Here is a 72,089-nt window from a genome sequence, read left to right as displayed (position 1 = left end):
TATAGAACAGCACAATCGTTTATGGTAAATGAAACAATATACAAGAGAAACTTTGGTAGCGAATCAAGTTGGATCTCCAGAATTATTGTCTCTAAGACTGGACCTCTTTTATACCAAGTGGGCCAGGAGCGATGGATCATTGTAAACATGTGGACTACTTGAAGAGTGGCGAGCCACTCCAATAGTCAGTGTTGCCATCAAGAAATTTTTTGAACCTATTGACACCAAGGTACCAGATCGACCTGTTATAGATATAACTAATGTCTCTGAGAAATCAGATAGTGATGAATACTAAGTGCCAGAAAAGATACCCATTATTGCAGTTTGTGTTAACGTTGATCCCGTACAAACATCTTAGAATTACACCACTTTGTAAGAAACAGAAACTGCCCCCCTCACACCAAAGACTTGACTTATGATTGTCCAACTCATGTATTTAATGTTTAGTTGGTATAGAGGATGGAGTGAATTCGTTACTGAAGATTGTATAAAGGAGTTAAAGGGGGAGGGATGTGGTGATTGTCCCTTTAAGGGAAACACAGCACACTAAGTGTCACATGGTCTGAGTGACTAAGTGTGGAATCACCGCATGCTGAGAAAAGTTCCAGGCAGAGACATTTTGGGAGCTAGCTACAGCCATGAGACTGCTGTACGAATACCTTGTGTCCTTAATGGGGGCTACTTTTTTCTTGGTTATCCTCTTCCCATAGATACTTAGATATACTAAGATATAGAATATCTTAGGATTTTCCCTACTTTTACCAGTCAAGCTTTCTCATATTCTCTCTTTGTTCTCCTAATAGATTTCTTAAGTTCCATCCTGCATATTTTGTACTCCACGAATGCCTCTGCAGATTTACTCCTCTTATACATGTTAAAAGCTTCTCTTTTCCTTCTCATTGTACCCTGGATGTCTCTGGTCATCCATGGTTCTCTGGGTTTGTTACACTTACCCATTACTCTAGAGGGAACATGTTGGGCCTGTACCCTCCGCATTTCATCTTTGAACGTCCCACTGTTCTTCTGTAGGTTTCCCCACAAGTAGCTCGTTCCAGTCTACCTTGGCCAGATCCTGCTTAATTTTGTTAAAATCTACTCCCCCCCCAATCTGAAACCTTTTTTTGAACTTGTCTACCTTTGTTCAAATTTGAATTGAACCATGTTGTAGTTCAAAATGCTCCCCTACCAACACATCAACCAACTGACCGACTTCATTCCCCAGAATTAGGTCCAGCACTGCTCCTTCCCTTGTTGGATCCTCTATTCCATCTAAGCCCTTAACATGATACCCATCCCAATTAATGTTGGGAAAATTGAAATCACTTAATATAATTCTCCTCTTAATATTTTTACACCCCTCCACAGATCATGCACATATTTGCCGCTGACTATCTGGGGGTCTATAATAAACACATAGTAATGTAGTTGTCCCTTTGTTATTCCTAAGCTCTAGCCACAAAGCTTCAATTCATGTCCCCTTCAAGATATCATCTTTCAGCATGGTGGCACAGTGGTTAACACTGCTGCCTCACAACACCAGGGACCCGGGTTGACTCACTGTCTGTGCAGAGTCTGCATGTTGTCCCCATGTCTTCTGGGTTTCCTCTGGGTGCTCTGGTTTCCTCTCACAGTCTGAAAGACGAGCTGGTGAGATGCATTGGCTATGCAAAATTCTCCCTCAGTGTACCTAAACAGAGTGTAACAACTAGGGGATTTTCACAGTGGCTTCATTGCAGTATTAATGTAAAATGACTTGCGATTTTAGTAAATAAACTATTTCTCCTTATTGCAGTAACTAATAATGAATGCCTCCTCCTCTTTTACCCCCTCATAAATTGTAACAAGAGGAATAAAGGTTTATGGATAGGAATTTTGTGCCTGATATGATTTTCATTAATGTATAATGTTTCCTAAGTATCTTATTATTAAAGCACAGATGCAATCTTTATTATAACTGGCGAGAAATTGTTTGAATGGTTTAAAAATAAAAAATGCTGGAAATACTCAAAAAAATCAGGAAGCATCTGTGGAGTATCTGCTGATGAAAAGTCATTAACTTACAAAATTTCTTTCTTCACAGATGCTGCCAGATCCATTGACAATTTCTAGCATTCTCTGCTTTTATCTCAGATTTCCAACATCTGCATGATGTTGCTTTATTGCTTGCATGATTTACAATGACAATTACACATATAGATTAAATATAAACAGAGATACAATTTTAACTGATAGTTAATAGTAGGAAACATGAAATAATTGTAGTGATATTGGATTGATCACTGCCCCTTTACATGTATCATATAAGTCTAGCTGTGGAAAGTTCTTCAGGCAAACTTAAACATATTGTGCACTGGTCTAGATTTCCCAAAGCAGTAAGTTTTACACAAAGCATCATTGCTTTTATTGACATAAAACATCAATTTATTCTTAACCTTGAAAGGATCCAAGAACAGAAATGTCACCAAATGACATTATCGCTGAATTTGAGAAACCATAGGATCCCTTGTCATATAGCTTATTTACAATATATTCAGGAACAAGCTGTTTTATGATTTATTAATACATTCTCAGGGCCATTGTATACTGGTAATTGAATAACTCCAACTGCACATTGTAGGAATGCAAAATAATGTTTGCAGATATGAATTCTGTCATTATGTCCATCTGCATAAACATGCAAATTAAATCAAGACTGTGTGAGTGTATATTTTATTACATGGTTCATTTGATCATTTACCTTTTTAAAGCTCATGATCCAGAGGACAGATATTGCAGGTTGCAAATCCCCATGAGGTAAATTTCACAAACTCTATGGAATGGCATTAGACCCTCTGAAAGGAATCATGAGGATGGTTCATCCAATAGATGATTTGCAAGAGATGGCAGTACATGGTTGGAAAAAGGATAGTGGGCAGGATTTTATGGCTTCACTCGTCCTGAAACTATAAAATCCCACCCGAGGTCAAAGAGTTTTGCCATGGTCCACGCCTCGCCTGCTCCAATTCCAATGGCAGGCGGGACGTAAAATTCCAGCCATTGAATCCGGGAGAGTGTGGTTTTGGAGAGTAGAAGTACTAGAGGTCTTCTATAAATTGGGGAGGATGACAGAGGATGCCTGGGTGTGTAAGTTGTGAATAAGCAGACATGGGAACAAAAAATAGGAGCAGGAGTAGGACATTCACTTCTTTGAGCCTGATCTGCTGCTATTCAATACAATCATGGCTAATTTCCCACCTCAACTCCATGCTCCCGCACTCTCCCTTTATCCTTGACCCCCTGAGAGTCTAGATATTATCTACTTCCTTCTTAAATATATTCTGTGACTTGGCCTCCACAGACTTCTGTGGTAGAGAATTCCATAAATTCTCCACCCTTGAGTGATGAATTTTCTCCTCAATTCAGTCCTAAATGGTCCACCGCAGATCCTGAGACTGTGATGCCAGTTCTGGACTTTCCAAGAAAAGGAAGCAGTATCCCTGCATCCAGTCTGTCCAGCCCTGTCAGAATGTTGTATGTTTTAATATGATTCCCTCTCATTCTTCTAAAATTGAATTTTAGTTAACCAATCTCTCAAATGATGTCCCAGTGATTGGTCTGGTGTACCATCACCACACTCCCTCTGTGGCAAGTATTTATATTCTTAGTCAAAGAGACCAACACTGCACACACTGCTCCAGGTATGGTTCACCAAGGTCCCTTACAGCTGCAGTAAGACACCCTTGCTCCTCTATTGTGAATTATACCTGTGAATACCTGGAATGGGGTTCCCCAGCACACCTTTGGCGTTCCCCTTCCCAGATACATTGCCCTGTAGCTTGGCGATTACATCAATTGCATCGTAGATATCCAAGGAGGTGGTCTGAACAGCTTCTATCACGATACTTCTTCTTGCTCAGTGACAGCTCATGGCCTCATGTACCACTAAAATTAACTCAGTGCTGGAGATCAAAGGTTAAGACGTAGATTTATTGGCAATAAAAGCCATTTGGTTCCATGGGACCATGAAATCAAATCCAGGACTTCATATTTTCTCATTCATTACCATCTCATGTTTAAATAAAACAACACAACTGTTTATTTTTTTCATAAGAAGCTTTCAGAGGGTGCAGACTCATTTGGTAAATGAGTTTTAGATTATTGCTGCACTTTAACTGGCCTTTCTGAATGATACTCATCAAGCAAAATTTGTTTCAGCTTGTATGCCTGAAATTGGATTGGCATTGCAAGAGAAGTAACTATATGTTTTAAAATGTTAACCTAATATTAGCAACAGTTTTGTTCACATTATATATTGCTTTTAATATGTGAAATGTACTTTTATTGGAAGAAAATGTATTGTTTTTATGTTATAAGCCCAGTGTCTGTTATTGCAGGGTTTTTTTTGTCATAATTTCACCTACTATTCCTGATTATGTAAGTTGAACATTTCCATTCTAATTGGTCTGGCAGCCCACTTTACCCTGGAAGAGGAGAAAATTTGGACTTTGGTGATAACATAAAATCCGCAATTTTAGCTTAGCCTCCCATTGAACACTTCCCCTGAATTATGTATCTGCAGAGTTCAAATTTGCTCACTCTATTCTTTCGTTATCTAGCATCTGTTTATGACATGTCAGGTGCTGTGCGCATTCGCTTCAAGATTTGATTTGTGTTTCATAATGTTAAAAAATACTGAACTGACTTTTGCATTTATCTCTGAAAAATGCACAAATGTAAAATCCAAAGTGGCAGAAATTCATCTGAAAATATTAGAAATTGCTATCAAATGCAATCCAACCATTCTTGGTACACAATTCTTTTCATTATTATCAATTATAAATTCTACTTTAAAAACTGTTCCAAAGGGTTGAGTTGACTGTTATTAACATTTTTCACACTAAAAAGAATTGAGACTAATTACAATCCTATAAATGATGTTGCAACTATAGATTCACCACATTGAATTAATTTTACCAGCAACAGAAATGCCTTACTTACATCAATATATTGAAGCTATACATTGCTGCTTACATTGCTGCTTTGTCAGTTCCTTTAGCATTTTTTATTCATTCGTGGGATACAGGTGTCGCTGGCTGACCAGCATTTATAGCACATCCCGAGTTGCCCTTGAGAAGGGACTGGTGAGCTGCCTTTTTGAACCGCTGCAGTTCATGTTCTGTGGGTTGACCCGCAATGCCATTAGGCAGGGAATTCCAAGATTTTGATCCAGCGATTGTGAAGGAACGGCAATATATTTCCAAGTCAGGATGGTGAGTGGCTTGGATTGGAACTTGCTGACATGCTGAAATATATTTTTGAAAAGTTATTTCAGATAAGATGTTTTTTGTATACCAAGACTCTTGAACATTCATTTTTCATAGCTCGCTTTAAACTGACAGTGGAGTTGAGCTTTAAAAAGCTCTCAAGGCAAATTAACTGATATAAACATGATGAATCAGGGAACCGTGACCTGGAAGTTAAATCCATTAAGTGGTTTTGTCTACCTCTATTCCCTAAAATAATATAATTGTCCACATATTATTGCTTAATTAACTTCCAAACACATCATTTAAATCTATGCTAACTGCCAGTTAACTGCTAAGGAGCCTTAAAATACATTATACAAATGCATCATATTCCCTCATCAGGCGTAAGAACTTGACTTCAGTGGAGCTGGAGAGACGTAAATAAACTTGCCCATTCACACTAATGCACAAATTCAAAATGACTCCTCACAAGCGTCCAACCCAGTCGCCTTCACACCATTGTCCTCCTTCACCATACAAACCTAAAGAATTCCTTCTTGGGGATCTATGAATGGAGTTTTCCAGATCTCCCTCCTAAGGTGGGTTTAATGGCCAGCGGCAAGAACTCAAAAGTCGGTTTCCCACTCATGTAAAATAACAGTGGGAACGAGTGCTCCCCCCATCGTAACTGTCTCCATTCCCACATCTCAATGTCAGTGAGGTTCTTGAATTATGTTTGCCCTGTCCCACCTTCTCTCTCACTCTGCTGTTATGCCTCAACTTTTCCTGTGCAAACAGAGAAGACAGAGCTCAGAGCAATTGGGTTCCATGCATTTTTTCTTGCTTCCCGTCTAACAAATACCCCACTGGATTATGTGCCATTTGACTGATGCACTGCAGGTTGGCCACAGGGCTTCAGCGGTAGCATCCTGCAGAGCAGTGAGCCTATGCAGATAGATGGAGAAGGCTCACAGAGGCATGTCACTACCGGGTGCTTGTTGGTTCCCTCAACTCCCAAGCCCTTTCTCCCCCATCCTCCCTCACAGTGTCTGAGCTCGGCTTATCCACCTGCAGACTTGATGGACTGCAGTGGGGCTGTGAGGCATCATCTCATACATTCAGTAGCACTTCATTGCATGGGCTGCATGGATGATGCTCTTGTCACTGTGGCCCATGTCCCTTCTACCACTCAGTGAGCTGAGTGTGAGCAGTTGAGGGTTCACTTAACTTGGTGGAATGGATGAGGTAACACATCCGTTTACAGCATTGCAGGGCAGTCCTACTGCGGGGGCCCGGGACACTGATTCCCTGGAGGATTCCTTCCATGTTGGGTTGGTGTGAGGGCCCAGCCTCCTCCTTCCATCCGCTGGGCAGAAGCTGGCCCTCCTGGCCTCCATTACACTGAGAAATCTTCCAAGGAAGCATCACTGAATCTGAGGACTGGATTCCCTGTGATTAGGGATCATCTCCTCCTTCAATGGTGGGTAAATTGATGCCTGGATGTCATTTAAATATGATTCCCAGTTATGTCAGCCAAGAGCATGCCTGCCATCCAGCCCGCCCCACCATAAAAAAATCAGGAAACCTGGCTGCAAAATTAATGTCAGTATTCAGCAATATGGCAAAACTTCCCACCTGCCTCTGCAGTGGGATACACTCCTGATTCCCACCTCCACCATGGGACTAGTCTGGGAATGGAAAATTCTGCCCTACACGCAGAGAAAAGCAGTATTTTTAGCAGTACTGAGCAATTTTGCAGCAAAATGCTAACTAGACCTTTCAAGTACGAAATGGTTTGATGTGCGAGCAAAGTAACAACAAATGCATTGTCAGCAGTGCAGTAAAAGGATATTTTCCTGCAGTTCCTAATGCCACTTACGTAATGATACTCATTATTTGCATGAAGATCAAAAGGATTGAAGGGAGTAAGCCATTGGTTGTTCCATGCGTATTGTTTAGGTGTTGTCCTCTGACAATGTATTTCTGCTGCTAGCTGCCGGGTTCCACTCCAAGAGTGTAATGTTGTGCTTAGAGGTGAGACTTTAAGAGGACGTTTGGAGGTCAGTTTGCAATGAGAGACAGAACTCCTTCTAGACAGAGCTATGCAGCCTTCATCTGAGATATCTGAGGTGGAGAGGCATCATCTCTAATCTTTGCAAGATCCCTTCCTAGTTGACCTTCACCTTCTGGTGCCTTTCTCATTTTGTGTTCCTCCTGTTTACACAAAATCGTATCTCTCACATTAGACTACAAAATCAGCACAGTAAAATTGGGTTTTATGCAGCTAGTTGTCATTCTTTTACTACAGACAAACATATAAATTAGGAGCAAGAGTAGGCCACTTTGTTCCTTGATAAAGTCATGGCTGATCAGCTTGTGGCTTCAGTTCCACTTTCCTGTCTACCGCCATCCCCTTTGACTCCCTTGTCAATCAAGAATCTATCTAACTCAGCCTTAAAAATATTCAATGACCCCGCTTCCATCTGGGGAAGAGAATTCCAAGACCAATGACCTTCTGAAAAATACATTTCTCCTCATCTCCACGTTAAATGGAAAACCCCTTATTTTTAAATCATGTCCTTAAGTTTAAGTTTATTTATTAATGTCACAAGTAGGCTTACATTAACACTGTAATGAAGTTTACTGTGAAAACCCCTTGGTCACCACACTCCAGCACCTTTTTGAGGGAGAATTTAGCATGGCCAATGCATCTAACCAGCACGTCTTTCAGACTGTGGGAGGAAACCGGAGCACCCAGAGGAAACCCGTGCAGACATGGGGAGGACATGCAGACTCTGCACAGACAGTGACCCAAGCAGAGAATCAAACCTGGGCCACTGGCACTGTAAGGCAGCAGTGCTAACCACATGCCGCCCCATCTAGTTTCATTACCACATTTTTGTACCACATGCCTATGTGATTCATTTGTACTTCCAATTAAGATTTAAGAAATAAGAATTTTTATTATTAATTTAGAATAAATCATTTTTGAATTTTGTTTTACTTAATAGAAATTTTTCAGATGTACCGGAGCAATAAATATCCAGACAGAAAAGCTTCGCAGGTTCCACATGCGGTAACTTTAGTTCGTTAGGATCAAAAGATTAAATTTGGCAGTATCTGATAATGCAACATAAATCCCTATAAGAAGATTATCTCAACTACTAAAAAGAGTTTTTATACCTTGGGGATTCTATGTGCTGAATATGATGGGACTTTTATTTCTATTTCCTGAATGAAATACAATCTACTCAGTTTCCATTGAGCACTGTTACATAATCCACACATTTTTCTTTCACCGTTCAGTTCATTTTTTGAAGAAAATGATTGAGGCTGTAGTTTAAGATAATAGCTGTTGCCTGTTCTTGATCAGACTAACTGATACCCTAAGGTACATTGAAATGGCTGATTTTAATGTTTTTCCTTCTTCTGCTGGCAAAATTAAGAGAGCCAAAAGCTCTAACTCCCATGCTCCTAATATGATTTTTTTTTATCTGAGTTCGAGGTCAAGACAATTCAAAGCCATGGAGAATCTGACAGCTGTAACCTGTCCAAACCTCTCAACACAAGGATATGTTACCTAGATTATAATAGTGGGCAAGACAAGATTAAAAAATAAGATGATTGGAAAGTAAAGCATTTGAGTTGCTATTCCTTACTCCATATCAAAAGGGAAAACAATTTTAAAATAATGTTATTATAGTTTGATTGTGTGTAACAATGGATGGAATTTATGTTGGTTTGAGGAGGCTGGTCTGAAGATGAGCATGCAAGCAATTCAGCATTGTAGAGTGGTCTGTCCATTTTCCATCATTACACCTCTGCACCATTTTGGAAGAGACTGGTTCAGGAAGGTGGTGACTACTCATCTGGAATGGGCAGGTAACCAATCAGGCTACTTAAAGGATGACACCAAATGGAATTTTCCAGTCAACGTGATGCTCCAACCCCTCCATCTCTATCACCCATTGAGGCTTAAACCCGATGTTTGGAAGTGGGCCCCTGGATAATAACAAGGGGCAAGCATTCCATCCTGTAAGCAAACAACTTCCTCATCTGTTATAGCCATAGCAGTAAAGCAGTGGTGACAGACCGTCCTGTAGATGGGTTTTTTCTTGTCCACTTATGGCCTTATTATCTTTGTGTAATTGAAAACTTATCAGAGGGTGCCTCCACCTTGAGGCAACCTTCCATTGTTCCCCTCTGCGTTGGCAGTTCCCACTCCAAGGATGGGTTTGCCAACTTTTCAATACTGCAGGGCCTCCTAGCCAACCCTTAACTGGATATCACCTCTGCTCATTATCATAAAAATTGCATCAGACATCGGGCATCAGACATAGTGTGATAGGGACCCTGAAATATTCCCAACATCAACCCAATATCTCCAGTCTGGAATGAGTCTCAATTTGATTGTTTCATTACGAGGATTCAATTACAAGGAATTTTATTAAATAGTACTTTTTCAGAGTAGTGATGAGTTTATTAGACAGGCCAACCCTGACATAAACATTGGCAATAGATTTCATACCTTATCAAACCACTCAGCTAAATTAAAAGTTAAATAACCATTTTCATTCTCAAATCCTGCAGTTTGCATGAAGTGCTAACTTTACAATGGCCGTGCAGTTAAATGCTCCTTTCAGAACAAACCAATGAGAAGACTTGGACAGCAGCTTATCTTTCGAGATTCATGAGCTTAAGTCTACACTGCAGTTCAAAATTTTTTTTTATATTATCTTGAACAAGTTTATAGATCTTCATTACAGGATGAGCTTTCTATGTTTACTCAGAGAGAAAATCAGTAAAATCCCGTTCCATGTCTCTGGTTAAGTTATAACATCAACATTCTGAGACTTTGTGTAGACTGTATTTCATGTATTGTATTTCTGAAGAGACACAGCTTCACCCTCGAAGAGATCCATTTAGCCATCTCTTCTATCTTTCCTTCAGCTTTTGTAAAGTACCTCCAGTAATCAGTTTTACCAACATAATGTGTTATGTTCATATTAAGGGGAAGGCGGTGTCATAGTGGTATTATTACTCGGCTAGTAATCCAGAGACCCAGGGTAATGCTCTGGGAACTGGGTTCGAATCCCACCATGGCAGGGGGTGAAATTAAAATTCAATCAAAATCTGGAATTCAACGTAAAAACCCATCTAGTTCACTAATACCCCTTAAGGGAGGAAACTTGATCTGCAGCAATGTGGTTGACTCTGAAATAGCCTAGCAAGCCATTCAGTTGGGCAGTTAGGGATGGGCAATAAATGCTGATGCAGCCAGTGATGTCCACATCCTCTGAATGAATAAAAAGAAGGTTGCTGGTTATGTTTCATTATTACTGGATAAGTATACATCTGGGTGTCTTGGCAACATGAACAACTTGTCTTTACATAACACATCTAATGTAGTAAACCTCCTCAAATTTTTCACAAAAAGAATGTGCTGGGCTCTGTTGTTGCTGAAGAAGGGGATGTTTATGGAGTCTTATCCTCTGCCCAGTTGTTTAATTTTACACCATCATTAATGACTGGGACATGCAGGGATTTAATCTGATACATTGGCTGTTGGATGGTTTTTCTTTTCTATAGCATGCTGCTTCCACTGTTTAGTCTGCGTGTAGTCCTGCACTAATACTGAAACCACATTTTTAGGTCAATACAGATGCTGCTCCTGGTATGCTTTGCTGCAATCATTGAGTCAGGCTAACCTTTGGCTTGATAGCAATGAGCGAGTAAGGAATATGCTAAACCATGTGTTTACAGATTATGGTTGAATACATTTCTGCTGTTGCTGATGTCCCACAGCTTCTCAAGAATGCCCAATTTTGAGCTGCTGGATCTGAATCTAGTCATTATAGCCTGATTACAGTGTCACACAACACAATGGACTGTGCAATAATTATACCCACCACTATTGTCATGGACCGACGCATCAGGGGCGACACGGACAGCACATAGCACGAGAAATGGAACCCAGTCCCTGCCACAGTGGTTAGCTGCAGCAGGGACTGGGTTCCATTCCTGGCTTGGGTCACTGTCTGTGTGAAGTCTGCACATTCTCCCTGTGCTCCGGTTTCCTTCCACAGTCTGAATGATGCACTGACTAGGTACATTGGCCATGCCAAACTCTCCCTAGTGTACCTGAACAGGCACCGGAGTGTGGCGACTAGGGGATTTTCACGGTAACTTCATTGCAGTGTTAATGTAAGCGTACTTGTAACACTAATAACACACACTTAGTGTTCTTTAGCTACTTGCCATCTTTCCTCACACATCTCCCCAACCCCCGCCTCCCCCCGACAGCCCAATTCCCCATTGTCCACCACCGCACCCCCCCCAAAACCTCCACTACCTTCCCCACTCCAAAAACCCCAAAGCCTACCGTTCCCAGGAATTTTGGGATTTAGGCTCTGGGGACTGCATGCAGTCTCAGTCCTGTCCACTGCAGCCTCTGGCACTGCAGTGACTAGAGAGCTGTCGGCCAATTAGATTGGCCAGCAACTCTCGGCAGAAGTCCCACCTACAGCCAATCAATGCTCATTGGAGCATCAAATGACTGTGGGCTGGTAGCATTGGCAGGAATGTGTTCCCCTCTGACTCTTTAAATGGTGGGACAGGAAACCCCAGCATCCTAAAATTCCTGGTCCAGATGTTGTAATCTTCAACAAAATAATATGGTGAGGTAAATCATTTGAAGTAAGTGATCAATGTTATGACAAGAGGCTGAGTAGTTGGGACTGTACTCATTGGAGTTTAGAAGAATGCGAGGTGACCTTATTGAGACATATAGGATTCTCAGGGGGGTTAGACCGCGTAGTTGCTGAGAAGATTGTTTCTCCTTGTAGGAGAGCATAGGGCCAGAGGGCATAAACTCAGGGGGTAAAGGGTTGCTCATTTAGGACTGATAAGGAGGAACTTCTTCTTTCAGAGAGTAACGATGCTGTGGAATTCTTTACTGCAGAAAGCTGTAGAGATTGAGCCATTTAGTATTCTCAAGGCTGAGATAGACAGATTTTTAATCAGTAAGAGTTATAGAGATAAGGTGGGAAAGTGGAGTTGATGATTATCATATCAGATTAGCCATGATTTCATGAAATGGCAGAGCAGGCTCAATGGGCAGAATTGCCTACTTCTGCTCGTATTCTTATGAACTTATGCTTAGGGTTTTAAAACAATCAGATAAAATTCTCACTCACTGTTCAGAGGGTAGAAAAGCCTAGCTCGGAACTGTTTGGCAAATCTTGGTATCAAATGAAAGAAGGAAATGGTTGGTATCTGAACACAAAATGATATCAACTTATCTGAAAGCGTAACCTTTGATGCTCCCAGCTTGTTACATTTGCTCTGTGCTTAATACGCTTCAACTACTAAGTGCTACTTCTTTGATCAAAAAAATATTCTAGAGGAGGCTAAGATTCAAAGGAAAAAAAATGTCTGATTACATAATAAAATGATAAAAGAGAATACAGTGTTGAAAATTACCAGCATCAAAGGGTCACTGTTCCTTTCATCTTATAAGACAGAAAACTTGTTTAAAAAGCTAGAATATTTGGTGAATGAAGTGCATAAGTGTAGGCAAGGGATTAACGCTATGAAAATACAAGTCCAATACTCATCGATAAAATACTGAAATAAATGTATTGTATGAGTACAAAACTAGTCTTTTAAATAGAGTGGAGCAAGAAGTAGTTGACAATAAAACAACTGAATAGACTGAGGGCCAGATCTTGAGTCCATGTTCGCTGTCCATGGGAGTGGGAGCACTGGCTCAAAATATGGCGAGCTTGGCAGAGCTTGATTCTTGCCAGGAGATTGCATTTCACAGTTTTGAGCTCACTTTGTCAGCAGTGTGATGTGGACACACTGTGGAAAGGCAGGAACCTAATTTGAATATTATCAGTGAGCACTCACTTCACACGTTGAGCTGACCCAGGAGAGGTGATGGCACAGTGGTATATAGTTGTATACAGTCAGGAGAGAGTTGCCTTGGGAGTCCCCAACATTGACTCCAGACCCGATGAAGTCTCATGGCTTCAAGTTAAACATGGGCAAGGGAACCTCATACTGGTTATCACATACATTCCTCCTTCAGCTGATGAATCAGTACTCCTCCATGTTGAACAACACTTGGAGGAAACACTGAGGGTGGCAGAGATGCAAAATATACTCTGGATGGAGCATTTCAGTGATCATCACCAAGAACAGCGGCCAAGTCCTAAAGGGTATAAGTGCCAGATTGGGTCTGCGGCAGGTGGTGAGGGAACCAACAAGAGGGAAAAACATACTTGACCTCATCCATATCAATCTGATAGCTGCAGATGCTTCTGTCCACAACATTATTGGCAGGAGTGACCACCACACAGTCCTGTGGATATGAAATCCTGCCTTCACATTAAGAATAATGTCCATTGTGTTGTGTGGCACTATCACCGTGCTAAATGGGACAAACTTTGAACAGGTCTTGCAACCCAAGATTGGGAATCCATGAGTTGCTGTGGGCCATCAACAGCAGTGGAACTGTACTCCAGCACAATCTGCAACCTCATAGTCCGGCATATCCCCCACTCAAGCAGTACCATCTAGCCTGGTTCAATGGAAAGTGCAGGAAGGCATGCCAGAAGCCACACCAGGCATACTTAAAAATGCAGTGTCAACCAGAAGTGCCAAATGAATAATCCATCTCATCTTCCTCTAGTGATCCCCAGCATTATATATGTCAGTCTCTAGTTAATTTAATTCACTCCATGTGATATCAAGAAATGGTTGGAGGGACTGGATATTGCAAAGACCCATGGGCCCTGATGATATTCCGGCAATAGTACTGAAGACTTGTGTTACAGAGTTGCCATTCCCTTAGCCAAGCTCTTCCAGTACAGCTACAGCACTGACATCTAAGTGTAAACACTCATTCAAAGAACCAATAGAGAATATGACATGTATTAGATGATTTAAAGGAGGGATTGGATAACTGCATAACTATCAAACCTCATATTTTAACTATGGGATTGAGCAAAAGGGGACGATTCTCCCAGCCCACAGTGCTGCTCGAGTAGCGGTTAACATCTACCCAACAATGTGGAAAATTTCCCAGGTATATCCGTATACAGAAAGCAGGACAAATCCAACCTGACCAATTACCGTCCTATCAGTCTACTTTCAATCATCAGTAAAGTGATGGAAGAGCTCATCAACAGTACAATCAAAGCAGCAGTTGCTCAGCAATAACCTGCTCAGTGACACCCAATTTGGGTTTTGCCAGGGTCACTCAGGGTCACTCAGCTCCTGACATGGACAAAAGAGTTAAATTCCAGAGGCGAGGTGAGAGTGACAGCACTTGACATCAATGCAGCAATTTACTGAGTATGGCATCAAGGAGCCCTCGTGAAACTGAAGTCAATGAGAATCAGAAGGAAAACTTTCCGTTGGTTGGAGTTATACCTGCCATGAAGGTAGATTGTTGTGGTGTTCAGAGGTCAATCATCTCAGTTCCAGGACATCACTGTAAGAGTTCCTCACTGTACTGTTCATGGCCTAACCAGTCTTAGCTGCTACATCAATGACTTTCTTCCCATCCATAAAGTCAGAAGTTCAAATGTTCTCACTTGACTGCATTGTGTTCAGCATCACCCAAAACTCCTTAGATACTGAAGCAGTCCATTCCCAAATACTTGTTACTGATGCAGTCTATTCCCAGCTTGTTACATTTGCTCTGTGCTTAATGCATTTCAACTATTAAGTGTTACTTCTTTGATCGCAAAAAGAATTGGGCAATATCCAGGCTTGGACTAACAAGTGATAATTAACAGTTGTACCACATGAGTCTCAGGCAATGACCATCTCCATTGCCCCTTGACGTTCAATGGCATTAGTATTACTGAATCCCCCACTATCAATATCTTGGGGGTTACCACTGACCGGAAACTGAACTGGACGAGCCATATAAATACTGTGTCTACAAGAGCAGGTCAGGGTTCAGGAAACCTGCAGGCAGCAAATAGCTCACCCCCTGACTCCACAAGTCCTATCCACCATTTGCAAGGCACAAGTCAAGAGTGTAACAGAACACTGTGCACTTGTCTGAGTCAAAACCCTGGAACTACATTCTTAATAGCTCTGTGAGCGTAGCTACAGCTTAGGGACAGCAGCAGTTCAAAAATGTAGCTCACCATCCCCTTCTCAAGAGTAACTGTGAATGGGCAATAAATGCTGGCCCACCCACTGATGCCCACATCCTGTAAATGAATTTTAAAAAAGCACAGACAAAGCTATATGGAAAGCAAATGCACAATTTAGGGAGACAATGGCCCAGTAGTATTATCACTAGACTATTAAACCAAAAACTCAGCTAATGTTCCGGGGACCCAGGTTCGAATCCTGCCATGGCAGATGGTGGAATTTGAATTCAATAAAATAAATGTCTGGAATTAAGAATCTACTGTTGATTATGAAACCATTGTCGATTGTTAGAAAAACCCATCTGGTTCACTAATGTCCTTTAGGGAAGGAAATCTGCCATCCTTACCTGGTCTGACCTACATATGACTCCAGAGCCACAGCAATGTGGTTGATCCTCAATTGCCCTCCAAAGGCAACTAGGGGTGGGCAATAAATGCTGGCCAGCCAGTGATGCCCACATCCCATGAAAAAAAAATGTGATTATTTATTTTCATTTTGAAATTTGAATGGTTTGATTTGTAGGTTTATAATGTTTGTTTTTGGCAGCTTTTATTTCAACATTGTAGTTAAGATCATTGACCTGAAAAGCAAACTCATTTTCTCATCCCACAGATGCTGTGGAGTATTTCCAGCATTTTCTGTGTATATTTATGAAAGTAATTGATGCTCACTTTAAAAAGTGTTGGTGAGGTTCCTTCCCGCTGCGGGATTAGAAGAGTGTGCTAGCTGGAGCGCTCAACTTGAAAATGATATTGCTGGCATGAAATCAGCATTACACACTGACTGATGTCATTACACGCTCTCGCTGGATACTTCTGGTGCCCCTTTCCTGCATTCCTGCTGATACCTTTACCAAAATCCTGCCTGGTGCAGCCAACATCACAAGTGTGGACACAACGCTAGTGCCATTTTGGATCAAAACTGGCACTCGCATACCGAGTTATTGAAGAATACTTTCCATGAACTGCATTATGATACTGCATTAACAAGACTGCCATCTGCTCTCCCTCTCAATATGTTGATGAAATCCTCTCCAATACAGGAAGAGAATCTGCAGCAAATTATTCGTCCCAGGAAATAGAAATGATTTGGCACATATGGGATTGTAACAGAGCATTGTATCAAGATTGCTTACAATTTATTTGCATCAGTTTGTTCCTAAATTCACTATTATATAAATATTGTTTTCCATTAGCTGATTATCTAAAATCCAAAAATCAATTTCATAAGATATTCACCACAAGTGTTATTGTGGCCTTCATGGAAGCACATTTTTATAGTTAGAAATGCATTTAAAGATAGTGAAAACTAATAATCTCCCAATTGTATCAAATACACTGCTCCAAATTATCTTGTTTACTTTGGTTTGAGGACCACTGCTTTTCCTGAGCTACATTAATGACCTAGACCTCAATATACAGACAGAATTTCAAATTTTGACATGACACTTGGAAATGTTGTGAACTGCAAGGGAGAGAGTGATAGACTTCAAGAGGACATAAACAGGATGGTGGGGTGGGGAGGGGTGTGGTGGGCAGACGCATGACAGATGTAATTTAGAAGTGTGAAGTGATACATTTTGGTAAAAGAGTGAGGCGAGATTACGTGAAATAGAAGACTAGGGGGAACTAACCTTTGAAGATGGCAGGGAGGTTAAGAAAGTGGTTAAAGTGGAAAGTGATGGATATTGGGCTTTATAAATAGAGACATGGAGTACAAAAGCAAGGGGTTATGACAAACATTTGTAAAACTGATCTTAGCCTCAACTGGTGTACTGTGTACAATTCTGGACATCATTCCTCAGATCAGAAGTGAAGCCTTTAAAAAAGGTACAGAAAAGTTTTACAAGAATGGTTCCAGGGATGAAGGGCTCCAGTTATGACGATAGATTGGAGAAGCCAAAATGTTCCTCTTTAACATTTGAGGTCGAGAGGAGATTTCATACTGATTTCGTACTGATATTCAAAATCATGAGGGGACTGGTCAAAGTAGGTATAGTGAGAAACTGTTCCATTTGGCAGAAGGGTTGAAATCCAGAAAACTCTAATTTAAAGTGATTGATAAAGGAATCAAAGACAAGATGAAGAAAACTTATTAAAGCAGCACATTGGAATACACTGCCTGGGAGGGCGATAAAGGCAAATGAGACTTTTTAAAGGAAATTGGATAAGCATCCAAGGAGAAAGCTGCAGGTCTGTGGGAAGGGATGAGGGAGTGAAACTAACTGCATTGCTCTTGCAGAGAGCCAGTGTAGAGACAAAGGCCCCCTTTGAGCTGTACTAATTCTACGATTCTGTAGCAATGAAAGTTCAACAAGTAATGTGAATGAGAATATTGAATAGGAAAAACGTTTTAGAAAGTCACATGAATAAAACGTCTTCACTCCCCTTGTTGAAACAGTAGAATCAGCTTTTTTGTTACTCCTTCTTGCGACATGGATTTCGTTGGCTGACCAGCATTTATTGCCCATCCCTATTGCTCTTGTTCAGAGGGCAGTTGAAAGTCAATAACATTGCTATGGCTCTGGAGTCACATGTAGACCAGACCAGGTAAGGACAGCAGATTTCCTTCCCTAAAGGACATTAGTGAATCAGGTGGGTTTTTCTGACAATCGACAATGGTTTCATGGTCATCAGTAGATTCTTATTTTTAGATTTTTTTAATGGAATTCAAATTCCATTATCTGCCATGGCGGGATCCGAACATCAGTGCCCAGAACATTAGCTGAGTTTCTGGATTAATAGTCCAGCGATAATACCATTAGGCTATCGGCTAATTTATGGCTAAATTCACAGGGTAGTGAATAAGCTCCTCTTTCCCACTTCCAAAGCTGACTGTAGCAGAGTTTGAACATTTAAAGAAAAGACCTGTAATTGTTTTCAACTCAGTATTTACCTGATCATTTAAAAACATACATGAAGAAATAAGCCAGGCTGATCCCTTGGGTTAACAAGTAGGGAATCAGTTTTATTGTTTAAAACCTAACTCAGGGAAAAGTATAAAACTGATTACGAAGGTAAAAATTCATTCTGAATCCCATGACATACACACACACACACATGTAAAAAAGAACAAGTTATAGGGCGGAGATGGAAGTGATAGAGGATAAAGTTTATAAAAAAAGAAATATATACATTCCAATGTTCCTTTGATGGCAGTGAAATTCTCAGTGCTGTATGTTGGTTATTTTTCTGGAGACAGAAATTGTCTATCTGTGTGTTATCCCAAATGTACCAGAGAAAGCATCCTGAACCTGGAAATGGCAGAGAGAGAGAGCTGACCTTATATTCTGCAGTACTTCTAATTGTTGCTTCCTGCTACAGTCTCCTCTTTTTATCTCCCTGACTGGCAGGGGAAAAGGTGGCTGCTGTGTGATGTGACTGTTCTTTATTGCTAAGTCACGATTCAAAGGCAAGATGGATTATCCAAGGGTTTATCCATCAGAGAGTGAGAGTTCCAAATATCAAGTGATGGAAGTTTAATCTCCTTCATCCTGTTTAGCTATTGATACAATCACTGAATGATTGAATTTTAATGTCTGAGTTCATCAACCCAATTGAGTAGTTCTTCTGAGAAGAGACTTTTGATAAGACAAGAAGGAACTCACTGGGCCCCATTATACCATTTTGATTCTACGTGTTGGGCGGACTTGAAATTGGGAGTGTTTCAGATCTGAATTTTAGGCCCATTCTCAGGCCCTCCCTTATATACTCTGCCTGAAAAAAATAGCAGTGATTCTGAATCGTGCCGCAAAAGCCCGTGGGCAGGACTTGCCACGAGCAGAACACTGCAACTCCGATCACACCTCCAACTATGCATGTGCAAAAAGAATAAAGATAGAGAAACCCTTCCCTGCCACGTAGCTCCTAGACTGGATAATGCCTCCCCTTGATCCTCAGAGATACTGCCCCATCCCTGCAACATTATTGATCTCTTTATCCCCTCCCCCCCAACTCACCACCAAGACCAATTGTGCCGTGCCCCCCCCCACCAATCACACGCAAAGCAGCAGGGGACAGCCCCTTCCCCCCCACCGGTCACACGCAGAGTGGCAGTGGACCCCTCCTACTCCTGCCTTCCACACCAGCCCCCCCACCAGAGAGCCATTGACCTGCCTCCTCCTCCCCCACCCCCTAACCGAGAGCCATCTGACCCTCCTCCCCTTTCCCCCCACCACCGTTCTGAGTCAGAGAGCCACCGGGAGCTCAGAAGTTACTTCCTCAGAAGCTGGGGCGTCCGAATCGAACCTTTACAGACCACGTCTACTTCACACCGAATCCGGACGGGTGAACACGGTGGTAAAGGGGGAAGTACTGGTAAGTTTGGGCATCCAGCTCATTAATTCAACTTAAATGCACGCAAATGGCCTTTGGTAAAGGGGGAACCAGTGCAGAGGTGGGCACGGATTGTGCTACTCACCTCACACCTGACTTTACCAAGTTTTCATGCCCGAAAATGGGCACAACTTGATGGTAAAATTGGGCTTATCTCCTCCAAATCTTTTGCCTGCATTGGTCTTTCACCTCCCTTTCCATGGAATTTGCATCACTATTTGTGGTCAAACAGTGGAGCAAATTAGCAGCCACATCTTCTTTTAAAAATTCAGTGAGCAGGATTTTCTGGCTGTTTCTGCCAACGGGATCTTGTGGTTCTGCCAATGGTGACCCACCCCTCCATAGGTTCCCTGATGATGGAGGGTGAAAATGGTGGGAAATCCTGTTGACAGCGGTGTGACCAGTAGATCTTATCATCAGCCAATGGTGGGCCGCCTCCGCAAAGCACCCCATGGTCAGTGTGGAAAATCCTGCCCAGTTTCTTTGCTTGGCAAATTCCATTTATAGGGGTTTGACATATATCTGACCAGCAAGTGAAACTAATAGTCCGCATTACACATGACACATCATTGTGCCACTAACAATAGCAAGTATTTCACTCTGTGACATCACATTGGATCCATTGGATTCCAATGGGCTATCTATTAGCTTAGGTCCATGTCCCACCCTAGCCTCTATTTAACTGGTGCTCAGACCTTGTCTCAGGGTGAACAGGAAACAGTTTAGCATAATCAATATTTAGCAGCCTGCAGTCAATATTTATTGAATATTGTCATGATAAGATCACTGGGGCAAAATTTGTGTTAACCTTTTCAAAGCCTGTGTAAGAGAAGGAAAATGGGTGTCGAAAACCCAAAGAAGCCAAAACAAGTACTGAGATAGAAATGGAACCATTGGCTAATAATGCACTTGCCAAATAGTTATCATTGACAAGTGTGGCAGTAGAGATTTGACTGGTGGATGTGAGAGTCATCCATAATCATGTTTACCTCCTAATCAAAAGGATTGAAATGAGCTCATTTCTATTGCTGAACCCTACCATTTGTCTTAAGAACATAAGAAATAGGAGCAGGAGTAGGCCATCTAGCCCTTCGAGCCTGCCCCGCCATTCAATAAGATCATGGCTGATCTGAAGTGGCTCAGTTCCACTTTCCCGCTTTCTCCCCATAACCCCTAATCCCCTTGCCTACCAAAAACCTATCTACCCACGTCTTAAATATATTTAGTGAGGTAGCCTCCACCACTTCAACGGGCAGAGAATTCCAGAGATTCACCACCCTTTGAGTGAAGAAGTTCCTCCTCAACTCCGTTCTAAACTGCACCCCCCCTTATCTTGAGGCTGTGCCCTCTAGTCCTGCTGTCCTTTCTGAGCGGGAACAATCTCTCTTCATCAGTGGTGGCATTCCCAGTCATTGTTCTTATGTGCTTTCAGAGGCGGCCATGGAAGGAACTGATCAAAGATCTCAAGCATCCTTGTTTTTGATAGGAGAATGTGGTGGCTGACAGCTAAGACACAGATTGCATCAACGAATACTTGCTTTTCCTTTTCCTTTACCTAAATGAGCATTTTCAATTCCAGCAGAAATAAACCAAAAAAAACACTCCTGCTGGCTAATGCAGGCTGAGAACTGAGAAGATTTGATGTTGTAATTTACAGAATAAATGATGCTGACAGCAGGAATATCAGGCTACAAAGGTATTCTAATGACCTTGTATGATACAAGATTAAAACTTTTATGGTTACTGATCAGAAGCTCAAACCAGGGCTTATGCAATGGGAGAAAAGCGAGACTCTATCTTACTGCAGATGTATTACATATGGTGATAATTCAGTACAGGATAAACTGATGCTGTCAACTGCCAGATCTGAATGACAGCAGAATAAAACTGATCCATCCTTATACCCTTAATTGTAAGCTCTCTTCCGACTTTTTTCTCCATCCTATTCCTGAATTTCAGCTCTAGCTCTGAGTTCAAACAGGGTGCAAAGGCTGCTAGTAGCAATAAATTTCTCAAAGCGCCCACGCACACACATGCACACACACACACACACGCACACACACAAGCATGCACAAGAATGCACGCATGCACATGTACACACACATACACAGAAGGTACCATATACTGCTCTTTATTATGGCAAAAAAATCCATCCCACATGCACATTAGTTCCGCAAAAAAAATTAAACAGGCAGACACAATCAGACACCCGGATGGGATGTACCCCAGGTTACTGTGGGAGGTGAGGGAAGTGATTGCAGAGCCCCTGACGATGATCTTTGCATTGTCGATGGAGATGGGAGAGGTTCTGGAGGATTGGAGGATTGCGGATGTGGTTCCTATTTTCAAGAAAGGGAACAGGGATAGCCTGGGAAATTACCGACCGGTGAGTCTGACCTCAGTGGCTGGTAAGTTGATGGAGAGGATTCTGAGGGACAAGATTTATGAACATTTAGAGAAGTTTAGAATGATCAGAAATAGTCAACATGGCTTTGTCAAGGGCAGGTCATGCCTTACTAACTTATTATTATTTAAGTTAAGTTAGTTAGTTAGGAGTAGGGTGTTAGCGTGGATAGAGGATTAGTTGTCAAATAGGAGGCAGAGAGTGGGGGTCAACGGGTGCTATTAATAATATCATTTAACTTAACTCCTACTTACTAACCTACTCCTGCTCCTATTTCTTATGTTCTTATGTTCTTATGTTCTTACGAACCTAGTTGAGTTCTTTGAAAATGTGACTGAACACATTGATGAAGGAAGAACGGTGGATGTGGTTTACATGGACTTCAGCAAGGCGTTTGATAAGGTCCCCCATGCAAGGCTTCTTGAGAAGGTGAGAGGGCATGGTATCCAAGGGGCTTTGGCCTTGTGGATCCAGAACTGGCTTACCTGCAGAAGGCAGAGAGTGGTTGTGGATGGGTCTTTTTCTGCATGGAGGTCGGTCACCAGTGGAGTGCCCCAGGGATCTGTTCAAGGACCTTTGCTGTTTGTCATTTTCATAAATGACCTGGATGAGGAAGTGGAGGGGTGGGTTAGTAAGTTCGCCAACGATACGAAGGTTGGTGGTGTTGTGGATAGTCTGGAGGGATGTCAGAAGTTGCAGCGTGACATAGATAGGATGCAAGACTGGGAGGAGAAGCGGCAGATGGACTTCAAAGTGGATAAATGTGTAGTGGTCCATTTTGGCAGGACCAATGGGATGAAGGAATACAATATCAAGAGTAGGAGTCTTAGCAGTGTTGAGGAGCAGAAGGATCTTGGGGTCCGGGTCCATAGGACGCTCAAATCAGCCTCGCAAGTAGAGGATGCGGTCAAGAAGGCGTATGGTGTACTGGCCTTCATTAATCGAGGGATTGAGTTTAGGAGTTGGGAGGTAATGCTGCAACTTTATAAGACCCTTGTCAGGCCCCACTTGGAGTACTGTGGGCAATTCTGGACAGATGCATCTGCAGCCAGCAGATTGGTAAGGATGGGGTTAAGGATGTTATTTCCTCTTGTTGGTTCCTTCACCACTAGCTGCAGACCCAATTGAGCAGTTATACCCTTTAGGACCTGACCAGCTCAATCAGTAATGCTGCTGCTGAGCCACTCCTGGTGGTGGACATTGAAATCCCCCACCCAGAGTACATTTTGTGCCCTAGCTTCCTCCAAGTGTTGTTCAACATTGAGGAATACCGATTCTTCAGCTGAAGGAGGATGCAATGTGGTAACCAGTAAGAGATTTCCTTGCCCATGTTTAACCTGAAGCCACGAGACTTCACGGGATCTGGAATTGATGTCAATGACTCCCAGGGCAACTCCCTCCCGACTGTATACCATTGTGCCGCCACCTCTGCGGGGTGTATCCTACCAATAGGACAGGATACATCCAGGGATAGTAATGGTGGTGCCTGGGCTGTTATCTGTAAGGTATGATTCCGTGGCAATGACCATGTCAGGCTGTTGCTTGACTAGCCTGTGAGACAGTTCTCCCAATTTTGGCACTAGCCCCAGATGTTAATAAGGAGGACTTTGCAAGGTTGACAGGGCTGTTTGTTTTGCCAGTCTTTTCCGGAGCCTAGGTCGATGCCAGGTGGCCTGTCGGTTTCATTTCTTTGTTGACACTTTGTAGTAATTGTTACAACTGAGTGGTTTGCTGGGCCATTTCAGAAGGCAGCTGAGAGTCAGCCACATTGCTGTAGCTCTGGAGTCACATGTAAGGCCAGACCAGGTAAGGATGGCAGATTTGCTTCCCTGAAGAATGTTAGTGAACCAGATGGTATTTTTCTGACAATCAACAATGATTTCATTGTCTTCAGTATATTCTTAATTCCAGATTTTTTTATTGAATTCATATTCCACCATCTGCCATGGCGGGATTCAAATCCAGGTTCCCAGAACATTATCTGGGTTTCTGGACTAATAGTCGAGGAATAATACCACTAGGCCATCACCTCCCTGCTATTAATATAATGTTGGTCATGTACACAGAAGATTATTTAAATTCTGATCTTGTCCGCGTAGAGATTTATTTAGTTCTAGGTGCATAGTTCACTAAGTAGAGGATTTCCTAGCTAGGTACTATGTTGCTTCTCCTTATCTTCCCAGAGACGAAACTTAATGCCTGTCCTTCTAACAGTGAACTGAGTTGGTTCCCAAGACCTTGCTGGAGAGTTGTGCTGACATAGAGCCTTGAGGGCGTACAAGATTAGTTAGGCACTCATGCTACTGATATGAGCCCTTAGGGTGTGCAACCTTCACTGGTGTGCGAAGCATTTAACTAGCATGTGCTCTTATTCTAAGTCAGGAATGTTAGTTCTAACTCCCTATTGGCCAAATCTATTCATTTACACTAACAAATAGAGAAAGTATATATTTAAAATAAAAATTAAAAATGCTTGATATGTTGATAATTATTTAGTAAATTGAAGAGTGTTGTTTTCAGTTCTCTGTGCAGTATTGAGCTGCATGAATTGTTTTGGAAGCAATGAAACATCATGCCAGTTCCATATGGCCACCTCCTTTGTTTTGGAAGTATTAGAATGATTGATGAGACAGTATAATCAGATTCTTTTTGAACAGTGGATGTTTGGCCCGGAGTTTGCAGTCAGTGGCAAAGCAAAGCCATTCGCCACTGATGTTAAGATAAGCCCTGCTTACTGATCTCCCTGGCAAGAATTTCACCTCCACTGGCCGTGAACTGGTCCTGCAGCAGGCCACAGTGCCCTTTACTTGGCATTACAAGGTGGAGCTGGAGCGTGCTCTTCAGGACCGTCCAAGCAGCCAATCACATCAAAGGTTTTTCACAGACACAAAAAGAAGAAACAAACAGCAGTAAATTAAAATCACCACAAACCTTTTTTACGTTGAGAAAAATAAAGAATGGAATGGACATAGAAAGTGAATGCAGAGATAAAATATTCTGGAAAACAAAAACTAAATACATTTAGCTTGGGAAATCTACTATTATCCAATTGGCAGCTCTTCACGAATCTAACATTATCTCTCAAGCCTACTACTTCTCTTGCCGAACAAATATTAAAAATCGTGCTGGAATGAGCAGCACAGAGGGCTGGGGCTGGGTGACATCAGCAGGGGACCTTAAGCAAGGTGACACTAGTCTCAAATCTCCAAAGTGCTTTTTTTGAACGCAATCAGCTCCAGACTGGAAATCAGCACAGAGCTGATTATCATATGGAAATTTCCATCTCCATATGACTGTAGGCCTGGAACAGGATTCTCCAGGCCCGCTGGTGTCCCTCCATCCACCAGGAGTGGTTCCCTTCTGCGGGGTTTACAGCTGCTCCCCACCAACAAGCACAAGCACCCTGAACCTGCTGGTGGAACTGAAACCATTGAAGTCCTCCGAGAGGTCGGCCCCAAGAGGGGGTGCTCATTGGCACTCTGATACTGCTCAGGGGCAAACTGGCATTGCCTACTGGGCACATTGGCACTGTCCACTGGACATCAGGCAGTGCCAAGGTGTACAGCATTCTGGGGGGCAGGCTATTGTGGGGACAACTGGTGGTGGTGGGGGGACTCACTGCCACTCTGCATGGGGAGATATGGGACATAGTCAGCGGAGTGGGGGTTTATTAGGGCTGGCTATTGGGATAGGGGGGTCAGGGCTGACCCAGGAGGTGAGGGAAGATCGGGGCTGACCAGGAAGGTCCAGTAGGTCAGCAATTGGCGGTGGTGGGATCGGGCAGGCCAACGATCAGAGGCTAACGAGCAGGAGGCCAGCAATGGGGGGGGGGGGGGGGGTTGGTGTCACAGGTCAGCGCACGCGCAGTGGTCGCTCAGCGCTATGCTGCTGGCCTCTCGGGTGGGAATAGGCCTTATCCCCCACTTACCAGAGTGAATCATGCTGAGGGACTCTGCATTGAATGTCAGAGATTCCTTTTGGTAAGTGTGCTCAAAAAGCAGGTGGGGAATAATCCCGTTTTGCCGCCCATTGGGCACTTAGTTTTGTTTTGGGAGAATCCTGGCCCATATTGCAATTAAAAAGCAAAATTTTCAACCAAGTTTCATGCTGTGATGTGGGGACTGGAAAGTTTAAATCCTCACTGACGTCAGTGATTACTGGCTGCAGGAAGAACTACAGTGCAGCCTGCGCCAGAATCCTGATCTGCTAATCTGCATATACCTGCTATCCTGAAATTGAGGTCAGCTTGGTAGCTGGGGTTGAAGCGGTGGGTGGAGGGAGGTGGAGAGCTGTAATGTCGATGAACACTAGCAGTGTGCTTTCACCCTCTCCCTGCAAAGCCCATCCCTTCGAGATTTATTTAAAATTAGAATGGAATGTTCAGCTGATATCCATTTCTCTTCTAATATCCAACACTCAGACAAATTAAATTTCAGACTTACTCATTTTGCTTGAATGGAAGTGTTATTATGACAGGTTACGCATTGTATTTGAAACTAGTTATTACAGCATTTCATGCATATTGATGACTCACCTTGTACAAATTATCTGTATTCAAGTGGAATTAAAAATATTGCTATTGGAAATAAAATATTTTAATCCATGCAGTTGGCTTGTAAAATTTAAGAAATAAAGTTCGTCATTTTATTCTTGTATCAATGTTTTCATTGTAAGCACTAAATGAAATTGCCACAATATTTGATGAGACTCAAAAATAGGCAAAGGGTTCATAATGTGCAATTAACCCACACTCATTGCTTCCAATGTAGGAATCACACCAACATTGTGCTACCTGTTCATCTACATTAGAAGCTGCTGCAAGCCATTAGCAAGCTGCTGAATGCACTGCATAGCAGAGAGTAAAAAAACCATGAAAGGCTAACACAAGTTCAAGCACGACTTAAAGGCAGTCTGCCCCTCTTAAAGAGAGGGTGCATTTTGGCTAGATCATGATCTGGGAAAAGCACAGGCCCAACATGACAGACAGCACAAAAACTACCAAACACTTCTATTAACTCAGCAAAAACCCCAGTACGAATCAGTTAAAATCTTGGCATTGATGACCTTTTTGAGTAGTGCTGTTTGGGGATTCACCCTGCTGCTCAATGCACGTTCAGTCTGTGCAAGGTTAAAACAGGGCATTAGCTGGAAGAATGAGTGAGCACGTTCACTTAGTATCCAAGAAATAAAATTACAGAAGAGGTAGTGAACAGATGCCATTTAACAATTATACTTCAGGCTATTTTCTGTATTGTAAGCCATCAATCAAATGACATCAGGAATTATAATTTGGCTTTGTTAACCAAGGTCCTTCCCTTCAAAGCCCAGAGCTTCTGCAACAGTATTTCAAATGCACACTCTGGGCTGAAAGTAGCATGTTGCAGGATTTTTGATTGATTTTTCCTGAGGGAAGGGCTTTGTGGATTAAGTTGGATGTAATATCCAGTAGAAGTCAGGCATTTACCCACCTTGACGGCTAAATGAATCATTTTTGGCATAATCTATTGGGTTATTTTATCAGATGTACAGGCTGGTGGCATGGGCAGAAAATGGCAGATGAAATTCCGTGCAAAAAAGTGAGATCAAACATTTTGAATGGCAGGAGACACTGAAAGTGAAGTGGGCCGATTTGAAAGAAGGTACAAGAACAGAGAGACCTGGGATGTTTGTACATAAATCTTCAAAGGTAGCAGATCAGCCTGAAGCATATGGAACTCCAGATTTTACAGAGTGAGGCATAGAGTACATAATCCAGAAAATCACACTAAAGTTATTTAAAACACTAGTTCACAACATTGACCACGATTCTCCCACTGAATTGGCAGGAAAACTGTTCTAGATCTCAACTGTTTTGTCAGTTCAGCTTCTCACCTGAATATCCCCAGTCTGTGCAAAGCAGAGGTCACAATTGGGAATCTCATTGAAAACCTAGGGGGCAAGGCCTAATCGTGCCAGAGTCTGACATTTCTGAAACTCTGCGCGTGCGCAGTGGTCGCAATCTGTCAATATTCCCATTTGCTCGATCACTGGCCAGCCTGGGACCCCTGCACTGCTGCCTCTCTAGCCCCTTCCATGGCCTGATCGCGACCCCCACAACAATTCCCAGGCCAACCCTGATCCCGCCTGCCCCGGAGCACCCCATTGTCCAGCCCACCGTCCCCAACAGTGGCAACTCCCCACACCTCTCACCCTGGAAGACCTTCCCACTGCTGACTCCCATGGGTCAGACCACCAGCAGGCCACCCCACCTCACCGGCAGACTACCCCACCCCCCAGCCCACCCCAATCGCTGCCCTCCCTCCATCCCAGATTGATTCCAATGCAGACTGACAGTGGGACCCCTCCACCCCCACCAATCACCTCTTGGCTCACCCATAACAGGCCCCACCCCCGTGGCACTGTTTGATGCCTAATAGGCAGTGCCAAGATGCCCCCTGGACATGGGCACTTTACCCGTTGGGCAGTTCCAGGGGGCACAAGTTGGCACTGCCTGGGTGTTTATGCCTGGGGGCACCACAGTCCTCCCGCCGACTGACCCCCTGGGGGGCCCCAATTGCCCTCCCTTTATTCCGACAGAGTTTCCCGCTAGTTCCCTGAACGTGGGGAGCCACTCTAAACCCTGTCAGAATGAAGTACTCCTGGCAGGGTGGGCGATTCAACCACGTCCGGTAAGTTCCTGATAATTACTTTCAAAATACATTTAAAACATGTAAAATTACTGACCTGCCTTCCTGCCGGTTTCCAGCGTGGTTTGGCCTGAGGCTGTTCTCCGGTTCTGAGAGATGTGCATGCATTCCTGGCACATGTACAAATCCCAGAACAAGGCCAGCGACGCGCACCTCCCACCCTGACCTATCAGAAACACAACGGGAGAATCGCAGCCGTTGTGTGTTGCTCTTGTGCATTACAGTTTAGAAAGGATGTGAAAGGTTTGTAGAGATTTACAGTTATATTTTGTTAACTTCCAGTTAAACTTCTAATCTCTCTTGGATATGGGGTTGGATTAGAGGACTAAATGTTGCAACCTGGGTTAAATCTGATAGCTACAGATCAGTTAGTATAATATGGGTGGTCTCAAATCGAGAAAAAAATAATTTCTATTTGCAAAATATATGAAAGTTAGCAATAATCATTTTATTAATGATCTGGATGAGGGTATAGTTGGGTGGATTAGTAAGTTTGCTGATGACACCAAAGTTGGAGGTGTGGTAGATTGTGAGGAAGGGTGTCATAGTTTGCAGGGTGACTTAGAAAGGTTGCAGAGCTGGGCCGCGAGGTGGCGGATGGAGTTTAATGTGGAGAAGTGTGAGGTAATTCATTTCGGTAGGAATAACAGATGTGTTGAGTATAGGGCTAACGGGAGGACTTTGAATAGTGTGGACGAGCAGAGGGATCTAGGTGTATGTGTACATAGATCCCTGAAAGTTGGGAATCAAGTAGATAAGGTTGTTAAGAAGGCATACGGTGTCTTGGCGTTTATTGGTAGGGGGATTGAATTTAGGAGTCGCAGCGTCATGATGCAACTGTACACAACTCTGGTGCGGCCGCACTTGGAGTATTGTGTGCAGTTCTGGTCCCCACATTACAGGAAGGATATAGAGGCTTTGGAGAGGGTGCAGAGGAGGTTTACCAGGATGTTGCCTGGTATGGAGGGGAGATCCTATGAGGAGAGACTGAGAGATTTGGGGTTGTTTTCGCTGGAAAGAAGGCGGCTAAGAGGGGACCTTATTGAAACATATAAGATGATTAGAGGTTTAGACAGGGTAGATAGTGATAGCCTTTTTCCTAGGATGGAGAAAGCTAGCACGAGGGGGCATGACTTTAAATTAAGGGGGGGTAGTTATAGGACTGATGTCAGGGGTAGGTTCTTTACCCAGAGGGTGGTGAGGGACTGGAATGCCCTGCCAGCTGCAGCTGTAAATGCGCCTAGTTTGGGGGCGTTTAAGAGATCTGTGGATAGGTTTATGGACGAAATGGGATTGGTTTAGATTAGTGGGTTAGTGTTTTTTTTAAAAAAGCTGGTCGGCGCAACATCGTGGGCCGAAGGGCCTGTTCTGCGCTGTAATGTTCTATGTTCTATGTTCTATGTTCTATAACTATGTTCATGGTAAATCATGTTTGCCTAACTTAACCAAGCACTTTAACAAATTAACAGAAACAGTTGATGAGGGTAATGCAGTTGATATTGTGTATATTGACTTTCCAAGTGCCAGATAACAAAAATGAAGCTCATGAGATTAAAGGGCTGTGTCGATGCAAAATTGGTAGCAAATGAGGTGATGAGTGCTTAGCAGACATTTTCTCATGGGAGGCAGGTATCAGGAGTCAGGATTAATCCTGATGTAGCAATCATACCTCTGTCTTAGCAGTGTGGAAAGGTGAGATGTTTACGTCTTAGGAGGGTGGGATGACTTTGAGACAAATTTCCAACCTCCAGCAACATTAGACCAGTGCTGGAATGAATGAAGATAGTCTGATGCCAAAGGGTCCAGGTTAAAAGGCCTGCCTTTTTTCCCAGAAACACTGGTCTGGTTCTTCAATGGCATCAGTGGCTCATGGACATAAAGTTAAACTTATGGATGAGATTGAAGCCCATTCACACTGTATCCTTCTTACCTCTCCACCCCCAATTCCCCATCCCTTGCACACTCCTCATCCCTCTCCCCCACACCCACTTCTCCAACCTTATTTAACCACTCACCCCTTATCAACTTTATAAATAGCAATCACAGGCCCTAAAGGAACATTTGGAAGTTTTTCAAATCTGTCAAAATAAACAAATATCATTTCAATAGCCAGTTAGAAGCTCATAATTCTGTCAAAGCCATCAAACTTGCATTCTCCAAGACAGCTAAAAAGACATGCTCAGCATTTTAGAACCCATTAATCCATTTAAAGGCAGCCAAACTACCAATTACACATTCCTAGGGGCAACTGTAAAACATATTCTGCACTTTAGAATCTGTTTATGGTTTCAAAGCAGCTAAAATCTTATACTTCTGTAAAATATTATAAAACAGCAAAACAGATGGCTGAGCTGACATGCAAAGAATGGATGAAAGCAATGGTAGAGTTGAATCACTTACTTCTGGATTTCATACATGGCTTACATTTCAATACTATACAATACTAAATAACCCTTTACCCACCGGACAATTTATTCTAAATGTCATGCCAGTACAGGTATGAAAATATTACATTATATCCCATCCACACTTGACCCTGATGAACTATAAACTAGTTGCTGAGATGTCATCTGATCTTTCTCTGTTGTTTCTATTGGGCAAAGAGTGACAGCATGGCATTGAGATAAAGGGTCATCCATGATCATATTCAATGGTGGAGGAGGCACAAAGGATTTAATGACCTACTCCTGCTCCTACTTCCTATGTTTTTCAACTTCAAGAGCTTAGCAAGTTTGCTGGGAAGTTACAAACTGGAATAAATTGGGCAATGGTTTCCTTCGAATAGATATGGACAAACAGCATACTTCTGTGGAATTTTACACCTGCTATTGCCAAGGCTTGCTCCAAAATCAAGAGACAATAAACTTCAGATTCTTTGAGGGTGAAATTAATACTTTGCCCCTTCCATTGAAGGGGACAGGGGCGAGCCAGTAAAATCACAAGGGAGTAGAGAAATCAAGTTCACAACAAATTTCTCTCCTCTTGTGACCTTACCAGCACCAGATATCTGGCGCATTAAGCCTCCATTTTGAGAGGCTTAATAAATTATTTAGATATATGGTAAACCTAAATTACATTAAATTAGCAAGTGTCTGGGCTTACTTGCCTTGTGGCTTTGCTGGGAGAGGTTCTCTCCAGCAAGTAAAACACCTGGTCCCCATGAATGAGGACCACTCATGATGACCTCAATGATAGGACTGGAGCTCACTGAGGCCCCACCCAGGAGGTCGAGAGCAAGGGGGGTGGCACTCTTGGGCAGTGGCAGCCTGGCAGTGACAGTCAGTCATTGTGTCCATCAGGGAGCAGAGACATGCCGCAGCAGAAACATAAAATCCTGGAGCTGTAGACCTGTCGTTGGTTGACAGAATGGAATGTGGTCTTTATAGTGATATAAATCATGAACATCATTTAAACCTTCAGTCCATCTTTGAATTAATCCTTGACATCAGCAGGTATAAAACTTTGACAGAGGTTTGCCTGGTATGTCATATCGCAACATACATTATAAATTAACTGACTAGTGGTTGCAGATGTGCCAGGTGACCTGTGGCAGCTATCTTTGCCTTTTTTACACTTGAAACTGCCTTATGTAAAAGTTTGATATGTGAGTCTAGCAGGTTAGATTGAAATTTAATATTTGACTTCAATGCATTTCTGTAACAACCTTCCACAGTTAGAATTGTGATAATGATCAGATAATCTGTTTTTCTGTTGTTGATTGAGTGATCAATATCGGCCAGGAAATAGAGGATAAATCTTCTTGGAAATAGTACCATGGGACATTATATGTATATCCCAAAAGACGGACTGGGTCCCTGTTTAACCTTTCATCTGTGACTGCTGTGCTGGGCGGCACGTAGTGCAGTGGTTAGCACTGCTGCCACATAGCGCCAAAAACCCGGGTTCAATTCCAGCCTCAGGTGATTCTGTGGAGTTTGCATGTCCTCGCTGTATCTGTGTTAGTTTCCTCCAGATGTTCCAGTTTCCTCACACAGTCCAAAGATGTACAGGTTAGGTGGATTTGCCATGCTAAATTGCCCTTTTGTACTGGGGAGTTTCGTGGGGTAAAAATGTGGAGTTACAGGGATAGAACTTGGGTGGGATTGTTGTTGGTGCAGTTTGATGAGCCAAATGGCCTTTTTCTGCACTGTAGGGATTCTTTGATTCTATGACACCCCATGTAATGCAGTGCTCCCTCAGTACTGCACTGGAATGGCAACCTAGATTTTTTTGCATAAGTCTTGGTATGTTATACATGACATTGTTCCATTCTATCTTCTATTGATTACACTCAAATCTGATGTAGGATCAATCTGTAATAATGGCAGTGAGAAAGGCATCAATTACACATTCTTTGAGAAAGTTTTTTTTTGACAAATTTGATGGAATATACCCAGTTTAAGGAGAACCAAATGCTGGTACAGCAAAGAGTTAAGTTGTTGCACATCTATATTTCTGCCTCTGGATCCCCTAAACAGAAAACTGGGTTTCTTCTGTTTTTCATTCTTACTGCTGGTTGTTTTCAGATCTGCTGTCAAGAACTGCTGTCACATAGAGGAAGATGCAAATGCACAGCTGAGCAAGCAGGGTAAGTGTGCTATTTCTTCCAGAAGTACTTGCAGCATTGCTGCTCAGGCAGGCAAGCAGCATAATCCTGTTCAAGGTTGAATCTTTAAGAGTGACTGGTCTTGTCAAGGAAAGAGAGTCTGGAGAAGACATCTTAATGCACCAGTAGCATTTAAGAAAGGAAATATTTTAAAAATGATGCACTGAATTTCACTTAGATTTAAAAGGTGGTCTCACTTGATGGAAACGTAAGCCTTTTTTAAACTTAAGTGCTTTTCAATTGCTTGGAGTCTGGTTTCGAAACATTTCTGCTTCAGTTAAATCAAAGTGTCCATGATTCTTATGAATTTATTTAACTGAACTAACCTATCCATGATTCTAGAAACAGCATGGATCCTTCTTCTGGGTATACAGTATAAATTACTTCAAATCAAATAAAGAGAGGACTGGTTAATAGCAAACGGAAATCATTGCCACGGACTTGAAAAAATTTATACAGTTAAAGAAAGTCTGGTGCAAAATTATGGAAAAAAACAGGAAAAAGTTAATTGTAACCGCTTAATGGGTTCTAGAACAATAAATGGTATTGGTCAATAAATGGTAATACGAATGTGATTATTGAGAACTGGATCATGAAAAATAATCTATTGGGCTGAATTTCATGGCTCCATCACAGAGAGGGTGGGGCTGGAAAATGCAGTGAGCTATTCAAAAATCCTCTGAAAAACCCACTGGTAGAAAATTCCACCTTATATATGAATACATATATAGTGGAAATAAATATATATTATATAAGGGACATTCTTTATTAAATGATGAAAAAAGACAAAGGGTTCATGTTATGATTATGAACCATTGATTAAATTATCCAATCTGATATCAGTATAAGTCATTTCGTCAAATTCGTCCAGCGTATTAAATCCAGGAATCTATCTGAAGCATATTTTGTTGACCTTGCGTACTTCATTGATGATGGCAGATGTACAATGATGCGAGTAATTTTGGATACTGCACCTTCAGTAGAAAATTGAGGAATTGGATGCCATGGACAAGGGAGTGCTAAGGATGATTGTAAGATTTGGAGTTTCTGTCATGATGATACTGTGCCTTTAAGAAATTAATTTATATCATATTTCTTGTGAGGAGTATGTTTAGAATTCAGCTCTGATTAGAATGGTGATCTGTCTGCAATCCAGGCAGTTCACATGCTGAGAATACAGACTAATAATTGACCTTAGCTAATGGGATGTTAGTTTTAATCTGAGCTAATGGATTTTTTGTTTATTTTTGATTTTTCTCCTGGGGTTTCAGAGTAGGGTTTGATTAGGTTGATTGACAGATGCAGAGTCATGTGAAGGGGTGGTGCTAAGTTTACAAGGAAAATAAGGTAGTTTCTGCTTGAGTCTGCAAGAGACAAGAGGTGTCTTTTTCTTTCCCTGGAGGTTGCTGTTTTGGAGCTATCAGAAGACAGTTGATGCTCTGTATCTCTCTCCAGAAGTATGAAAAGACTCTAGAATTGCTAACAAGTGAAAGAACATAAGCCTGTGTCATTTGCTAAATGATTTTGAAGTGTATGAAGAATATTACTTAAATTGGAACTAATAGAGATAGATTAGCAGTTAAGGATTGTACATTATCATGTTTAAATTTTTCAATTGGTAAAAGTTAAGATAATTCATTCATCATATTTAAACTGTATTGTTAAAAATAAAATTTATTTTCATAAAAGCTTCCTAGTGTGTCAACAGAATCACCCCAGAATGAAATACCTTATCTTCACAATAATGCTAAAATCAAAAATAGTTGGGCTCTAGTCTAACTTCATAATATACCTTGGAGTTTCTGATCTGGTCCCTAACAACATTTTGAAGTTAGGCTCAGGGCATTTCACTCTTTGCTGTAGAAAATAAAATAGGGAGGGGGGTCTAGTTTCAGAATTCAAGCAAAAGATACAAGAGGCAGAATTATCCTATCCCATCCACCACAGGGAATTGTAGTGAGCAGGACATAGATCATAGAAAGGTCCTTTGACCTCTGACAGAATTTTATGGTCTTAGGCGTGTGTGGCCAGAAAATCCCAGCCATGCTCTTTGAAAAAAAAGTCAAGGAAATATCTCATAAGTATAATCATGTTTTTGGACTATAGGTTGTCACAAAATCAATAAATCGTTAACAGCATTGTGGAGATTCTGGATGAACTTTGACTACAGAACGGAACTTTGGAATTTTTGGAGCACTTTGGAATCATCTTGTGGTTAGGGGAAAATCTCACAGAATTTTCTGCACTTGGGGGTTTTACATTTAATTAGGCCTCTCCCTCTGGAAGCTGTGTGAATTTTGTAATATAGATACAGTTTATAAAGATCGGGTATATAAAGATAGGGTATATAAAGAGAGTTTTGTGGATGGAGTAGGCTGCATGAACTGAATTGTCTTTTCTTTCTCCATATGTCTTAATGAATATTAGGCTAGAAGAAGCAAATGGCCTGTCCTTTTGTCCACAGTTTTTCTCCAATCTGAGAAGATGGCTGGAGGTCTGAGGGTGCCAATACACTACACCCCACACTACTTACCCTCTACCACACAAGCCTCCACATTCAGCAATTCATCTAGCAATGTTTCTGCCACCTCCACATGACTTCACTCGCAAAAGCATCCCAGTTCTTTCCTGCATTCTAAAAAAAGATCCCTCTGCCATCAAACCCATCATCTATCTTCCTTCCCTTGTCAATTAATGTGCAAGAGATGCCTGTTTAACCTTGCACCCATATTGTGCAGGGCCTCAAGCTGTCGTCTGGATGAAAGAATGGAAGTAGCATGCTATAGACAGAGATCCCATTCCCAATTGATCAGATCACATCCTGAACTGTCACATCCCCTCATCTTAACTTGGAACTATTTTGCCATTTCTTCACTATCCCTTTATACATCACATGGACTGCAGTGGTTCCAGAAGGTGACTCACCACCAACTTCTCCAGGGTAATTAAAGATGGGCAATAAATGCTGACCTAGACAATGGAACACAAATCAAGTGAAATATTTTTTAAAAATTTAATCATGAATGAAGGTGGGCAGTTACACAACAAGAGGAAAATGTTCCACAAATTTCCCCATCCTCAATGATGGTAAGTCACAGCACATCTGTGCAAACAACAAGGCTGAAATATTTGCCATCATCAGCCTGATGTGCCAAGTGGATAATGCATTATGGCCATCTCCCGATGACCCCAGCATCACAGGTCCACCTCTTCAGTCAACTTGATTTATGCAACAGGATGATTCAACTTAAGGCACTGGATACAGTAAAGGCTATGGGCCCTAACAACATCATGACAGGCGCTCTAGAACTAGCCGCATCTCTAGTCGAGTTGTTCCAATTCATCTACAACACTGACATCTGTGCAACAATGTGATAAGTTGCTCAGGTATGTCCAGTTCATGAAAAAACAGGAAAAATTCAGTGAGAATGACTGTCTTTGACATCAAGGCAGCATTTGACCTAGTGTGAATCAAGTCACCCTATTAAGATTGAAATGAATGGGAATATGATGGAAAACCCTCCAAGATTAGAGTCATAACTAGGACAAAGGAGGTTGTGGTTGATGGAAGCAAACTATCTCAATCCTTGGGTGTTGCTGCAGGAGTTCCTAAGGCTAGTATTCTAGGCCTCACCAGCTTCAGGCTCTTCGTCGCTGACCTTTCCTCCATCAGGTATGTGCAGTGATGATTGTAGAGTATACAGTTCCATGCAGCAAGATTTGGGGTGTGTTCAGGCTTGGGTTTCTTTCTCATAATAAGGAGTGTTCCCTGTCATACAAGTGCTGGCAATTGACCATCTCCAGAAAGAGAATCCACCAACTCTCAATGATAATCAATGGTATTGTCATTACTGAATTCCCCATCAACAACATCCTGGGAGTTATCATTGACCTGAAACTGAACTGGACAATCCATATAAATACTGTGGTTACAAAGCAGATCAGAAGATGGGAATTCTGCGGAAAGTATTGCACATTCCCCATCCATACAGCACAAGCCAGGAGTGTGAAGAAATGTTCTCCTTTTTCTTGGATGAGTGCACCTCCAACAACACTCAAGTAACTTGACACCAACCAGAACAAAGCAATGCACTTGATTGGCACCCCATCTACCATATTAAACATTCCTTCCTTTCACCACTGGAGCACCAGGGCTACAATGCATGTCATTAAAAAATGCATTAAAACAACTCACTAAGTCTTCTTTAACAAGATCCCACCAATCCCTGACCTCTGCTATCTAGAAGCACATGAGCAACAGAAGCAACTCTGGCACCTGTAAATTCCCCATCAAGTCATAGGCTGACTTAGAAATATATTGCATTCCTGCACTTTAGCTGAGGAAAAGTCCTGCAATGCATTCCCTAATTGGTTGGTATATCTATCTCACATGGATTACACAGGGTCATAGATAGTTCATTCTCCCTCCTCAAGGACCAGTCTCTTCTGTGGAGGAGAGTCTAAATAGAGACTCGGTGCATACTTTGATTACAAGCTACACTCTAGCACATGGTGGTCCTAGCCTGTTGTTTGCTGCATTTCCACTAATCACTGTCTTAAGCCTTCTACAGTTCTGCAGGGAAGCTCAACACAAGCTCGAGGAATAACACCTTATCTTTGTATTAAGTACTTTGTAGCCTTTTGGCAAAAACTAAAAATCGCAGACCTCAATTGTAATTTCTATTTTCTCCCTGGCAGTGTGAGGTGGGCGTGTACACCGTTCCCTGACATTAGAAAGGTGACAGTATCATTGCAAAACAGGATAGCTTTTATCAATCTCCTCAGTCAGAACAGTGTTAGCTTGGTGATATGCTGAATTAGTATTGACCTATCTTTCTTTCACCAGACCTACTAATCTCTGGAACTTTCCCCACTTTTCAATTCTGTAATTATTTCTCTTCAATACTTCTCACACTCTAAAATCATCTTGCACATGTCTTATATTGCTTATTCCTCTCATTACGTCTCCAATCTCTTCTGCACATATCATTCCTCATTAATCATTTCTGTAGGCTTTTCTACATGTGCTTATGTGTGTGCGCGTGCACATGTACTTACATGTATCCCCTTTGCTCTCATTCTGTTCCTTCTGAAATTCTGTTCCTTCTGAAATTCTGTTCCTGTGAAATAGCTTTCAGCTTTGAAGGAAGGTTTTATGGATGAAATGTCAACTGTCTTGTGTTTTCATGACAGATGCTGGCTGCCTGAATATCTCTAGCACTTACCGTTTCTGTTCAAAATCCAATCTCTCTGTTCTTCCCCTAGATCCCTCCTGCTGTCATCTCTCTTTGATTTTTTTTCCCCTTAAAAAATGCAATGATCTCTGCCTGAACCATTTCCCATGTTAAATCATCTACGCTCCAATAAACTTGAGCAAATACATTTCTTCCAACTTCTGTCTGTATGCTCGGTGGAATTGTAAATTAAACTCATCACTCTCTGCCCATAGGACATAATCTTATCATATTCACTTTGTCAAAAGCTTTCATAATTCTGAAACCTCTATTAATTTTTTTCAGATTTTTCTACTCCAATGGAAACAGTGTCTGTACCTAAAAACTTTCTCCATAGCTATAGTTTCCTTCGTTATTATCATTCCGATATTCTCTTCATTGCTTTCATGTCAATTTATACTGCGGCACTAAAAAATTACTGATTTCAAGAGTTTCCCCACACCTAATGTCAGAATGACTGGTCTGTTGTTACCAATCTATCTTTCTCTCCCCATTTGAATAAAGATGCTACATTGGCTATATTCCAGTTTAAAAGCATTCACGATTTAGGTCAGAAATTGTTGCTCAAGAACATAAAGTCACATACCAATTATCTTGATTCTGCTTCTTTGCAGATCATGTCTGACATATCATGTAATTGGACACTGATGAGAGATTCCGTTATGTTGTCTCAGCAGTTTGTTTTTAATCCTAAACCCTAAATACCCAAAAAGTATTTTACCCATCTCCCAGAAAGCCTTCTGAATGAGATTTCTAACTCAGTAGCCATGATGTGGAGATGCCGGCGTTGGACTGGCGGCCTTCACGACACATGACAGCGCAGAGTTGCTGAGCAGAGACTGATAGCCAAGTTCTGCATACATGAGGACGGCGTCAACCAGAATCTTGGGTTCATGTCACAGTATCTTTAACGCCCATGACTTGCCTGGGCTCGCTGGAGACAATAAACATCTCTTTAACCTGTGCTTAACCCTTTCTCTACTCACATTTTCTGTACCTTTAAGACTTGATTCCCTGTAAAGACTCACATTCCAAACATTATTCATGTAAATTGAGTTTGTGTCTTTATATGCCCTGTTTGTGAACAGAACTCCCACTCACCTGATGAAGGTGCAGCGCTCTGAAAGCTGGTGGCTTTTGCTACCAAATAAACCTGTTGGACTTTAACCTGGTGTTGTGAGACTTCTTACCAACTCAGTAGCGACAGGGAATGGATATGTGTAGCTCTGTACAATTAATTAAAAATCAAAATGGTGTCAATTATCTCAAATAATTTCACATAACAATCTCACACCTGTCTACAGTCTGGCCTAGATTAAAACAGGAGCCGAGATGTGAAAATTAATATATTAATCCACAATGATACCCAACATACAATCCTTATTTAATCACCTTTAATTATTTTTCGCAATACTGCTGTGAGTTTAAATACATTTGCTCAAACATTTGATTTGTGAAAGGGAAAGAATTAAATAAATGCTAAAGCCAGCAAGTAGACTAGGACTATGATAATATATAAATAATATTGCTTAATTCATCAGCCAAGAGCCACGTGTGGTTAATTTGAAATCCAGATGTGACTCATTAAGTTCCTAATTAATAAATACAAAATGAATGATAGATACCATTGTTAAATATGTAGAGCGGGATTTTATGGCCTCACTCATCCTGAAACCGTAAAATCTCAACTGAGGTCAACAGATCTTTCCATGTTTAGGCCCTTGCTCACTCCAGTTTCTGTGGTGGGTGAGCGGCAGTAGAATTCTGCCATAGTCTCTAAATTCATATTCACATCCTCTACACATGTGTACTCCAAATTGTTTGTGCATTTGGCAGCGAAACTTTCTGACAAGAAGCAGAGTGTGTGAATATTTTTGACTAATGGCAATTTTGTTGAGTACAATATAAAATGCGACTACACATTTATTTCAGAATCTGCTTAATCGCTCTGTCAGAATGGTGGTTTATGTTTTACATGCTATTCTTTTCAAAAAATTCAGACAAGAAAATCCCTCCGCTGAAATGAATTTTATAGATTAGAAAGAAACAATCTATATAAGTGTAATTGCCTAGAATTATCATATTTAGTTCAGGATTTTCAGTAATTTCTGATAATACTTCCATTTGTGTTTTTCTTTCAGTAAACACTCATAAACCAGAAAATCTACCATGTAGAGTAAGATTTCATAATTTAGAGTGCAGCTTATCCTAACAACTGAATGACTCCTCTCACATCCTGTTTAATTCACTACCTCCCACTTCCTTTTCCAACCAACAATGACTCACACTTCACATTCATAGCTTCACCTCTTCCTCACACACCTTATCCTGCTGCAAGCCGTACGCCCACACTCGACAGCTCGCGCACACTGCTGGCTATTCCATTTCAAGAGGCACACCACCAACAAACATTGCACCAAACTCACTGACACACTCCCCACTCACTTGCAGCGTAAATTGGCACATAGCCGCAGGATGCTGTCTGTTTCTGGAATGAGGCATGGTTGCCTGTCCCTCAGCATGATAGAGGAGATGGTGCTCAGCATTATTGGGGCAGATGTAGCCAAAGCTGTGTCCAGCAGTGCGGGGCTGAAATCACTGAAGGTGATGGTATCCCTAATGCATGATCCTCCCTCTCACATCCTGCTTTCTTATCATCCGACAATCTCTTTTGATTTATAAGTTGCAGACCGTGTAAGCATATACATCCTGCTTTCACCCAACTCCCCCTTCCTTAACTGCAATGCCAGAATTATGCCTTTTTTTCCTGTTTGCTTATGGGACATAAACATCGCCAGCAAGGCCAGCCTTAATTGTCCTTGAGAAGATCATGATGGTCCAGCTTCTTGATACACTGCAGTCCAAACTCATTGACATATTTCCCTCTCACTTGCAGGACAAATTGGCATATGATGGTGGATGTATCTGGAATGAGGCACGATGCCCATCCCTCAAGGTGATGGATAGGAAGGGAAATCCAGGATTTTAATCCAACTACTGTAAAGGGATAGTGATATATTTCCAGGTCAGAATAGTCTTTATCGGGGGCAAACTTGTAAATGGTCCATGCACCTATTACCAATGTTCTCCAGGGAATAGAGGTTGAAAATTTGGAGGGTGCTTTCAGAGGACCCTTAGCGACTGCAGTGCATCTTACAAAAAATACACATTGTGCACAAGGCTGGTGGAGGGAATGAATGTTTAAAGTGGTTGATGCAGCGCGCATCAAACGGGTTGCTTTGTCTTGGGTGATATCAATCTCCTTGACTGTTATTGGAGCTGCACAGATCCAGGGGAGTGAGGAGTATTTCATCACACTCCTGCACTCCTGACCCTGTAAATCAGCGGTCTCCAAACTCCGAACCAGATGCGACCTGCTGTGGGCCGGATGTGGCCCACGGGCCATAGTTTGGAGACCCCTGCTGTAAATGGTGGACAGGCTCTGGGGAGTCAAGGGGCATGTCACTGGCTGCAGAATACCTCTGGCCTACTTTCATAGCAACAGTATTTATGTCAATTATGCAGGTGAGTTTCTGGTCAGTGGTTCAGATTAGGATATTGATAATGAGGTATTCAGCAATGGCAATCCCATTGAATGTCAAAGGGTTGTTGGAGATGGTCATTGCCTGATGGTTGTACGGTGCCACTCATCAGCCTAAGCTTGAATGTTCTCCAAGTCTTGGTTCAAATGGGCATTGACTGCTTCAGTATCTGAGGATCTATGAATGGACACGTGCAATCACTAATGAACATCCCTACTTTTGATCTTATGATGGAGATGATTGTGCCTAGGACACTTCTTGAGGGATTCCTGCAGCGATGTCCTGGGACTGAAGTGCTGGGGCTTTAACAACCATCTTCCATTGTGCTACATATCGTCAGTCAGTGGAGAGGCTTTACTGCTGAGAATCTTTACTGCTGATTCCCATTGAGTTCAGTTTTGTTTGTATTCCTTTACACAATGACCAGTTAAATCTTGCCTTTATTCAAGATGATAACTGTCACCTCTCTATTCAACTATTCTGCCAAGTTTAAACCAGGCTGTAGTAAGATCTGGAGCTACGTTGTCCTGATAAAATTCAAACTGGGCATTGATGAGTTGGTTATTGCTGTGTAGGTGCCACTTGATAGCACCGTCAATGACATTTTTATCACTTTCTTGATTATTGTGATGGGACTGATGGGGTGATAAATGGACCTGTCCTATTTTCTGTGGGCAAAACCCACCTCAGCAGTTTTGCACATGTCAATATTGTATAGGTGCTGGAACAGCTTGGCTAGGTGTTCAGCTAGTTCTGGGGAACAAATACTCAGCATTACTGTCAGGATATTGCCAGGGCCCACAGCATTTGCTCTCACCAGTCAAGTCAATTGTTTCTTGATATGGAGTGAATCAAATAGACAGAAGATTGGCCTCTGTGATATTGGCGACCTCAGGATGAAGCTGAGAGAGGTCATCCACTTGGCCCTTCTGGCTTTGGACAGTTCCAAGTGGACACTTACCACTAGGCAATGGCCTAGTGGTATTATCGCTAGATTATTAATCCAGAAACTCAGCTCATGTTCTGGCGATCTGGCTTCAAATCCCGCCACGGTAGATGATGGAATTTGAATTCAATAAAAAATATCTTGAATTAAGAAGCTACAACAACCATGAAACCATTGTCGATTGTTGGAAAAACCCAGCTAGTTCAGTAATGTGGGTTTTTGATAAGCGAGGGGATTAAGGGTTATGGGGAGAGGGCGGGAATGTGGAACTGAGCCACGACAGATCAGCCATGATCTTATTGAATGGTGGGGCAGGCTCGAAGGGCTAGATGGCCTACTCCTGCTCCTATTTCTTATGTTCTTACATTCTTACATCCATACCTGGTCTGGGCTACATGTGACTTCAGAACCACAGCAATGTGATTGACTCACAAATGCCCTCGGGCAACTAAGGATGGGCGATAAATGCTGGGCAGCCAGTGCACCCATGTCCCACAAATGAATAAAAACATTGCTTCAGTCTTGTCACTGATGTTCATTCTTCCTTTTGATACTCCAGAAATGCCACCTGGAGTGACGTAGTCAGATTAGGTGGTGCTGGCATGAATCAGAGTTGCCTGACGTGTGATCCACCTACTCTGAATAGTTTTGCTGCATGGCCCTAAAGCAAGTGCTAACGTCCCCAGCAAAAGGCCGTCCATCGCATACCAGGCCGGACATGGCACGTGCAACTTGGATTTTGCAATTAAAGTGACACCGCAACATTGAAAATAGCAGAGTTAGGCAAGAGAAATTTTCTGTCAGAGATTCAGACTCTGAACTCTGCCAATTTGTTTCAGAAGCAATTCATTTACTGCAGCTGGAGAACTGAACATTTTTCACATTGAGAACATTATCATTACTCATTCAAAATGATATATTAACTGATTCTTTTCTAGGTCACTGACCAATATTAAGTCATCCAAGTGCTGCTGGATGTTAATCACAACACACAAACTGATAGTCTACAATGTGGGTTGAGAACATGGAAATATTCCATTTCTCTGATGTGTTTCTTTTTATATTTGAGAAACAATGTGAAAAAATGCTGTGCAAAAACACTAGTAAAAGACTTGCTTCTGCTGTTTTGCACATTAAGAGTAAACTCAAGGCATGAAGATTATGTTTGCACACAGCCTCAATTTTTACCAGTAAGGGAAATGGGACAGGGTGTGATTCATACCTGAAAGAAACTCAAACTCGACAGACCATTTGAACTCCATGCTGAGATCAAACAGACATTATTTTGGCTGTTGCAAGGAACTTAAACCACAATGTGGGAGTCATAAATTTATTGAGCAGATGAAAAGGGTGGCTAACTCTGTTTAACTGTCATAATCTGAAGTTATTTAAGTCCTCAACCATTTATAAATGCAAAACAAAACAGACTGCAAAAAATCTCAGAACTTTCACATTAATGACATTTCCATAAAGAGTTGATGAATGTTAGGCTGATTTTCAAAAGCTACAATTATTTGTACAGGGAGTGCACAGCTTGATAATTAGGTTAAATAACCTATTAAAAGATTATCTGTGTTCCATGAGGAGTATAAATAGAAATTTTTTTGGTTTTTATAAGAGATTAAGCATTTAAAATGTTTTTCAAACCTATGAAAGCATTTTCATGAATTGGATTTTTTGTAACTATCAAGTTTATCCCTGTGTCACAAGTTGGATCAGCGCAGTGCCTGGGGTTGAGGAGCAAATGGTCCCCTTGCCCCTGTTGGTATAGAGCAGCATTTATTTGGATGACACCCTGCTTTGGAGTTCATGCAGCCACTGCAACAAAGATATTAAGTTCAATCAGGGGTGAGGTGCGAGGCAAGATGGAAGGGTTGGCCTGACCGAGACAAGGTGTGAAGGAAGGCAATGTGGAAGGAGGGCTGTGCACGGTAGATGTTCAGGAAGGGCAAGGACTCAGGTTGGCAGACAGAGGGGCAAGAAGGTGGATAAAGAAGCTGAACAGTGGAAGGCAGAGGGAAGACTAAGATTAGGGAAGCTGGTCCTAGATAAGGCTGCAGGAAAAGCTCGCAAACAAGGGGGTCACATCATTTACTGGAAGGAGTTACATGGAGGCCCTGGATGCGGTGTGTAGAGGTCCAAGTGGGGCTTGGGCATCTCACAAGTGATGGGCTTGGGGGGGGTGGGGGGTTTCAATCTAGAAACAGCTTTCTTCTTGAGCCAGTTAGCCTTTTCCCTTTGGGTTGCTGACATCCTGAATGGTCTGGCGAAGGCAGGTGGGCTGGAGAGAATGATATGAGTGTGCTGGGCTGGTGTTTAAATATGGTGCAAAGACCATCAAATCCATCAGCAGAGGGCAGATGAGCAAATCAGCTGTACATAATTAATGAGGTTACAAAGACAGAGGGGTACGGCCAGTCTTATCCTGAAACACACATGTCTCAAATGGGAGAATTCTGCACATAGTCATCTGCATCCTGCTTCTGAGGATTGGGGGCCCAGCTTCAACCTGCACCTTTTAATCCCAACCCCCACTCTACAAACAAAGCACTCCCAGCCTTCAAGCAGCCCGCTTACCAGCACCTCCCCTAGAACCTCCATTCTACTCTAAGCCCCACGCAATCGATAATCCCCCTTCATGATCTTTTCCAGGCTTTCCCCAGGTCCCACACACATCACTGAACCCACTTGGCCACCTTCTCAAAAACTTCCTCTCTCACCAAAGAATAAGGCCACACATAACAGGAAAGAGAAAGAGAGAGAGGGAAGATGGGTCAGGCCATAACCATACTGAGGGTCCGTAACCCCTTTGAAGGAAAAGCCCTGGAAACCACAGGGGAGTGCCAGGAGCAATCAGCAGCCAGCAGTGAGGTCAGGATGACCCAAGAAAGAGAGAGTCCAAAACACATTCACCCCTGTCACAACTGAGTTTAATGTTCTTCACACCACTGAAGATCCCAAAAGCTAACTCTTATCCTCACTCTTCCAGGATCACCATCCAATGAGGCTAGGCTATCCAGTGTTGTACCCCCTTGTCAATCTTCTCAGAGCACCTTGGACCACAGCTCTGGGATGATACTGAATTCTTGGCACTGCGTTCACCTGCACCATCCACCAGCGAAGACCACGGTGAGACATGTCAGCGGTCAGACTTTTGGGGTACTTCCTGGTGAGCACCACATACTGCTATTGCATCTCGGGTGGAGGTAGGAGCTTCCAGAGAAGCTGACACTCGGAGGGCCGCTGACTCCAGGTACCATCTGTCCCAATGGCAGGGGTCAATCCTCTGGGAAGGGTCATCCCGGTATTACTACACTTGCAGAAACTTTTAGGAGGGGGTGTCTGGAAACTTCTTACAACTGCAAGACTGTGTGGAAGGCTCCAACAGGCTTCTGTCACAAGTGATGGTGTTGACAATGCATGCAACCCAGGCCAACACTGCAAGGGTGATAGCCACAGTGAAGAGCCTGGGGCAAGAGGTCAGACCAATGACTGAGGCCTGTCCCACTCTGTGCTGTCCATTGCTGCGGGCCTGGACAGCATGTCCACCATTCTTATGAGCATGTCAAAGGCCCAAGTGGATGTGGTAGATGCTCTCAAGAGCTTGGATCAGTTACACTGGACTACATTGCTCCAATGGTGGAGGGACTCCATGACTGGATTGCCAAATGACAGTGAGGCAGCTGAGTCTTACTCCCAAGGCCCCTCCAACCCTTGGAGTGACCGGGGGCCATGAGAGAGGAGGAAGTGCTAGAGCACTGCCTGGGTTTTCCACCAGGGAGGTACTGACAGTTTCTAGCTTTTCTGAATTCCCTCCCCCGCACCAACACATCTACTGAGATTCGGGAAAAACATGGTGACACGGTGTCACTAGTGACACCCAAAAATCGGCCATGATCCTCCAGGTTCAGGCTGTCCAGAGGCCACCCGCCAATGGCACCACAGGCCACAGGGCATGGAATGCAGCACGCTGCCTCCATTTCTGATGTGCAAACTGGAGAAACCCCAAAAAGAAGCAGGAGACCTCAAAGATAAGTTGTAGGAGCACGGGTGAAATATAGAAGGGTTAGTTATGGAGAAGGGGAACCAAATGCACAATTTCACGATTAAAATATTGTTCACCTTAAGCCTGAGTACCTTTCACTTTGTGCAGTCAGCCTCATCCGTAGGGGATGGTGGGATGGAGGTTGTTGGGGTGGTGGGATGTGGGATGGGGCAATGAGTGGATGGAGCGATGAGGGATGGGGGATGGGGAAGGTCTGATGGGGAGCGTTGGGGTGGAGGATGGTGGGTTGGCAGGTCACACAGGCCCAACAGTCTTACCCTGTGGTAGAAGGCCATGTGAGCCAGAGTGAGACATGCCAGCTCACAACTATACCACTCTCTTTACAGGAATCCCTCCCCCTCAGCCAAACCCACACCGCCCAGCTTGCACGGTAAAGTGTTTGCCCTTTCTTTTATCATGGCTTCCTGTCTTTGTCAACCCTCTCTTCACAGCACCTGTGGAATAATTTTGGATGTGCTGGAAGTGGTCTGACGGCTGCCGTCAGTAGGAGACGTGAATCTCTGGGGGAAGTTATGATGCACTGAGTGACACTGGCACTGGTTCAAATCTGAGTTTCCATTGCACTTTTTGGTGAGATTCAGCATGTTTCCGGGATAAGAAAGAGAGCAGCTGACATGCAAGGGCCGCAAGCATTCCTTCATGGAGCTTCCCCTGTGTGTTTCAGTGCTGCAACTATTCCTGTGATGTGGGTTACTTGGCAGCATTTCTTTCAGCTGCTAGTGGGGTGCCTGGCCCTTGTGTGCTCTCACCTTTCTGATTCCTCTCCCTGATCTGGTGTGTTACTGTGAATGAAGGAAGATCCATGAGGTGTACCAATATCCAGTGCTCATTTAGGGCTTGAAATGAGAGAGGTCCTGGGTCAGTGACACTTGCTGTCTGTGAAGGGAGTTAAGGCAGGGCTGGCCCTGAGTTGTGGGTTTCCGCATGAGGACAGGACTATGCCAGGTTGTGAGAGGTTAACAAGTCCAGGTATGCAGGGATCCACATGTCCTCAGTGTATCGCTCCCATGGGGCCAGTCGGCCAAAGCTGAGATCAGACACAGAGAGAAACCAATACTTTTGACATACAGGTATCTGAAACTGATATGGATCAGGTTAGCTATAACACTTCAAAGAGTCAATGGGAGTGGTCGGGCGAGGCCTCCCCGACCCAACATCCCTCCCCGCCACCCAACTGGGATCACCCCCTTCCCTCCAAGTGGAGCCCCAGCTGCCCTCATTGAGCTGGACGTGTCCTCCAAACAGGACAAAAAACTTTAAAAATGAACACTTTCCTCCTAGCTCCTCCTCCGATGCCTTCCTGCCATCTCTCCACTTTTCATGAGTAACCCCAAATGTGGAATGCACTGCCTGCTGTGATAGTGGAGTCGGACACTTTAGGAACTTTTAAGCGGTTATTGGATAGGCACATGGAACATACCAGAATGATAGGGAGTGGGATAGCTTGATCTTGGGTTCAGACATAGCTCAGCACAACATATAGGACCAAAGGGCCTCTGTTCTACGTTTTATGTTCTATTCCCGGGTGACTTCCAGTACCGAGGGGGGTAAATATTACGTGATGCTGCATCTGGCGTTGCCACCTGCTCTGGGCCAGAACATAATCTGGGTGGGCCGGGTGGGCCGGGTGAACCCAAGGGAGCCCTCATGCCCATCTGGAATCTCTATTTTCAGCTGCCATCTATTCACCAGGGCATCGGGATTCCAGTGGGCTATCTGAAGAGATCGGGCAATTTGGCACCACATCACATCAGGCCACATGAATTTCACTCAGTGATTGGAGATAACCAATGTTTGATGTCAGTCTTTGATCAGTATATACTCTTTAGCTTCAAATGACTACTCAAGGTCACAGAAAGTTAATTGCCTTGCACCCTAATCTGATGTACACATTCTTTTACTGAAGTATTCTTCTTGGGGAATTTGCAACGTCAGGCATTTTAAAATGAACAAAGAACAGAAAAACAAAGAAAAGTACGATGTGGAGATGCCGGCTTTGGACTGGGGTAAGCACAGTAAGAAGTCTCACAACACCAGGTTAAAGTCTACATGTTTATTTGGTAGCACGAGCTTTCGGAGCGCTGCTCCTTCATCAGGTGAGTGGAGTCTGATCACCTGATGGAGGGGCAGCACTCCGAAAGACCATGCTACCAAATAAACCTGTTGGACTTTAACCTGATGTTGTGAGATTTCTTAAGAAAAAAAGTGCAGCACAGGAACAGGCCCTTCGACCCTCCAAGCTGATCATGATGCCTGCCTAAACAAAAATCATATGCACTTATAGGGTCCATATCCTTCCATTCCCATCCTATTCATGTATTTGTCTAGACACCCCTTAAATGCCGCTATCGTACCTGTTTCCATTACCTCCCTGGGCAGTACTTTCCAGACATTCACCACCCTCTATGTCAAAAACTCACCTCTTGCATGAGTCACAAGAACTTTCAGTATATTTTCTTTTTATAATCCAGACTTTTAAAATAACGATTGATGATTTATGTATTCAATTCTAATTAATTGAGTCCTTTTCAAATCATCTGCTGCTGTCTTGTCTGATTCATTGTCATCATAACGATATATGGCTTGACTATTGTCAGGAAGCTATATTTAAAATAGCCTCCTTTGACCTTCCCATCTTATTTAAAGAAGCTTATCTGAAATGGTCAGCTTTTATAGGAAAAGACCTTCCAAGTTTCCCTTTAATAATTTTTGCACCACTACTCACGTGCATTACTTAACCTAGATTTCTGGAAGAAGATATCTTCAGGCCACTGCCCAGGTCATGTCCCTGCAGAGCTCAGCAGGAACATTACCTACCAGTATTAAACAACTAATTTCAATGCATGAGTGCTTCAACCTTTTGCTCATTTAGTGGTAAATCTGGTTAGACAAAAAGCAGAATATTTGTGCCGTTTTGATTCTGATCAAAATAGTGGTAAATGTCGGTTAAGGAAATATAGTATACAGATGGAGTACATTTCTGTGTATTGTATGAGCATCTGCAACAGAATACCACGCTACCATCTACTAGGTGTCTTGCCTGCCTACTCATAAGAGCAGTTTAAAATGCTGATCCAACGGAAGATAATGGGTAAGCATTTCCGGTTATTTTAACTGTCTAGTTTCCATTAGATGGAGAAGGGTTAAAATTAACCCTTTTGTTTCAGCATGTGGCTTATTGTCACAAATTTGTTGATGGAGGTCATCAGATGTCTGCCTTGTTAAATACTCTGTCATGAGATGTGTTGTTATGGTGGAAATATCAGTAGTTGTGGTGGTGTTAGTAGCCTGGTTTGTAGTAGAATAAGGACTAATATTGGAAATAGTAGCAGCAAAATTGTAGGAGTGATAGGTTTGCACTGCTGCCTCACAGTGCCAGAGACCTGGCTTCTATTCCTGGTTTGGGGTCACTGTCTGTGCAAAGTCTGCATGTTCTCCCCATGTCTGCATGGGGTTCCTCTGGGTGCTTCCACAATCTGAAAGGCTTGCTAGTTAGGTGCATTGGCCATGCTAAATTTTCTCTCAGTGTACCCAAACTGGTCCCAGAGTGTGGCAACTAGAGGATTTTCCACAGTAACTTCACTGCAGTGGTAATGTAAGCCTACTTGTGACATTAGTAAATAAACTTTAAACCAGTAAAGGCAGAAAATGATCATCTCAGGTGCAAGTATTAATGGCTCTGATTCCTACTATTTTTGGTACCAGTATAAATGCTGTATCAGTGATGATGTTGTGGATGTTTGATGTGGTCTGATAAGTCATTATATCAGTATTAATTCTAAAAGAACCATATTATGCAACTCAGAATCTGCTAAATTACTGACTGCTATCTTTTCTAACAGATAATGATTTATGTTGACCTCCATCTGACATTCAAAATTTATTTTTAAACTTAAATAACAAAACTCTTTTCACTGCAATGATTTTTTTTTAAACAAATCAATCTATATCAGTGTAATCGCTTGGAGTTGATGTTTGGTTCAGAATTTCCAGGGGTTTCTGATAACACTTTTGAGTTGTTGCTTTTTTTTTATTAAATAAGTCTACCATGCAGAGTAAGATTACATATTTTAAAATAGGGCTTAAACCCTTGACCTTATGACTCAGCAGTGACATTATTCTTACTAAGTCAAAACAAATGTTATTAGGGCATTGGATCCTGTGCAGTGTGACTCTCAAGAAAATAGCCAAAGAAAGTATATGAGACTGCTTTCTATTGATTACATGCCAAGTATTGATCTAAAAATAACAGCTCTAGCTGTGTATCTCAGTCTACAGCATTACTGACAAGCCTGAACTTCAATGTTATTCTAAGTACAAGTTGCACCTGTCGCTATGCTTACAGGATTAGCCAAATGCAAGACCCTTGCCAGCATCAAAATCATCAATGTTTGCCATCATTGAAACTTAACAACACAGAAATCCAAAAGTTGGTGTCAGCGGGTGTGCTGTTGAGTTACACCAGAGTGCAATCGTGCAGAAATTAGTGAATTAACAAGAACTTGCACACTTAATGCTATTAATCTCACAGTAAAAACATCCTCAGAAGTTACATCTAGTGGAACAAAGTGCAACTGGGATTTTAGCAGTGTCCATTCATTCACTCACACGTGCTCTGCCCAAAGGAAGGTCCTTGGCTCATTATCTGCTGATGCTTTGCCTGTGGCCGTTTCCCTTGATTTTCTTCTTGTCAGTGATGTTTTGCCATAATGACCTTCCACCCTCAAAGGCAGAACAAAGTGACTGGTCCCCAGTCTACTTCAGTGGGAATGGGAATCAAACCCATGCCATTGGTTGAACTACACAATGGCATTTGAGCTGACCACCCATTCCATGCCCAACATCTATAACAATATGTAACATATATGAATCATAATTACTTGTAAACACCCTCACTGACACTGAAAAACTGATCTAAATTTTTAGAATGTCAAATTTAAAGTTTAAAAGTTTAAAACTTATATATTAGTGTCACAAGTAGGCTTACATTAACACTGCAATGAAATTACTGTGAATATCCCCTAATCGCCATACTCTGGCACCTGCTTGGATACACTGAGGGAGAATGTAGCATGATCAATGCACCTACCAGCACGTCTTTTGGACTGTGGGGGGAAACCGGAAATTCCGGAAACTGGAAGTCAAAATTTCTCCATGATGATAACATTTTCCATGGGCAGGCTTTGAACACCCCACTCCCTGGCACGTTATGAGGCAGTGGAGACAGTTTGCCATTAGTTGCCACCAGGATCTTATGGCCACACCAGCAACAAATCAGTTTGACTACACTAATGTAATTATCTATGAATTAAGTACTATACTAAGTCACATCATTTGCTGATAATCAGCACCGCAAAGCAGCTTTGACATTGACAGGCCAGAAAGCAAAGACTGAGGTAAAGCAGCAGTATGGGCAGCACGGTGGCACAGTGTTGAGCACTGCTGCCTCACAACACCAGGGATCTGGGTTCAATTCTGGCCTTGGGTGACTGTGCGGAGTTTGCACGATCTCCCTTTGTCTGTGTGGCTTTCCTCCAGGTGCTCTAGTTCCCTCTCACAATCCAAAGATGTGCGTTACGTGGATTGACCATGACAAATTTCCCCTTAGTATCGGGGGATTAGCAGGGTGAATACGTGGGGTTACAGGGATAGGGCCTGGGTGGAATTGTTGTCGGTGCAGGTTCAATGGGCAGAATGGCCTCCTTCTGCACTATAGAAATTCTATGATTAAATTCCATGATTCTTCTAATATCCCATCTGCCAATTAATTCAAAAAAATTGCACCTGAACATATCCAATAATACTTAAATAACAGCATTCCAGCTAATTAGCAATCTCTCTACTTTCATTTAATATGTTCAACATGGAATAATCAAAACAATCTACTTCAAAAACTTGAAACAGATCATAAAAATGTACAGAACTGGAAAGATGATTGCAGTCGACCAGATTAGTCGCTGTGTCTAAGGAATACCCTCCCCACTGATATGTCTTTGAACCCACTACCTGAAAAAAAGTTGATAATTATCCAGCTTTTCTTGCATTTGTAGATATTATTGGGCACCAGTGCCTTCTCAAGCAACCTATTCTATATATTAAGAAAGAATTAATGTCCCTTAATAGTATGTAAAATGTTCCAATTTTTTTTGAAGTTCATTTGAAGTTTTTGTCTTTTTACTACTTCAAAATGCAACGAGGAGGAACTGACTGTTAATGTTCTTGAAATGGGCTTTGACATACATTGTCAAGCTTTCACAGAATCATAGAATCCCTACATATTCCCATCAGGCCTGCACCGGCCACAATCCCAACCTATTCCCGTAACCCCACATAGTTACCCTGCTAACCCACTCGAAATCAGGGTCAATCTAGCATGGCCAATCAACCTAACCCACACAGCTTTGAACTGTGGGAGGAAACTAGAGCACCCGGAAGAAATCCACACAGACACAGGGAGAACGTACAAACTCCACACAGACAGTGACAGAAGCCATGAGTCAGATCTGGGTCCCTGATGCTGTGAGGCAGCAGTGCTAACCACTGTGCCACTGTGACGCCCCTTTCATACAGGTTCATTTCTTAAAATAGTCAGACGTGAATGTCTTCTTAAACTATGCCTTCTTCGTGTCCCAGTTAAGTTCAGCTTCAAGAAAGGCTACCTGCTGCCATGCAGATTTTTGCCATACATTTATCTCTAATTTTAAATTCAATTTAAATAATGCACAGCAACAAAGGATATGGTATAATGATATGATGTTAATGATCACATATCTTTCTTGATGACCTGATGGCTTCATATAGAATATTTCCTCTTGCATATATTGCCACATGAAGAGTTTTGCTTTGCACCAAAAGAATCAACATTTTTGCCTACAGAAACAGAAAATGCTGAAAGCACATAGTGGAGAGGTGGTGGTATAGTGGTACTATCATTGAGCTATTAATCCAGAGTCACAGGGTAATGCTCTGGGGACCCAGGTTTGAATCTCACCACTGCAGATGATGAAATTTGAGTTAAATAAAATTCTGGAATATAAGTGAGTGATGACCATGAGACCATTGTCCATTTTCATAAAAACAGGTTCACTAATGTCCATAAAAGAAGGAAAACTGCTGCCCTTAGCTGGTCTGGTCTGCATGTGATTCCAAAGCCACTGCAATGTGGTTAACTCTTAAATGGCCTTGCAAGCCATTCAGCTCAAAGGCAATTAGGGGCGGGCAGTAAATGCTTGCCCACCCAGTGATGCCCACATCCCATGAATGAATAACAAAACATTGCAAACAGAAAATATGTTAGTACTTTGTCCGATGTTTTGTTCCATTTTGTGCAAAGCATTTCAAATTTGAGATTTGTATACCTAAGCATGAATATTTTCCTATGCTACAAATAGAGCTGTTCATGATATCACATATAGTGGTTGGAAGACACATTGTTGATATCTTGTGTCATAAAGCAAAAAGTATGAGGGAGAAAACATGGTAACAAGTCGGCATGGCCCCCATAGGAAATGTACAGATGTGCATTTTTTGTAACTATATCGGTTTCTGTGACAACCAAAAGACTTGTGTTCCACCTCAGCAAAAAAAAATTACAGATTTATATTTAAATTACAGATTTGTTGCAGTCTTGATTCATAACATTATGGAAATAAGTTTGTAGTCCTTCTTGATTTTTTAACATAATGTTGTTTGCATGTATTTCTTACTGATTGCAGAGGAAATGGATTTATCAGCAACAGTACCAAATGATGTGATTTTTTTTCAGATTGTATGTATAGAGGGAGCTATTGGATTACATTTTCAGAAGGACCATTTACGATTTAGTTACGGCTCGAAGGAAATGCGCTACAATATTTTAATGCATCAGGTGTGACACTTTTTCAATAAGAGTTTATCAAGCATTAATACGGTAGAAAACATTTATCTCATAACATACAAGCATTGCTTCCACATCATAAAATCAAATGGTACAAAGAGCTGCAATTCTTGCTCATGCATGTTTATTCTTTCCAAGGTGAGTACAGAATTATTTGTTGTTTGATGGTGTAACAATCTGGCTTTTTATATTATTTATTTTATATTTAAATATCTATGTATCTCTTGATTTATAATTGTTATAGAAGTTAAAATGAAGCTAAAAATAGTGATATATTTAGGTAATGCTGCAGTTGGAAGCTCCACATTTCCTACTCAATAAATCTAAACAGAAATTATATGGGACAGGATTGTGAGTGCACCTTCAGTGGGTGGCAGAGGCAATTTTTTCTGTGAACAAGAAAATCATGTTGAGATCAATCAAAAATAATGATCCACACTTACAGATTGTTGCACAGAATGCATCTAGAGAGGCAGAAACCTTGTTTTATACAAGGTCATAAGAGCTTTCTCAAATCAAGAGCCAGGCAACAGCAAGGGTAGAGAAAGGGACAGTGAATGGGATCATAGCTTGCATTCCAATGTTTGCTTTGCCAGTGGTAAGAACTAATTAAAAATCTTAATAAGTTTAATAATTCATAAATCAATAAGCAGACAGAATAGATTTCTCTTTGACTCAGATGTTTAGTACATTTTTAGACATGACACTCTAAGTAAGAATACTTTAACTGAAAGGTAGAGAGGGAAAAAAGAGTGGGAAAGGAAGAGTGGGAGTAAAAAGAAGAACAAGGAAAAATTATAAGTTTAATTTTTAAAAACCTGCAGAAATTCAGGATTGAACAACAGATAAATGATACTCAAATCATATTTACATTGGTGCACTATCTGGGGAACAGAGGGTGACTGGCTGTCAAAACAAGTATCATTGAGTGGATGCTTCAAGGGTTTATGAGGGGACATATTTCCACACTCCCCCAACCTAAAGGTACATGGTCAGCCATCCAAAACCTGGCTAATCTGAAGAGATTTTACAATGGGGTCAGCCTTAACTGAACCAGACTGGGACTTCCTCTCACTTCTGGGAGCAAATCCCACGCAAGAGAGCGGTTGACCAATCCGATTGGTTGAAAGCTCAACGGTCCCAGCAGCATCAGAATCGAGTAGTGGCCACTGCTGGAATTGCAGGCAGTTCCCCAGGAGGAAGTGACATTGGGCCGGATTCTCCGATCTTGCTCACAGCTCGGATTTTCAAGTCCAGCTGAAGAGAATGGAGATTTGGCTGAACACCAAATTCATCATTCTCCCTGGAGGCAGTGGTGGCGGGGCATGACCAGGATGGATACTGGACTTTAGGGGAGTTTGGGGATTTTAGATGGGCTAGCCAGGCAGATCCCACTGAGGGGGAGGTGGGGGGAGGAGTGCATGTTTCAGAGGATAGAGGTGGAGGCTTAAAGAGGAGGATACGATCTGGAGGGCAGTATCTTCAATGGGCTCAGGAAACTCACAAAGAGGCTACCTCTCCCCATCCCCCTGCGCCCCCCCCAACCCCCCCACCAATCACCCCAAGACAGCAGCCCATGCAGTAAAAGCCGCCAGGCAACCTGCCTTGTTTCAGTGTTCAGCTGACAACTGGATTACAACAGTGGAGGTGGATTGAGGACTTGATAATTTAGCCATTTAAGGCCCTCAATAGTTCCAAGGATAGGTAGGCTACCTGACACTTTACCTTCCCATCATAATATGGGAACAGGATGAGAGCAGGAGGGAAGCGGTGGGCTGGCTATCTGTTGAATTTTCCGAGCCCCTAGCTTCCAGTATCTCAGAGTTGGGCTGTAAAACTGAGCCTTAGGTTAGTAAGAGAATACTTACATAACACATCACTAGAATTAACCTTCTGTCATGAATTGAATGATCAGGTGCATGGGGAGGGTAAGGGCAAGATGATATTTTCACAAAGCTGATGGAGAAGCAGCAGAAATCATCCAGCAATTTGTGCTGAGTCACAGTTTACAATTTATCGCTTACTCGCTTCAGTTGCTGAACAATTTGCACCCACTTTACTCGTGGCACAAGTCACTCAGGTATCCGCATTGGTTCAGAAAATTCCAGCTCCTTGTGTCCACAAGATTTGCCATAGCATCACTCAAAAGAACATAAAGCTTCACAGTACACAGAACATAGGAAGAGGAGTAGTTCTTCAGCCCCTTGAGCCTGTTCTGATTTTCAATGCGATCCATGACTTTACATGATACCCACCTTTTCACCATATCCCTCAATAGCTTTGCATAACAAAAATCTATCAATCTCAAACTTAAAATTAATAATTTACGTAGCAGCAACTGTCACTTATGGAAGTGAGTTCCAAACTTCTATTATCCTTTCCAAGTAGAAGTGTTTCCTAACTTCAATTCTAAAATTGTAACATTTTGACTAAGTCTTAAAGCTGTCCAACTGGAACAAGCAGTTTCCTTCTATATATTCTATCAGTTTCCTTTAAAATCTTCAAAACCAAATCATTGAATGGCATGGACAATAAGAGGGCAGGGGGACATGGACTGGCATGAGTTGAGGGAGGTGAAGGGTGGGTTTTAGAGGTCATTTTAACAATAAGGGGACGTTGTGGTGAAGGAGAAGCAAGGTGGGTCTCCTGCCACTGTATCTGTAACCCACACATTCCATTGCTATTCACAAAATGTGCTACAGGCCTGAGACAAAAATGGCAGTGAAGTCATACCAGGGTCAGATGTGCCATTTGTGAACCAACAAACTGGGCACAAAATCTCATGAGAGTCGGGAAACACAATTCTTGCCAGCGAGATGCTATTTCGTGAATTTCAACACCCTTTGTCTGTGACATAACGGGCTTCCCAGCCACAAAGGTTGAAAACCTCATTTACATGCATTAGCATCTCATTTGCAAGCTGCCCACCAGGACTTCTGCTCTTCCTTGGTGTGCTTTGCCACAGCTCTATAAAAAACAGAAACCTGGTGACCTCACCTCCAAAGAGCATATTGGAGGTGAGGGTTCAGATCCCTATTACCCTCCAGGGTGTCCAATGGAAATGGGCACCAGAAAGGAAGTGGGAAAGCCAGGTAAGTCATTGTCGGTGCCAAGATGCAGGGGCGAACGTTCCTGTTCTACCCGCCACGGAAATCGGAGTAGGCAAGGGGCAGAACGTGGAAAGATCCATTGATCACAGGCGGGATTTTCCGGTTTTGGGGTGAGCATGGCCGGAAGACTCCACCCTTCATATATCCCCTTCCAGTAAATAATATGGTGTTCTCTGATCCCTTGATGATGAGCTGTTCATGCAGCCCTGCTCGGGTCCAGCTTCTCTCCCTCAGTCTTCCTTCTGCTTTCCATTGTCTACCTTCTTAATCCACCTCCTTGCCCTTCTCCCTGCCATCATGGGACTTTGCCCTTCCCCCATTCCTCGCCTAACTCTCCTTCCACATTGCCATCCATCTTTGTCAGGTCACAAGAATCCATCGCCTCACACTTCTGGTCAAACTTCAGACATTTGTTGCGATGCCTGCATGAGTCCCACGACACAGTGGTGTCGAGTTAGGCACTGTTGTTTGGCAATGGAGTTGGCTTGGTGAAAGACTCCTATACTCCACAACCCCAGGTGCAGTACTGAACAGAGATGGTGAAACAGGAGAATCCACGGGTCCAGCAGTACAATGCTGCCCATGAAGACCAACACAGCATGGCCTGCCCCTGCAGAGTGGTAGTGTTGCACTCGTGACACAAGATTGGAAGACCTGACGGAAAACCAGCAAACAGCTGTTTTAATGAGCATTCATCAGATGCAAATAGTGTTCACACCACCTACCAGTGGGATGACTGACCAACTATTAACCCGCTATTGGGAGAATTGCGACATGATTTCAAGCTGGCAGGTTTCAGACCTTTAGGCTCCTACCACCAAACGCATTGTTTGGGAGAATTCAGCTCACAGATCCTTGAACGGAGGGTGCAAGTTCAAGGATTTTAATCCAGTGACAATAAAGAAATGGCATTATATCCAAGAAATGATGGTATGCTCTAAAGAGCTGATAGTGTTCCCATGAATCTGCTGCCGTGGTCTTTCTAGATGGTGGCAAAGAAGCTAATGGTTGTCTAACCAGTAAGTACTTGAAATACACATCCTTCATGTAAGTGATTGCAGCGTTTCTAGGTAAGGTATTGTCAGAACAAAGCTTATGGAGATGCATAGCAAGTGGATAGCAACTTCCCGATTCCCATGTTTAACTGAGCATGTGCGGATACGGGAAGACGCTGTCCAATTTTTTTCTTAACAACTGTGAGTGCTGATAGCGCCACCATTACTCTAGTGTCCACTCCATTGTTACTCTAGTGTCCACTCTATAGTTACTCCAGTGCACAATCCACCATTATTCTGGTGTCCATTTCATCATTACTCTCGTGTCCACTCCACCGTTACGTTAATGAATATCTACCGTTACTCTAATGCCCATTCCACCTGACTTGGATGGAAAAGGAAAACCAAGTTTAGAAATTTTGCTGTAATCTATCGGCTGTATAGATGTCGACTCCACCATTATTCTAGTGTCCACTCCACCATTATTCTAGTGTCCTCTCCACCATTATTCTAGTGTCCACTCCACCATTACACTAGTGTTGACTCCACCATTATTCTAGTGTCCACTCCACCATTATTCTAGTGTCCACTCCACCATTATTCTAGTGTCCACTCCACCATTACACTAGTGTTGACTCCACCATTATTCTAGTGTCCACTCCACCATTATTCTAGTGTCCACTCCACCATTATTCTAGTGTCCACTCCACCATTATTCTAATGTCGAATCCACCATTATTCTAGTGTCCACTCCACCATTATTCTAGTGTCCACTCCACCATTATTCTAGTGTCCACTCCACCATTACACTAGTGTTGACTCCACCATTATTCTAGTGTCCACTCCACCATTATTCTAGTGTCCACTCCACCATTACACTAGTGTTGACTCCACCATTATTCTAGTGTCCACTCCACCATTATTCTAGCGTCCACTCCACCATTATTCTAGTGTCCACTCCACCATTACACTAGTGTTGACTCCACCATTATTCTAGTGTCCACTCCACCATTATTTTAGTGTCCACTCCACCATTATTCTAATGTCGAATCCACCATTATTCTAGTGTCCACTCCACCATTATTCTAGTGTCCACTCCACCATTATTCTAGTGTCCACTCCACCATTACACTAGTGTTGACTCCACCATTATTCTAGTGTCCACTCCACCATTATTCTAGTGTCCACTCCACCATTATTCTAGTGTCCACTCCACCATTATTCTAATGTCGAATCCACCATTATTCTAGTGTCCACTCCACCATTATTCTAGTGTCCACTCCACCATTACTCTAGTGCCGACTTCACCATTATTCTAGTGTCCACTCCACCATTACTCTAGTGCCGACTCCACCATTATTCTAGTGTCCACTCCACCATTATTCTAATGTCGACTCCACCATTATTCTAGTGTCCACTCCACCATTACTCTAGTGTCCACTCCACCATTATTCTAATGTCGAATCCACCATTATTCTAGTGTCCACTCCACCATTATTCTAGTGTCCACTCCACCATTATTCTAGTATCCACTCCACCATTATCCTAGTGTCGACTCCACCATCATTCTAATGTCCACTCCACCATTATTCTAGTGTCGACTCCACCATTATTCTAGTGTCCACTCCACCATTACTCTAGTGTCCACTCCACCATTATTCTAGTGTCCACTCCACCATTACTCTAGTGTCCACTCTACCATTATTCTAGTATCCACTCCACTATTATTCCAGTGTCCACTCCACTATTATTCCAGTGTCCACTCCACTGTTATTCCAGTGTCCACTCCACTGTTACACTAGTCTCCAATCCACCATTATTCTAGTATCCATTCCACCGTTACTCTAGTGTCCACTCCACTGTTACTCCAATGTCCACTCCACCATTATTCTAGTGTTCGCACCATTGTTACTCTAGTGTCCACTCCACCATTATTCTAATATCCATTCCATTGTTATTCTAGTGTCCACTCCACTGTTACTCTAGTGTCCACTCCACTGTTACTCTAGTGTCCACTCCACCATTATTCTAGTGTCCACTCCACCAGTACTCTATTATCCACTCCACCGTTACTCTAGTGTCCAATCCTCTGTTACTCAAATAACGACTCCACCGTTACTCTAGTAACCACTCCATTGTTATTCCAGTGTCCACTCCACTGTTACTTTAGTGTCCACTCCACAATTACTCTAATACCCATTCCATCTGACTTGGATGGAAAAGGAAAACCAAGTTCAGAAATGTTGCTGTAATCTATCAGCTCTTTTTTTCTAAGTGTTCTGGCACTTACACAGGGTAGTAATTGATCAACAGATGCATGATGAAACCTGGGAGACGTCGCTCAGGCGGCCCTATCTGTCTGTCCCCAAGGCAGCTGCTTCTTCAGTCATTCTGGTTCCTTTCAGTCACTCCACTCAAAGGAAATTTGATCCATTAATCAGTTGCAGCATTTTAAATTGCAGTCAAACACAATTTCCCTGCCTTCCTATACTGAGAAACCAATGATCACCACTGCCATCCACCTCCGTATAACACGAGGCCTTCCTAAGGACACTAAAGTATATTGTGCAGCGACATCAATGAATCAATGTCCTGCCCTGCTGCAAACCCATCAATGGGAGAAGAATCCAACTGTTCACGCAGGAATAAATATTTAACTACAAGGATTATCTGCGTGAATTCAGAACAATTTTAGTCTGCTTTTTAAAATGTGCAGATTGTTGTAAAATTAAGAAACCTGATGTTATTTTAAAGCTTTAAAAAAAATGTTTCATCTGTAATTTACTAATCTGTTAGATGTCTTAAAAACACACATAAACGAAATATCACCCAAAACACTAGCAGTCCAGGTCAACTTGAGCAAATTGGCTTCGGAACTGGTTTTATTTCAAGATTCTTCTTCCTTATTCTGATTGAACTTTCCCATGGGTGTGGGAAACACTGGAAGGTTTACAAAATGAATGCTGTGAACTCAGACGGATCTCTGTGAACGATGCTGGTGAATCGATATTCTGAATGCTTACTCAAACATCTGCTATCACCACAGGCTCCCTTCAAATAGTGTATCAAAGGCTCCAACAAACTTACCTGCCAGCATTTATATAAAACATTAGATCAAAGCAATTGCCCAACATTAATCTTTTGAACCGAAATAGCTCCCAGCCACATTCTTACCTCTAAGAATCTTTATTTTGTGGATTTTAATAAATGTCAATTGAAACGTTTGCTGAACGCAATTTTCCTGGGAGTCACGTTTCAAGATGAAGTTGGAATTTTATGGTGGGGGGCTGGAAGGCAGGTGTCAGGGAGGGGGGAAGGGGATGTCGGTGAGTTGGGTGCCAGACCAGCAGCGCCACCTAGCCGTGCCTACCTGCTTCTACCCACCCCTGTTGCCAGTGGTGGAGGAGGCTTGGGTGGTCCGTGGGCTAATGATTACCTGTAGAGGCCATTGCACGGCTTTCTCATTGCAAAATAAAGGCCCTCTCCTGCCACGATGGTATTTTGACCACAGCAGGGAGAAGCCAGTGCCAAGTGTCCATTTGTCACCAACTGCTTGGTGAAACCTTGTTGACTGATGAATGGGTAGGTGGAGGGCCTCATCTTCTGATACCTTGTGCCCCCCACCAAAGATATTCCCCCAACCCAGCCTTTTCTCCATATACCTCACCCCCCACCCTTCCCCACCACCTCTATACCCTTCTACTTCCCACCACACACTTCTTTGGCCACCCTGGCCACCTCAACCATTCACTGGGACCTGGGACTTGTTAATGGACAGGAAACAACAATTGGGCATTTACAAGTTGGCAGGCTATGACCAGTACACTGTGGCAAGGATCGTTGCTTGGGCTTCAGCTATTTACAATTTATGTTAATAATGTAGACCAAGAGACAGAGAGTAATGCATTTAAGTTTGCTAATGATGCAAAACTAGGTTGAAATGCAAGCTGTGAGGAGGACACAAAGAGAGGCAGATACTTTAGGTGAAGAGCCAACAAGGTGGCAGATGGAGCAAAATGTGAGGAAGTGTGAGATTATTCAATTCAATTATAAGAATAAGACTAAAATATCTTTTAAAAAGACATGCGATTTGTAAATGTTGATCTTTAGTGGGTCTTGGAGCATTCATGCAAGGAACACAGAAAGTTAGCTTGCAGGTACGGCAAGTGATTAGGAAAGTAAATGGCATGCTGACCTTTATTGCAAAAGAATTGGGACATAAGAATAAAGACATCTTGCTATAATAATTTAAGACAACAGTGAGACCCCAACTGAAATACTGTAGTGCAGTTTTGGTCTCCATATTTAAGGAAGATATACTTGCATTAGATGTACAGCAAAAGTTTGCTGAGATGATATGGATATCCTGTGATGAGAAATTGAGTGAATTGGGCCTAACTTCTCTAGATTTTGGAAGGATAGAAGGCAATTTCATTGAAAATTCTATAACCTGTAAGGCTACCAGCCAGGTGCTGTAAAATGGGATTAATATGAATGGCTAGTTTATTTTTTTCCCCTTTTTTAACCAGCACAGATGTGATGGGCTGAAGGCCTCTTATTGCACTGTAATATTTCCATGCTTCCACTCTGAAGGAGTTTGAGTGGGTGGACAGAGAGGTTGTTTCCTCTAACTGGGCAATTTAGAAAAAAGGGATAAAGGTTCAGGATAAGGGGCTGATCATTTCGGATTGAGATGAAATAAAATAAGAACATAAGAACATAAGAAATAGGAGCAGGAGTAGGCCATCTAGCCCTTCGAGCCTGCCCTGCCATTCAATAAGATCATGGCTGATCTGTCACTGCTCAGTTCCATTTTCCAGCTTTCTCCCCATAACCCTTAATCCCCTCTCTTATCAAAAACCCATCAAGCCACGTCTTAAAAATATTTAGCGAGGCAGCCTCCACCACTTCAACGGGCAGAGAATTCCAGAGATTCACCACCCTTTGAGTGAAGAAGTTCCTCCTCAACTCCGTTCTAAACCGCCCCCCTTTTATCTTGAGGCTGTGCCCCCTAGTCCTACTGTCTTTTTTGAGCAGGAAGAGTCTCTCCACCTCTATCCTATCCATCCCATTCATCATCTTAAACGTCTCAATGAGATCTCCCCTCATTCTTCTAAACTCTAACGAGTACAAGCCCAGTTTATTCAGCCTCTCCTCATAGCTCAACCCCCTCAACTCCGGTATCAGCCTAGTAAACCTCCTCTGCACTCCCTCCAAGGCCAAAATATCTTTGCGCAGGTGCGGCGCCCAAAACTGCACACAGTACTCCAGCTGCGGCCTCACCAATGCCCTATGCAGCTGCAGCAAGACCTCCCTACTTTTATATTCAATCCCCTTCGCTATGAAGGCCAGCATCCCATTCGCCTTCCTGATCACCTGCTGCACCTGCAAGCTGGGTTTTTGCGACTCATGCACAAGGACCCCGAGGTCCCTCTGCACCGTCGCCTGCTGCAGTTCTTCGCCCCGTAAGTAATAGTCCTTCCTACCATTCTTCCTACCAAAGTGGACCACCTCACACTTGCCAACATTAAATTCCATTTGCCATTTCCTGGCCCAATCGCCCAGCCTATCTAGATCCTTCTGCAGACTCTCCACACCCTCCGCACAATTTGCTGTTCCCCCAATCTTGGTGTCATCAGCAATGTCTTCACTCAAAAGGGATGAGTGTATTTGTAATTCTTCAGCCCAGAGGGTCATGGTTACTCCAGCACTGAATACATTTAAGGCTGACCCAGACTAAGTTCTAGTGTTTTGGGGAATCATGGGATTTGGGAAGCAGGTCAGAAAATTAAGTTAAGGCTTTAAGATTTAAACCTGATTCTTTTGAAATCCGTGTTGGAAATAAACTGAGAAGGAAGGTTGCCTAACTTGCTCTCTCCCTGCTGTGCCTGAATTTCCATGTGTGGTCAGCAACCTGCAGCCAGACAATCCTCACCTGAGTATAAATTTGGAAACCTGAAAAGTTGAGGTGAGGAGAATCGATTCACTTCTGTATTCTCCTCCATACCAAAACTCCACTGGTAAGAAACTCCAGACATTTATTCCAGGTTCGCAAGCGGGAATGGCAGACTGACAGCATTGCAACCCTGCACACTTTAACACCTTATTCTATAAAGTCTGTCCCCCAAAAGTGTTTGCGCGTGTGTTGCTGAGTAATCTTTAAGAACAGGTGGATATCTATACAACCAGAGTACAATTATGTGAATTCTTGCAACTTGTTTTAACAAAGGAAGTTTTCACCAGAATTCTCTGGTCGCCCTGCTGCCAGTGAGGATGGAGAATTTGGTGCTCCGCCAAATCTCTATTCAGTTCAGCAGAACCAGAGAATCCTGCTGGCGGGAACGACCAAATAATCTGACCCTATGTTTTCTAATAAATCAGTAATTCTGGGTTTATTTAAAGAAATCTGACCAAAGTCTCTTTTGTTCTATGTCTAACAGTTGTGAAGGCAACTAATTGGTCATTTTGGTGACACAGTGAAACGTGTCAACTTAGTGCCCACAAAATATTGGGGCTAAATAAACTGCATACACTTCCCATCTCGGTCATAACAGTATCTTTCTCATTTGGCTAAATTACAAGTATAATCATTGCATTTTAACCAATTTACTTCTTGTATTGTAACTTAGTTTACAAATGTATACATTTGAATACCAAAGATTGAAACTAACTCACAATATGAGTTGCAATTGCACCGTTTAGGCAGTTGACTAAGGGCTGAGTGACAATGATCCTGATTCCTGAGAAAGTGTATGATCTTCGTGCCTAATAGAAAGCATATGGCTGGTTTGAAAATATTGCTTATGGAGGTTGAGTTGAAAAGGTGCACCCTGGTGAGGTAGAAGAGCTGAAGATTGTATTGTGTGGTCTTGCTCATTTTGTGAGAATTATTTAAAAAGTGCATGAAACCTGGACTATTTAAGCACCATATTTTGCTGGAGAAAAGTTTAATGTTTATTTATTACTATCACAAGTAAGCTTGCAATAACACCGCAATTAAGTTACATAGGGGATGAAAATCGCCTATTCGCCACACTCCAGTGCCTGTTTGGGTACACTGAGGGAGAATTTAGCATGGTCAATGCACCCAACCAGCACGTCTTTTGGACTGTGCGAGGAAACCGGAGCATCTGGAGGATACCCACACAGACACAGGGAGAACGTGCAGACTCAACATTGACAGTGACCCAAGCTGGGAATCGAATCCGGGTCCCTAGCACTGTGAGCTTACAGTGCTAACCACTGTGCCACGGTGCTGCCCACTGGAGGCTGTATAACAATTTAAAAATTGAGATGGAATATGAAATAACAGTGTGAACTGCAGTATAGAAATCTAATGGTCCCTTTAAATAGATTAGTTAGTGAAGTTAATAGGGTGTAAAGTGTATTGTAAATTTATGTCTGATTACAAATTTTAACCTGTTTGGTAATGTACTTTAGCCAACTCTGTCCATATTTCTTGGCAACAGCCTTTATTTAAATTTAAGACACTAGTTTTAGATCCAGGTTTCTCATCCTCAAACTGAATATGAAATTCCATCATAATATGATCACTATTCCTGAGAGGATTCTTTACAATAAAAACATTAATCAAGCTTGTTAAATTATGTATCACACTGTCTAACATAGCTGATTCCTAGGTTTGTTCCAGAATGTATGATTCTAAGAATATCTTGAATATCTCGAAAAACCATTATGAACTCACCCTCAAAGCTACCTTCACTAATTTGATTTGTCCAAATTGTAGGGAGATTAAAATCACCCATGAGCATTGCAATATCTTTCTTACAAGACTCTATTATGTATAAGTCATTGCTATATGTTCAAATCCAACAATGTGTCACATTCTAACTTCTAATTAACATCATAAATATAAAGGATTTTTCATTTTAAATTAATTTTCAAAAGGATTAAAGCAATCTCTGGGGTATAGTTGAAGTAACTCAAAGGCAGCTAGGAATATCACTAACATCACTATGAAGTTCATTTCCAGTCTTCATTTATGTTATTCCATTTTCCATATGCAACCATTCCACCCATCAAATTTTTTCTTTTGTAAATTTTATAAAGCAAGGTAAACAAGCATAAATCAAATGATATGCCCACATGCCATGCACAATGACAGTGTTACAATCCAGTTAAGGATTGCTAATATTTAGAATAGAATAGAATAGAATCACTACAGTGCAGAAGGAGGCCATTCAGCCCATTGAGTCTACACTGACCACAATCCCACCCAGGCCCTATTCCTGCAACCCTGCTAATCCCCTGACACTAGGGTCAATTTATCATAGCCATCAACATAACCCACACATCTTTGGACTGTGGGTGGAAACTGGAGTACCCGGAGGAAACCCACGCAGACAAATGGAGAATGTGCAGACTCCTCACAAACAGTGACCCGAGGCTGGAATCCCTTGCACTGTGAGACATCATTATGAGAACTGTGTGACATGATTTCACATTTTTAAACAAAAACAAACATTATTGTATGTGAACAACTCCCACAAAACATGCATTATTAACTTAACAAATGATCTATAACTATGAATGCTATGCACTCAGTTTTACTTTTTACTCCCCCAAGAATTATCTCATACTTTATGGTATCTTAGAGCTATTAACTTCGATTGGGACCACCCAATAGTACAAAAGGTCGTGAATGTAGCCCAATCCATCACGCAAACCAGCATAATTAAGAATTCCATGCACCCCAGACAGTCTCTCTTCCACCTAGATATAAAAGTGTGAGATCACATACCAATAGATTCAAGACCAGCTACTTCCCAGCTGCTGTCAGACTTTTGAATGGACTTACCTTGCATTAAGTTGATCTTTCTCTACATCCTAGCTATGAGTGTAGTAGTACATTCCACACTCTCTTGTTTCCTTCTCTATGAATGATATGCTTTGTCTGTGTAGCTTGCATGAAACAATACTTTTCACTGTATGTTAATGCATGTGACAATAATAAATCAAATTTAAAAAATCAAAATATATAAGGCCTCTGGAAACTACTTTAATTTGTCTCAGTTCTAGCTATTCTCTGAGATAAAATTATTTACTATCAATTGATTGTAGTTGCTTCAATCCTTTATTCTAGTGGTCTTCTTAATACGTCCAAAATAAGCTGCTGGGTGCCTTCATTTGGCACAAAGTTGTGTGAGGATCTCTGCGTATTTTTTCATGAACTTCGTACTTGGCAATTTTCTAATTTCTTTTCCATCATGGGATCAAAACTGAGGTTGGGTCCTAACCACATTCCACATGGCTGTCTTCTCTGAGTGAGCTGCAAATTGTACACAACCGGTCTAAACTGCAACTAACTCTCTCAGAAAATACCCAGATAAATTGAAACCAGAGAACTTCCCTCAGCTCCACCCATGTCTATGATGGCATTGTATCCCCTGCAATCTCCTCAAACTGGCCTGTAGATTAAGTATCGATCATTTAAAATTCCTTCTTTGATCCAATGAAAGAAATCAATTCATAAAATTTCAGGGTTCACCAAATGCTTTTAAATTAACTTAGCCATGAAACTAAAATATCTCTCTAGACTGCCCTTATTGCAAGGATTGTAGGTGTCATGTCTCCATTTCTTTAGCTAAGTAAGACCACTAGGTGTTTAATGACCTTACCCTTCTACCTATGAATCTCTTAAGTTAACATGGCCCCAATATTTGAATTTTAATTCACTTAATTTTGGATGAATTGTATTTAAATCAGATATTCACTGCATTTAAAATAAACTCCACCCCCCCCCCCCCACCCCGCACCTGTCACCAGCTAAAACTTTAATTTCTAAAGCTAAAAGTTGTATTCTACACAAGAACTATGAACTACATTTTCACAACAGTGGTAAAACATCATAGAGTTATTCAACTGAGAATCATCAATATAAACTAGGCAGCTACATTGTGTCTGGTGTTTGGATTTTACTGCTGAGTTTGAATTGAAGCCTTGGAACATGATATAAAGAAGCTATTAACTTTTTCTTAACCATCTGCTAATCAAGGGACTTGGTGCCGCAGAAGGCAGGATAATGTATAATCACCTTTCAAAGATGTTCACTATAAATCGCTGCACTATTCTACATTATATAAACCATGTTGTGATTCAAAAGTACTCGACTACTTCTTAATAGCTATTTTCCTTGATCAATTTATTTCTTTGGCAGAAACAATTATCATCAGAATTTTCATGCAAAATAATGGCTTGTAGAATAATGGCTCTTTCAGAGGCTAAGAACTTCCTGGGGGCGGACGAACTCATGCAAGGTGGTTTACTGAAACAAAGCTTTAGGAATTGGCGAAAACCTCGTAGTTGACATTACCTAGCATCGTAAGGAAAGGGAAGATAATTGTGATGATAGCTCAGCATTTAAAATTGCCAGGAACACAGTCAGAATCATTGAAAATGGCTAGAATTTAATTACAAATGAAACAGCTTGAACACGAAAAAGAATGAAAGCAGCTTGAATTTGAAATAAATAAAGAGAGTAGCGAAAACCAAAGAAAGGGATGAAATTGCAGCAGAAAAGGGCAGGAGAGAGAGGAAAAAGAAAAGAGAGAGCATTTGAACTTTGGATACTGGCAATAAAAAGAGAATGTCAGTTGAAGTTTAGTGGAGGTAAAGGGAAAAGTACAATTTGAAGTTAGTGATGAGGACAATGAGAAGGAGCAAGAGTTTTATTATCAAAGGCTTGGTGGGGATCTATTTAAATATGTCCAAACATTGCCAAGGCTTGAGGAGAAGGATGTAAAAGCTTTTCTCATTTAATCTGAGAAAGTGGCTAAACAAATGAAATGGCCACAGATCATGTGGGTATTATTGATGCAAAAAAGTTGGTAGAGCTAATGAATTGTTTGATTCAGTATCAGAGGAGGTATTTGGGAAGTATGTTGAAGTTTAAAAAATCCATCTTAGGTGCATATGAACTAATGCCAAAAGTTTACTGCAGTGGTTTAGAAATCTAAGTTTCCTTAGATTTCCTTACCAAACGTACATAGAATTTGAAAAGACCAAACAGAATCATTTTGATAGGTGGATAAGGCCTCTGAAAATGGACCAGACATATGAAGCTCTTAGAGAAATGATTATTTTGGAGGAGTTTAAAAATTAACTTCCTGGCGTAGTGAGAACTCATATGGGAGAGCAGAGGGTTAAAACTACGAGGTTAGCAGAAGAAGTGGCAGATGATTCTGAATTGGTTCATAAATCAAGGTTTGGTTTCCGATACCAGTTTCAGCCTGTGAGGGATAGGAACTGAGGAAAAGAGAAATCTTCAAATGGTAAAGGAGATCTTGTGGGAGATAATAATGACAGTGTACCTTAGGTTAAGAAGGAAGTACAGGAGGTTGGAAGAGAAATGAAAAACCTTAGATGTCTTCACTGTAATAAATTAGGCATGCAAAGTTGTAATGTTGGTGGTTTAGGAAAAGCACTGGGAAGACTGGCATGGTAAAACAGGATAAGCCAGTGGGGTTTGTTGAAGTGGCAAAGGAAAGTCCAAGTGAAGCGAAAGAGGTGCAAAAGAATGTACAGCCTAGTCAGAAGTTGATTGATAAGTTGCCAGATATCTTTAAAGAATTTATTTGCGTGGGTAAAGTTTACTCATGTGCACCAGGAAGAGTAGGTAAAGAAGTTAAAGTTTTAAGAGATATGGCAGTAAGTCAATTTTTAATGGGAAAAGAACAAAGAACAGCACAGCACAGGAACAAGTCCTTCAGTCCTCCAAGCCTGCACCAATCATACTTACCTATCTAAACTAACCACTTGTATCACCCTATTCCCTGTTTGTTCATATGCCTATCAAGGTAAGTCTTAAATGCAGCTCGTGTAACCACCTCAACCACCTCACTTGGCAGTGCATTTCAGGCCCCAACTACCGTCCATGTAAAAAAACTTCCCCTGCACATCCCCACTGAACCTTTCCCCCCTTATCTTGAACTTGTGCCCCCTTGAGTCGTCATTTCTGCCCAGGGAAAAATCTTCCAATTGTTCACTCTATCTATACCTCTCGTAATTTTATAAATTTCTATCAGGTCACCCCTCAGACTTCATCTTTCCAGGGAGAATAAACCCAGTTTATTCAATCTCTCCTCCATACAAGGCATCATCCTGGTAAACCTTTTCTGCACTCTCTCCGAAGTCTCTGTGTCCTTCTGGTAATGCGGTGACCAGAATTTCTCCTTGATGCCTCGTCTGATGCTTTCTTCATCACCTTGTCCATCTGTGCTGCCACTCTTAAGGATCAATGAACCTGTACTCCCACATCTCTCTGTGTGTCTATGCTCTGGATTGTTTTGCCATTTATTTTATAGCTCCACCTGAATTGGATCTACCAAAATGCTTCACCTTGCATTTGTCTACATTATATTCCAATTTTCCAGCCTATCTATATCCTGCTGTATTCTCTGACAATCTTCATCACCATCTGCAGCTCCACCAATCTTAGTATTATCTGCAAACTTGCTAATCAGATCAGCTATGTTTTCTTCCATTTATATATATATTACAAACAGCAGATGTCCTAGCACTGATCCCTGCAGAACACCACTAGTTACAGAACTCCATTCAGAAAAACACCCTTCCACATCTACCCTCTATCTTCTATGGCCAAGCCAGTTCTGAATCCATCTAGCTAGTTCACCATTGATTTGTGAGATTTAAACTTTTGCACCAGCCTGCCATGAGAGACCTTGTCAAATGTCTTATCAAAGTCCATGTAGACAACATCCACAGCTCTTCCCTCATCAATCATTGTTTTCACCTTCTCAAAAAAGTCAATTAAATTAGTAAGACATGACCACCCACATACAAAACCATGCTGTCTGTCACTAACAAGACCGTTCAGTTCCAAATGTGTATAGATTCTATTCCTCAGAAT

Source organism: Carcharhinus amblyrhynchos, chromosome 13, assembly GCF_965287045.1.
Source record: "Carcharhinus amblyrhynchos chromosome 13, sCarAmb.v2.hapA, whole genome shotgun sequence".
NCBI lineage: Eukaryota > Metazoa > Chordata > Chondrichthyes > Carcharhiniformes > Carcharhinidae > Carcharhinus > Carcharhinus amblyrhynchos.
Note: the sequence above shows the minus strand (reverse complement) of the source record.